This window comes from Thalia democratica, chromosome 4 (genome assembly GCF_965202585.1).
Source record: "Thalia democratica chromosome 4, ktThaDemo2.hap1.1, whole genome shotgun sequence".
Lineage (NCBI taxonomy): Eukaryota > Metazoa > Chordata > Thaliacea > Salpida > Salpidae > Thalia > Thalia democratica.
The window spans coordinates 61,278,005-61,350,093 of NC_139168.1; the positions used below are offsets into that span (position 1 = coordinate 61,278,005).

General features: G+C 25.3%; 3 long non-coding RNA genes and 1 pseudogene across 3 annotated transcripts; 3 read left to right on the plus strand and 1 right to left on the minus strand.

Annotated features, from left to right (window-relative positions):
- Positions 1-13,387: 13,387 nt before the first annotated feature.
- Positions 13,388-18,409, minus strand: LOC145834972 (uncharacterized). The gene is made up of 6 exons (XR_014369805.1): positions 18,340-18,409; positions 17,637-17,806; positions 16,363-16,520; positions 15,725-15,842; positions 13,930-14,069; positions 13,388-13,604 (listed from the first exon to the last, which is right to left on the minus strand). It is a non-coding gene; the product is annotated as an uncharacterized LOC145834972 (long non-coding RNA).
- Positions 18,410-28,379: 9,970 nt separating this feature from the next.
- LOC145834914 (uncharacterized) lies at positions 28,380-29,184 on the plus strand. The gene is made up of 3 exons (XR_014369799.1): positions 28,380-28,474; positions 28,643-28,734; positions 29,068-29,184. It is a non-coding gene; the product is annotated as an uncharacterized LOC145834914 (long non-coding RNA).
- Positions 29,185-32,190: 3,006 nt separating this feature from the next.
- LOC145835051 (uncharacterized) lies at positions 32,191-33,723 on the plus strand. Its single transcript, XR_014369813.1, has 3 exons — positions 32,191-32,255; positions 32,726-32,817; positions 33,611-33,723. It is a non-coding gene; the product is annotated as an uncharacterized LOC145835051 (long non-coding RNA).
- A 6,605-nt stretch (positions 33,724-40,328) lies between these two features.
- Positions 40,329-40,891, plus strand: LOC145833495 (smad nuclear interacting protein 1 pseudogene; annotated as a pseudogene).
- The last annotated feature ends 31,198 nt before the right edge of the window (positions 40,892-72,089 follow it).

The following is a 72,089-nucleotide window of genomic DNA, read 5'->3' on the forward strand; positions in this document are numbered from 1 at the left end:
GTGATCTGCCGTATTCGGAGATTCAATACTTAAAAAATGTTATATGCATGTGATCCCTTATCTCCAAAATAGGTTCCGGTTTAATCAATTTTGTTACCGAAATAGCAAATTGAGAGGTTTCAATGACGAAATTTTAAAACAATATTCTCCAATGATTGCAGTATAGAAATAATAACGAATACCTGTGTTCTGAAAAGAGAAACTGAGTGACTATGAACCATTGCTGTTGTATTTAACCAGTTCAAAGTTTGTCGATTTTTCTCGTAATGCCCCATTAAAAAAATTAGCTATGGCTCCGGTGTAGATTTCACAAAAATCTACCCATTAAATACGCTTAAAACCTTTTATTGCTCTTCATCACCAACTCTAGAATATCTAGTGTAAGAATTAAATTGCCTACTTTAGGAATCACTAGTCTAGTCAAATAAAAAAAAATTGCTGATGAAGTTAAATTTAACTACTACATTATCAAACATTTGTGAAAGTATCTAACTCTGGATTTTTTGGTTTATGTGAGTTTGTTTCTAAGGCTTGTGTGTTTTCTGGGGAACTTGTTATTATAATTTTAGTTTGATTTGCGTCGTGTAAATTTAAGACGATTGGAATAAAAATTTGACTTCTGCTCTCAAACTGATTAGATCAAGTAGATTGCTAGTTTTTATTTTAAAGTATAAATGTAACATGAAAAAAAAGCTATAGTATTTAAAAACTTAATGTGAAAAGTAGGATTTTCATTACTGAATGAAGTTTTTCAAAAATTACATTAATTAGATCTTTTTATTAAACGTACAAATAAGTTTTATTGAAATGTTAAATGTAGACCTTATTATTCTTTTTTTAGGTATTTAGGTGCAAAAAATTTTAAACTCTAGTAAATTATAATGAAAAATAGAGTATAGTGAAAATGTTTTTATTAAATATTTCTGAACTAAAAGTTTTTATTTTTGACCAACATATTTTTATTAATCAGATCTACTAAAAAATTTAAAGCTACCTTTGAGACATTTCTGAAGTTTAAATTAGATTTTAAACTTACAAAAATATGGCTACTTTTAATAAATTTAAATTAAAATCAGTAAGTAAATAAATAGTAGTTAATAAATATTTTTAAAATTGTTTTTTACTAATTCTAAGCTTTTTAGTTAGAATAAAAGTTGTTTTTGAGAATCTAGACCCCAATTGTTTTTTTATATAAATTAACACCATATAAATTGAAATTTCAGGTAGTACAAAAAACTAAAAAAAACATTTTATTTCTGTCGTACACTCCATCTATACTTGTTGTTTTTGAAGAGGTAGCTTTATAGTTTAGTGAAATTAAGTAATGTAAAGGTATTATTAAACAAACTTAAAAATTTTTTACTTAACTCACTACGAACTTTTTTCCTGTTTTAAAGTTGGAAAGTTTTAATTGTTATAACAATTGAAAAACTATTTTGTTAAAAAATTTTTATGTCTTCACATTTTATTAGCTGTTACAAATTTTTAACTTAACATTGTTATGAATAAAGGGGTCCGATTAAAACGTTGAGGTGTTCCCCTAGTATTTGCTGAGTCAGCAAGTTGTTTTAAGGCTTTTCTAAGTTTATTTTTATTTATACCCTAATCCCTAACCTACCTTACCCAAAAATCTCCAAAATTAATTAAAATAATTAATTACTAATAATTACAACATTTTTTTATTTTGCTGACTCAGCAAATATTAGGGGAAACACCTTAACGTTTTCACAAGACTCAAAATAAAGAGTAAGGTTACAAAGTCCATAACTTTTACTTCAAAAGTCCTGCATAGAATTTAGATAATGTTATAAAATTTTTAGTTTAATTTAATTTTTTACTTCTACTTGTATGTATACTTGAGTACTTTATTTTAAACTTTTGGCTGTATTGAGGCAGAGGAGCCAAAATGCAAATTTATTTATTTCTATTTATAAGTTTTATTCTTTTAAGCGAAACTATACATTTATTCATATTTAGTATAAACACAAAAATGTTGTAGCCCTCACAATGTAACCCTTTAATTTATTGATGTAGCTAAAATATTTATATAAAAGCTTAAAAGTCTACTAATTTTCTGAATTTGCTATGTAGACAGATAACAAAAAAGAAAAACAACATTACAAAGCAAATGAATTTTTTATTTATACTTTAATCAGTTTGTGTACGTTTAAATGCTTTTTTTCTTAACTATTTTTGTGTGTAAAATATTAATTAAAAATATTAAATAAGTAAGCTATGGATAAAATAATTGACTGTAGTTTTCATTTTTTTTAAAAACAAGTCTAGTTATCATAGTTTAGTAGTTTTGCGAGCAACAGCTTTAGATTAAAATTATTTATTGAACGGATTAAATGCGCATAGAAACTTGGTCTAAGTACGAAAAAATCTTTCGATTAAGGAGAAATAAACCACGGATATATTTTAATGTCTTGTCCGAGATATAAATAATTCTTATTAAAAGGTTGTTATAGTATTATGTTTGAATGGAATAAATTCAACAAAAAGCAATTAAGTTGAATTAAATCGCAGTTTAAAGTATGGTTTTAAAAGATAATTTCAAAATTAGCTTTACTTTTAACAAGTAAATATTTACATGTATTCATTTTTCTTGTTCTTTAAATTTTGAATAATGGCTTTAAAGTAGATCATAAATACAGCTAATTTTATTTACTAAGAACAAAATTTGGTGTTTGTAAGAAAAAATAGACATAATTGATCTATGATAATGGGTTAAAAGGAAACTGAAACCATAGCAGTATAACTAAAACCAAAGTTAGAAGCTCTAAAGAACAAGTAAAAATCTTTCTTCTAACAAATAATTTAAATATCAGATAAAGTGAAAGTTATTATTTGGAGCTTTGGTGAATACAACAGAATAAAAAAAAAACACAATTTGTAAAATATATATTACAAAACTTGAAATGGTAGGCATCAGATTTTCAAAGAGCTTTATAACAACTTTGCATATATCTTAGTTTTGTATAAGCCATCGATATTGCGTTGATTACAAATTTAAAACTTTAAAACATACTACTTTTTATATGAAGATATGAATTTTTTGTGCTTTTCAACTTTTCTATTTTTTCTTTAGTTAGTTATAAAACCAATAAACTGTGAATTATTAATCAAAGATTATAGTGGTACGTAAATTATAATACAATATAACTATATAGTTGGTTAAAAAATATTCATTTCCTATTTAATCATAAGTTTCTATTATTACATGGAATAAAAAATGTAGTGATTTTATAATTTTATCAAAAGTAAAGAAACTTGTAACTCAGGGGTCGGCAGGCTGGAGGTACTCGGGGGCCAAATTTTAAATTTGAAACATGTTCGGGGGCCGCAATTTTAGTTTTAGTCAGACATTTAAAACTGTTTAGTTTTAATCAGTGTAACTTGATTTGGTATATAATTTGCTTCAAACTGATCAAAATTTATTTTCATAATCGGTTTTATTACATCGTAATTATTTCACTATTGCTGAAATAATAAAAATCGACAGTTTTATATATTTAAAATTTTGTTTTCAAAGTTTAGTCAAACCTATTGGAATAAAGAAACTTAATAAAAAGTCGACATTACTTTCTAAAACTTTTGAACGGACTAATCTTGATTTTTAAGTTGGTATTTTTTTGAGTTTGAACAAACAGTATTTTGGTGTTTCATCAATACCAAACAAATTAATTTACTTCAAACTCTTTTATCTATTTTTATAAAAAATTTGAAGCATATATAGTCTTAAATATAAAATTACAAGTTCAGTAAAAAGTTTTCTATAAACTATAAAAAAACTTTCCTTAGTATCCTTTGAAATTTTATTTAAAATCTGTTTTAAACTAAAAAAAAGTTTAATTCGAAAACTTTTTATTTTCCTGTTTAAAATTTCTGAAACCCGTCTAGCGCTAACATTTATATGTTTGTAGTTTTACGTGAAACCATTCAACAGTGACCAAACAGTATCTATCGTACAACAGCACCAGCATTATAATAGTGAAAGTTGTGAAAAATTAAATTCCTGCGAAGAGTCACACGTTTAAAACTTTTCAGTTAAATCATAAAAGAATAAACTTCTAAAGCATACATGTTGATCGAGTAAAAATTTAGTTTAGTCAGAATCTGTAGACAAACATGTTAATTGAAACCAACTTTGGTCATAGAAAACAACATTAATAATTAAATGGAGAGAATATAAGCTATTTAAACTGATTAATTTTAGCTTCTGCGAATAAAAAACAAACCAAAAAAAGTAAAAAAAAACATTTATTATTGAATCAAAACACTAGCAAGAAGTATTGTAAAAAGTACACTGTAGAATACAGAAAAAATTGTAAATAAAGTGATTTTTATAAAAAAAATAACAAAAAACTAAAATATTTATTTTTTGTAGAAAATCCAATCGTATAAAACCTTTAAAATTTTTATAGATTACTAAACAAGGTAAAAAAGGGTGACAAAAAAAGTTGGTGATAAATGATTTCTTTTTAGTTTCTTAATGATAAAACAGCAATGACAACTATTTTTTTTTAAACTGTTTGTCAAAATGTATAAAGTAAAACGAATTAGTACTTAAATAAACTATAACATCTATAACATCTCATGAGTTATAGAATTCTTAAACAATTATTAACTCAGAAAAGTTTAAAAGTTTAACGTAGTATAATTAATTATTGAGCTGTTCTTTACTTGTACTGCATGACATAAAATGTCAAATAAGAATGTTATTTGAGCTTTTTCAAGAAATATTTTTGTATGCTTCAGATATTTAAGCATAACTAGCATTTATGGAAACAAAGATAGATTAGTCACATATTGTCAACATTTACTGAAATATAGCATAATTTTTTTTTGCTACTAATACTTTTGTAAACTTAGAAATAGTTAGATTAATTCTAGTTAATAGATAAAATTGTCTAAGCTAATTCTACTAAAGGTACGGATCCTGTTATAGTAAAGGTACTAAGTTGTATTTAATCTGTTTTATTTAAGAAAAAAAAAATTTGATTATTAAAAGGTAGTTACTTCATACTTTTTAGATAAAAATATATTTATTTAATTTCTTTGGATTCTATTGACAACACAAGGTAAGCTGTCTAAAAATTAAAAAAAGCTAAGTAAAAGCTATAAAACTTAAACAAATTTTCAAAGACATCGATAACAGCAAACCAGTCCTCCAAACTTATTTTGTTACACGACTGCTTTAAAACTCACTGTTTAATTACTTACCAAGAACTATAAAAATATTTGTAATTATCAATAGTTCCATTGGTTCAAAAAAGCAATGTGTAATTTTGTAGTTTGAGTATAAAAAACACAGGTGTAACACTTTGTAGAGACTTCAATACAGTGTAGTGTATAAAAGTAACTCATTTAGAAATTGACACTTAACGTAAAAGAAATGCAAAAATTCAAATCAAACTACATCAAGCAAAAAAGCATTTTAAAAAACAAAACAAGTACTATTTTCCTAATCGTAGCAAAGCTACAAATCGTAGTACCGTAGTCTGTGTATAGATTCAAAAAATTTTAAACTTTAACTTATTAAGAGACATGAGCCAATGGCTTTATGTACTGGTAATAAAAATTTAGTCTCTACAGAAGTCTCCTTGCAAACTAGTTACAGTTATAGTAAAAATACTACAGAAAATATCTAAAGTATTTGACGTTAATTCCAATAAATAAATAAATAAACATTCTGACTAATTGGTATAAAGCTCTAAGTCGTCCTGCAATAAGTGCAGCCAGAAACAGTGTTTGAGACATATTTTCGAGACTTAACTTTTCTCAAGGTAAACGCTAAACAAGCATTCTTATCTAACAACGTTGAGAAGATTGTAAACTTGTAGAAATTCAATATGTGCACAAACCAGGAGTTAAACTTAATGTGAGTTAAAGACGTTAAACACCTAAGAAACAGTATAAAGTTATAAGTTAAAAATAAATTTCTTTATAAGTGTTGATTTTACCAAATACGAATGCCTTACGTTCCACTAGTATAAGGGGGTTCATTCAAGCTAAGTATAAATTAAAATATTAGAAACAGAAAAAAAAGTTTCCACAAAGAACATAGGGAGATTTCACAAAAAACTAGTAAAATCAATTCTTATATCTATCGGATTACAACTAATAGAGAAAAAAAATAAAATAATTTTGTCGTTTGTTATTGTCTAACAAGATAAAGTTAATTGATAATATTTAAAAAAAAGTTGTTATGTTTTAAACCAATTAAAAATGTACAGTGAAAATAAAAAATAATAATTGTAATAAAATATTTTAAAGACAAAATTTTAGATAAAGTATAATTTTATAGTTCTTATTTGAAGCAATCAAACATAACAACAATTAAAACAATTATAGTTTATTAAACACCAAAATAAAAGATGCTAGAAATATTTGATTCTGGGACCTGGTGTACGAAAAAACCTTTCTGTTATCGAGTCGCACACCAGAGATACCTTTGAAAGTCTTGTCCAGGACACTAACATTTATTAATATTATATATAAAACTATTATAGATTGTTGATAAAGAAAACATAAATAAAATAGATTTATGTAATAAATTAAAAAAAAAATTATCCTCAAAAGCCTTATTTTTTTTTTTTAATTTAATAAAGCCAAGGTTTAAAATAATATATACTTACTACCCAGTAATTGAGGACAATACACTAACTATTTATATTTTACTGTATTAACGGCAAACAACAGTGAAAAAATAAGTACTTTTATTATTATTTTCTAGGTAACTTGTGAACTTTTTTGAAAAAACTTCTATTTAAACTTATTTAACACAATTTTATTACACATTTGGTAAACTATGAACAAAATTTCAATTCGTCTTGCGCCAACTGGCATAACTTCTGTTGTAAACAAGTTGTTTTAAAAAATTGGTTTGAAGCTTTTAATGCACTAAGATCTTGGGTTTTTTGAACTAAAAAAATCCTATGTCGAGTTGCTGGTCCACTGTTTGTGATGTACGACTCGATAACCGAAATGTTCCTTCGTACACCAGATTATTAAACCATTTTTTTAGCGCTATTCTTTTATCGTTCAATAAACAATATATGAAATAAAAATACATAAACTTTTTCAGTCATGTATTCAACAACCGATTAAAATGATCACTCAAGCTAAAGATTTTTATTTTAGCTCAGCTCACTTGATTTTTTTATTTTGTAAAGTAGCTTGTTGGAATCTTATTTTTATATAATTATGGGACATACTGTTTCCTCATTTTTTTACGATTTATGCTAATATATACAAAAAAACAGAATATTTAGTATAGGAACTAATTGTGCCTATGACTTTTTTTTTTGCTCTTTGAGAAAAACCTTAGAATATCTAATATAAGTTGCAGACTTCTCGTGAAATCTATCCTTATAGCCCGTTTATAACCTCAGAGATATATTTATAAAACTGGTTATGTTTATGGTCAAAAATATGTAGTCTCCAAGTACTTAACTAAACTACGTGTCTTACTTACTAGTAGCTTACTATGCTAAAGTTGGAAATATTGGTCTTACTTAAAGAAAACTTTTCCTAAGTTATGAGTAAAACACACTTTGAATTTCAAGTAGTTTACTAAAAAGTAATAACAATTGAACCTCAAAAAAAAAAAAACTGTAATAATTAGTTAACAAGTAATCTATAATGATACAAAGCATGCAATAATACCAACAGTCTTTACGAAACAGTCGTTACAATCAGGGTTCTCACGGCATTAATTCTTAGACGGAAACTTAGTTCTGGTCGCTTGACAAAGTATAGACTGTTCTTAACTGGACAATGTGTATTTTCTTCGATGTAGTTTATACTTCGTAGGCTTGAGCTTAACTTAATATTGCGTTGATCATTCGCGCGTTATTGATCTTAAACTTTATTATTATTGTCTATTGAACGATAAAAAAAGCGCTCAAAAAGTTTGGTCTAAGGACCTGGTGTACAAAGGAACCTTTCGGTTATCGAGTCGTACACCACATGCTTATAAAGTTTCTTTCGAGCTATTACACATAGTTTTTTTTATCATTTAAATATTTTAATCTTTAGTAATAAAACAATCAGTTAAACGAAAAGAAAAATGAAAGAAAATAAAACTAAACGAAAATTAACTGAATTTGGTGTTTAATAATGTACTATGAATCTTCTTTAATAACATAAGAACTATAAAATATATATAACTTTAAATTAACTTTTAAAAGATGATAAACAACACTAATAACAAACGTATGAATACTTGAATTATAGGTTACAACTTCTTTAAAGAAAGTAAAATGTAATACGCTGAAACATTTTTACGAATACATTTTTTTTAATATGTATTTTGTGCTAAAAAGGTAATTTTTATATAATTATTTAACTTGAACAGTAAAAACAACTTTACATTTGAATAGTTAAATAAACTATTTAAATTTTTTTTAAGAATTTTAAAGAAGTGATTTTTACAATAACTGAACTTAACTTTTATAAATGTAAATATGAAGATAAGTACTGTAAAATTTATGCTTTTAATAACAAAAAAACAATAATAGATTTAACAATAATGATATTAACAACAACAAATTTCCTTCTATTTTAAAATATACCTTTTTTTTTTGGAATACTTGTCCAAGTCTAAAACTGTAATAATAGAAAGCAAGCAACATTTGCAAACATAAAAAATAAGATCTTTTCTTTGATTTCCTCAAAAAAAATAAAAAAAAATAAAAGATATTTTCAACTTAAGTTAGCTTGAAACAGTTTTCTTAGCTTATTATTTAAATACTTTATTTTCTGCTAAAGTAAAAACATCTGTAACTTTACATTTGCATGCTAAAAAGTGTGTAAGCATAAGAAAAAAATAGTTTGTAAATATTCTGAACTTAATTCAAAATAGGATTTTTAAATAGTAATCTTAAAAAATAACTAGATAGAAAATGCTAAAACCTAGACTAAACCAATGTTACGGTAACCAAAAAAATCAACTTTCGAACAAAAAAAAAAAAAATTGGGTATTAAAAGACAAATACTACTAACTCTTTAAACAAAAGTAAATAGACGAGTAGGAATGATCACTAATGACCTTGAGAATCACTATTTAAAAGATAACTTTTAAGTTCATCCTGAAACTTTCCAAAATGACTTATATTTTTTAAACAAAGTGGTAGCTTCGTCCAAAACTTACTATCTTGGAAGGATAGTGATTTATGACCTATTTTGCTGTTCAATCTAGGTAAGAAAAACATTGTTTCTGAAGACCTGGTATGATAATTTTTGACATTTTTTACACTTTTATAGTAATTTTAAAAGTTATCTAGTAAAAAATTATTATTAAACTTAAATATAAACAGACCTAAATCATATTAATACATACTTTCAACATCTAATATTTTTTCTGAGTTTTTAATTTTCTTACACTATCATCATATTTTTTATAATGTATGCTTCTAAGTGCTCTGTTTATGAGAACATTGATATCATTTATACATTTTTTATTTGCTCTTCTCTAGCACAACAAGCCATATCTAACATTGCTCATAAGCAAAGAATTAAAGATCAAATATAATGCTTTTTCATTTAAGAAATGTCTGGTTTTATAAAATATACCTAATGTTTTTTATAATTTTGTTTTTATAGTTTCTATGTATTCTGACCATTTTAAATTTATGTCTATAGTTATTTCCAAATACTTACAGCTATTTGTGTTTGTTATAACTGTTTTACCTATTTTTACGTTAGAATTTTTATTTTTCTAAAATCTATTTTTTGATTGATATAGAATCATGCTTCTGGTTTTATTAAGATTTAGTTTAAGTTTTTTTCCCATAAGCCAATCTGGTACCTTTTTTAGATCTATGTCAAAATTTTTACTGTCATTTAGATATGTGTCTTTTGTATATGTTTTGTACAACATTGTTTCATCTGCAAAGTTGAGGACGTTAAGACTAGTATTATTCTGTAAGTCATTTATATGTATTAGGAATAACAAGGTCCTAATACTGAGCTTTGTGGTACCCAAACTTCACTTTTTTCACAGGTTGACTCATATCCTCCTAAGCTAATGAATTGTTTCGTTCCATCTAGATATAAATTAATTAGTAGATGCATATTTCCTATCACACCATAACATTCCAATTTCCTTAGTAAGATATTTCTATCTACACTATCAAATGCTTTACTTAAATCCAAAAAGACTGCACAAACTGCGTTTCCTTAATTGAAATTCGACTAAACCCCTTTAAGAAATTCAGACAAAGCTGAAGTGGTGGAATGATTCTGTCGAAAGCCAAACTGAGAATTGTTTAAAGATTTTAAAGATTTATTTAAAAAAAAAACTGTACAAGCGATTATAGTTTACTTTTTCAATTATTTTATTTAAACTAGATAGAAGTTAAATGGGTCTACAATTTGCTGGTAAAGTTTTTAATCCTGATTTATAAATTGGTATTACTTTTGAAAGTTTTAGGTTACTTGGATAAACACCTTCATAAAATGCTTGGTTAATTAATTTGCTTAGTAACGGGGATATAAAATTGTTTACTTTCTTAAGGATAATTACAGATATACATTCTTCCCAATTGGCTTTGTTTGGATCTAAACTTTTGATAATATTAAACACTTCAGCTTCTGTAACATCAAACCAAAAAAAACTATTCCTAACATTTTTGAGATTGTCAGTAAAACCTAGTGTGTTATCTTTTTTTGTTGATGTTTGCTTTCCAATGTTAGAAAAATGAATGTTAAGTTTGTTCACTATATCTATTGGTTTTGTGTAAGATTTTTGATCCACATCTAATCTATGTGGAAAATGGCTATCTTTTTTCTGTCTATTAATGATGTTATTTATTACATTCTTAATTTTAGATGTATTTTTGTATGAATTTTCAAGAATATTTTCATAATATGCTTTTTTAGAATTGTTTATTATTTTTATAAGTTTATTTCTGTATTTTTTGTATTCTTGTAGCTTAACTGGGTTATTAAAATTGTTTTTAAAAAGGTTTTTATATAGTTTATTTTTTCTTCTTATACACATAAGTATTTCTTTTGTTACCCAGGGTTTAGATTTTAGTTTTAATTTAGCTTTGGATTTTTTTTTAGTTGGAACATTTTGGTCAGTAATCTCTTTAATTTTGTTTATAAAAAAATTAAATTTCGTATCTATGGTAAACTTCTGCAGAACAACATGTAACAAACGCGCATTTTAAAGACAAACGCCGATATATACGCATTGGAAAGAAATTAACTCCTTCGAATAAACAATGTTGATTTGGAAATTAGGAAAATTGTTCTGAGAAAGCTTAGAGAATGTTTTTATTTTTACAGCCTATTTTAGTTCTAAAATAAATTGTTTCTCAAGACTATAAAATAATGCATGCCTTTGACACACCTTTACTACTCACGGCCCCTTTTTAGCACCTTTAAAAAGTATCGCCCCCTTGCTTGCTAAAATGCGCCTAAGGTTCACTGCTATAGTTTATTGAAAGATAAAAAAACGCTCAAAATATTTGGTCCTAGTACCTGGTGCACGAAGAATCTTTTGACTATTGACTCGTACACCACAGATACCTTTTAATGTCTTTTCCAGGACTACGGGGAAATGTATATACTTTAGAAAACCCTTGAGTAGTATCTACGACAAGATACTTAAATTGATATTAGGGGTTAGAAATAAAGCTTACTACAAGAAGGTTTAAACCTCAGATAAAAAGTAGAGCTTATAAAAAAATAACTAACAATAGAAAATTGCAAAGATAAATACAAATGCTGCTTTAGATAACGTCAGTAAGTATTTCTAACAAAAAAATGTCTCTGTGCTAACTGAAAGACAAGAAAAGGACTTAAGGTCAAGCAAAAAAAATTCCCTAAACTGGTTTTCTTCGTATTTCAAATTTCAATGCGCAAAAGAAACTACACAAAACTAATAGGATTATTAGTTGAAGCAAAAACTCAATCATGATTATTTTTATATTCATAACCTACTTTTGTTTTTCTAGTGTTTAGTATTCAAAAAATAACAATATAATGCATATACGTTACTATTTCATTACCTGGTTTCGGAGGATAATCATTTTTAAATAATAAAACAGTGCTTAACGATAGTACTTATACATGTTTTCAACTTATCAATTAATAATAAATTAAGCTCAATTTAAGATGTCATTACTTTTGCCTTAAATCACAAAAAAAAGTCTAAAATTATGAAAACTAAATTACAAAAAAATAAAAGCATAGTTAAGTAAGTAATCAATATATATTCAGTAAAAGTATATTTATGAAAATCAGATTTGAAATGGTTTTCTATTAATAAACAAAAGTTTGAAAGCACTACAAATTATCAATAAAATGAGTTCAAAAACATATCTACAGTTAGTGAAATTTGTAGAAGTATAGGATAATTCATGGTATTTGGCTTCTTTCAGGTCTTATTAGTATAAATCTGTTGTCTGAGGAGTTTTTTTTTTTGTAAATACAGTTGGTATATGATTGGAGTAAAGGTTTGTATTAAAAAACCTTTAAAATGCCAAGTTATTTTTGATATAAATAACAAGAATGTTTGAAAAAAATATACATAAGATGTGTAAAAAGTAGCATCAGTACTGGCAAAATGTCTATAACTATTTAATAAACTGGAAATTGATGGTTGTAACTTTTTAACGAGAGCTAGAACATTTTCATTTGGTAGGTATGAATAGTATGGCTTGGCCTCTGGCGTAAGATGTACTATATTGCCTGAAAATATTTGTGCAAAAGAACTAACGTTTGTAAAATTGTGTTTGTAATATATCCGGTCGGGTCATAACTTAAAAATACAGATTAAAAAATAAATGGTTAAATCACATACAATAAATAGATTGGACCCTATTTCGCTTAGAACAAACGTTCTATTAATTTTACTTTTCATACCAGAAATCTACTTATTATTTCAATAAAATTTGACGTATGAGATTTAAAACATATGTTGTACAGATTTTATAAAGATCTATTGTTCGGTAAAGTTTGAATCTGGAGTTTAAATTATTCAGCTACAACCGTTGTATCTGAGAGTTATGTAGTTTTTTCCTTCTGGTGCAACACTAAACGAAGCTACAATATATTTAGTCGTTAGCCGCAGAAAAAAATTACGGGCAGAAATTATCTAAAACAGTTCGAGTAATCAATATAGAAATACTGTGTACACGTAATTTTAATAAAGTTGGTTATTCAATATTGGTAATTGTTGATAATCAACGAGACCTAATTTCAAGTTTTTGCTATATTTTTTTAAAGGTTTTAAAATTACATGGGCCGTATTTTGCCCTGAACTTTATATTCACTATAGTAAGTTATTATTCCTTTTAAATACATATAAATATAATAACAAAACTAGCGAGATCGGATGCATGTTTTTAATATAAAAAACAAAATAGCGATGATCAATAACAACAAATTAATCAATAGTTAAATAATATATTTAAACATTGAGCGAAATTGGCTACAATCCTGCTTGTTATAACAACGGTAAGGTAAGCTTTATACAAATTGGTGCGCTGCTTTAAATTCATAAGAATGCAGCAATGTTAGAGCATCTCCGAGATTAGCAGGTTGTGGCTGCTCTCTTGTTCCATGCTACTTGGAAAGCATAAAGATGTCTGTGAAAAATAGTAAACTAGTTAATAAACATTGAACTAGAAAATGTTTTAAAGTCAACTTCATGTAAAGAAGTGTAAATAACAAGATTTTTTTTATTACTAGAAATCAAAAGCAATTTCGGTTATACAATAGTAAACATGATTTCATAAATTATGTAAAACAAATGTCAAGATTTAAAATCGGGCATTGAATGTATTATTATACCACTAACACCGAGAGTAAACCTTAGTTAATTTTGCAAGTATTCTGAAGTGTGAAAATATTGAAAATAATCACTCTAGTACGTTCTTGCAGTCAAATCAAAACTACTTTAAAAATACTTACCATTAAAATTATACCATTTATAATATTAAAGGCGGCAATCTCGCAACAGATTGATACTTGCATCAGAGGGTTGTGCACGGTTTCATCACAACACAAATTAAGGAACTGTGATAACAGCTTGTCTTGTCAACTGACCACCACTGTTTATAATTGAAAATTAAAATCTTGTTTTCAAAACTAGTGTGACCATGTGTGTACATAATAATATAAAATTGACTAAAAGTCTTCTTAGATTGTCATATTTCGTTAATATTTTTTTTAAATTTTCATAAATTATATATAACTTTCTTTGAAAATTAGTTTAGAAATGTTGAGAACTCCTAAACCACGCATCAACAATAACAATACGTGGGTCAAACATATTCTCATTTAATTTTGCAAGCATTTAGAGATTCTAGAAATGTAGTTCCAAATCTGCTGGTTAACTTGCCAATCAAATTTTATTATATTAAACTACATAACTTATATTACTAACACAACTAACTAAAAATTGATTTATATGTTACAAGTAGTGGGTTAGAGAGAAATTAATAATTTATTAAACTATTAAGGCCATAGGGGGGGTAGGCCATGTTTTTTACAAGTTGATCTTATTTTATAGAGTTTTTACTAAGCTTAAAGTTGCTTTTTACCGTTTTTAAAAATTCAAATTAGATTTTGAGATATGACCGGCCAAAGTCGGGCCGCATAACAGGTTCCTTATGGGGAAGGAAAAACTAAAACGGCAAAAAAAGACTAATGCATTCAAAATCTATCTCCTCCCTCATTTTTTAAGCAATCTTCTTCAAACTTTCACAGTCTATTCTTTATACAATAACAAAAAAACATTATTTGTGACTTTAAAAAATTTGAAGTAAAAATACCTTTTTTTTGAAAAAAAAATTTTTTTTTGATAAAAAATAATCACTTTTTTTTTAATTTTTGTCATAAAATTTTTATTTTTTAAAATTATAAAAATTCACAAATAACGTTTTTTTCTCATAATGTAAGGAACATTTCCTGAAAATTTGAAGAAGATTGCTTGAAAAATGAAGGAGAAGATAGATTTTAAAGCCCGTTTTTAAAAACTCGAGAAAAACGGCTTTAAAGTTACCCTTTATATACCCTTTATAAGGACAACCCTTTATATAATCGGTCATAAAAAAAAATTTACTTAATATTTTTAAAATCTAAAAAAAGCATCTGAAAGATTATCAAATTTACTATAATATAAGTCTATATGTTATTTTTGGTCAAAAAATGGCTTCTACCCCCCCCTATGGCCTTAACCATTGTTAGTTCATAAAAATTAAAGATTCTATTCTGTATAGAACATTTTTAACTTTAATAAATTGCATTTATACTTATGTTCACAAAAGTGCATTGAAATGCAAAAATATAATTTATGTAAATTTTGAAAGATTGCAGAAAAAAAGGTATTTCGTTTAGTTTTTGTCAGGTTTACATAATAATAAGACTGTTTTTTGCTAAAATATTACACTTCAACTGTTTTAAATTAAGTTTATAAGATGACTTAAACCTTCTTTGTAAAGGGTATCAAATGTAATATATGAAAAATACAAAATATATTTATATAAGAGAGTTTTAGAGAGTTAACTAGGTTTAAGTTCTTTTTTTATACTTTTTTAGGTTTATAAAATGGCATTTTATATCAATATAACTCAAGTTTTTATTTTCTATAAAGTTTTTAATAGCTATGGACTACAGACTTTATTTATTTCAACATTTTTGATTTTCAGGGAGCTTGAAAAATAGCATTGTCCTATTTTAAATTAAATTATATAAAAATACTAACCATTGTAAAATGAGTCAAAGACCAGAAGCAGCAACAGCTGGACACCAGCATAACACAACTTTACTGGTTGACACGTGCAATTTTTTCCTTGTGCATAGTTCCAACACAAGTTACAGAACTGTAATAATAACTTGACTTGAATAGAAAGTAAAACTTCCACAGTTTTAAATTGGAATAAATGTTACTGAATTTCAATTAAAAGGTAATAGATGATGTACATATAATAAGTTAAACAATATAAGGAATTTAAATTGCATCTCTTCAATGGTACTCAATGTTTTATTTTCAATAAGTCGTATTAAAACTAAAAAAATAAGCATGGATAGTATTGTATTATAAAACGTTGAGAATCTTAAACCACAAATTAACTTCATGTAAAGAATTGTAAATAAAAAAAACATTTTTTCTTACTATTATAAATAAAAAGCAATTTCGGTTTTACAATAGCAAACATGATTTCATTAATTATGTAAAACAAATGTCAAGATCTAATATCGGGCATTGAATGTATTATTATACCACTAACACCGAGAGTAAACCTTAGTTAATTTTGCAAGTATTCTGAAGTGTGAAAATATTGAAAATAATCACTCTAGTACGTCCTTGCAGTCAAATCAAAACTAATTTGTAATACTAACCATTAATTATACCAGATAGATTATCAAAGGCAGCAATCTCCCAACAGATTGATGTTCTAGCTTCAGAATGTTGTGCTTTCACATGTTTAGCTATCACAGCTTTCATCACAACACAAATTAAGGAACTGTTATGACAGCTTGTCCTTAACTGACCACCACTGTTTATAATCAAAAATTAAAATATTGTTTTTTTAAAGCTAGTGTGACCATGTGTCTATATAATAAAATAAAATTGACTAAAAGTCTTCTTAGTATGTCATATTTCGCTATGATTTATTTTTTTTATTTCTATAAATTATATATAACTTTCTTTGAAAATTAGTTTAGAAATGTTGAGAACTCCTAAACCACACATCAACAATAACAATACGTGGGTCAAACATATTCTCATTTAATTTTGCAAGCATTTAGAGATTCTAGAAATGTAGTTCCAAATCTGCTGGTTAACTTGCCTATTGAAAGATCTATAATAATTTTTTTAACTAAATAAAAGCTATCTTCTAACAAAATGAACTTAAAAATGCATTAAACAAACATTATAGTAGATTTTAGTGTATTCTGATGACCTCATAAACTATTGTTATTAGAATAGGAGGAAAGCTCTTTTATTTTCCAAATATTTGTCAACTTAAATTTATAAAGCAATTCTAATGCAAACTAAAACAGCAAATAACTAGAAATCACTAAAAATCTTTAAACTTATAGGGGGTAAATCACGTTTTTCACAATTTAGTCTTATTTTATTGAGTTTTAATTAAGCAACAAGTTGCTTTTTACAGATTTTAAAATTAAAAAGATTATTAAGATATAGCCGGTCGGAGTCAGGGACTACATAGGTTTGTAAATGAAGGGGGGGGGGGAGGAAACTAAAATAGCAAATAACTATAAATCTATCTCCTCCTATTCTTGGATAACTATCTCAAACTTTTAGGAAATGTTCCTTGAAATGTTTAGAAAATTCTGTAGGAACACAATTAAAAAAAACTATAAAACCATAATTTTATAACAAAAGACAAACTGTTTTATTTTATAATTTTTTTAATTTTGTTCCAACAGAATTGTTGCATCCAGCTTTGATCTGATAGATCTCAAAAATTATTTTAAACTTTTGAAATCTGTAAAAAGCATATTGTTGCTTAGTTAAAACTCTATAAAATAAGATCAAATTGTGAAAGTGAACTACCTCCCCCGCTATGCCTTTAAAAAACTGTAAAATTAAGCATTGACTTTTGATTATTTGTTTAAAGTATATAAATTAACAACTTTATACTCACCATAGTACAGGAATTCAAACAGAACTTTTAGAGCCAAGATATCATATAATCAGAGAAAGTATAATGATTCATATAACTGGTCATGATTCTTAAGTCTCAACTCTTACATCGTTACAAACAACAGTACCAGGTCAGTCAGGTAGTCTGGGCACATTACTTGGATTTGCTGTCTGAAATGAGAAACTTTTTAATCATTTAAATTAATATTGAAACTAAAATGTTTAGTTTAGTTTTGGCATCAGTAATTGAATTAATCTGTCATATAAATGTTCATAAGTATCCATTGATTAGCATCATGTGCAAATTATACACTTTTTCACTTTAATGAGTACAAGTAGTTAGCTAAAAACAACAAAGTAAAACTATTATTGTTGTATTCATCTAAATTAATTTGCTACACAATTTAATTTTAAAAATAAAAGTTAAAAGACCAAACTTTATAAGCTATGGTGATTTAAAAATTAAATACATTAAAATTTAAGCCATAATGAAATCAATAATAAACAAAGTTCTATTAAGGTAACATTTCTTTTTATGTAGTTTTTAATTGTGTAATGAATTAAAATAAATAACTACTTTTAAAAAATTTTTATAAAACCATAATTAAAGTAGTATCTGTGAAAGTTTTATTGATAAAGTGTAACATAAGCTTATAAATTTTACAATTAATAATAATTTGAATATACATTTATTTAAAACTCACTTTTCCAAGCTATAATTCACCTTCATTGACCAATATCTCCCACAATATCTATTAATGATGTAAGCTGTTTGTTAGTAAAAGTATTGGAGTAGCTGAAGATGTATGTTACAACATTCAGAACTCACATCATTTGTTGTTATTTATAAGACCCTGGGCTAAATATTTCACATTGAACATTAAAGCTACCCATAGAGAGTTTTAGTAAAAAAAGAAACGAAAAAAACTTTAGAACAAACAACAATTAGCTTAAACAAGCAATTTTTTATAATATATTTTGTTTTATTTTTGGAAAAATTTACACTTTAGACTTTTAATCTTTATTGAACAAATTACACAGACTTACTGATATTTATTATAAAACCAACCAAACAAAACACAGGAAGAAGAAAAAATAAAAAACTTTTAAATTTTTAAAAGTTTTCTATTTCCATTCAAATGAATTTAATAATTTAGTTTTATTTTGTATACCAAATAACTTACTTATCACCATACTAATGTTTAAATATATAGTTTTTTTGTGGTTTTTTATCTTTTTTTTTTGTTGACTTGTCAATATTTAATAGTACCAAATGTAGTTTTATGTTTTATGTCTTTATCAATACTTTAATTTACTATCTGTTATTATATTCATTTATATCTCTAAGTTTCTTATTATTTATTTTTTATTTTTTGTGGTTTATGTTTAGCTTTACAATTTATGCTTTATTTAGCTAAAGAAACCCGATTATTTAATTTAAAACTTAAAAAGTTTAGCAAATTTTAATTATTAACTTTCGTTAATAACAGCTTACATTTTTATGGTTTTGATTAATTTTGTATACATACATATATATCAGGGGCGTAGCGTGGGGAGGGACACTGGCGCATGCGTGCCACCCAAAAAAAGAAAAATGTAAAAAAAAGAATGTAATATCTTTATCCTTTATAGTTTATTTTTTCTGCTTAATTTGCCTTATTTCAACTATGTTTATCTAGTATTCAAAAAGTTAAACGAAATTTTGAATACCAATTAGTGACAAGTTAGGAAAGTACATGTTATTACTCAATATACTGATTCGGTGCGTAATTGCAAATGCGCACTGATGTTGATGAAAAACTCCATAAGGAAAAATTCTATAAGTTAATTAACTTCATAAGAATTTAGACTCAAAAAGTACGCAACTAATATAGCGCACCAGTGTAATATAACCGTATGGCAGATTATTTTTATACAAAAAGTTTACAAAAATACGTCACGCTTAAAGAAAAATTAAACAATTTTACAATTTTTTTTTTTATGCTACATTGTTAAGACTATTGCTAGTTTTCTGAACTTTATTTTTGTAAACATACAAGATAAGCGTGTCGGCCTATGAGAAATATACTTTGTTTGTGATTTTTATTTTAAACTAATACAATCAAATTAATTAAATTTAAAATGTATACTTTTAACTACTTTACAAAGTTGTAATAAACTGTAATAACAGTTATAAAGTTTGTCTATTTTAACTTCTCTGTAACTTTATTAAAATTATGTGCAATGAGGTGTTGTTATCACTGTTGTATTGTATATTAAAAAGAGATTGATATTTTTTTCGTAAATAAAACAGATACTTTCGTTTATTGAATATATTATACTATAAGTAATGAAAACAATTTTTATTTAGTAAGTTTACATTTTTGCAAGTATTAGTAATTCTAATGAAATTTATACTTTTATTTAATTGTTAATTTTGTAATATATAAATATTTTTAAAAACAGTTAACGAACTTATTTTACTTAATATATTTATTTCAATTATATTACTTATAAAAAGTTTTTTTTATAGCTAATTACAAAAGTTTTAATTTAGAGAATTTTTTGAGAAAAAAATTTGCGCACCCCCTGACCAAAATACCACGCTACGCCACTGATATATATACATAAATTTCTATACTTTAAATCATGTTTTATAGTGACTTCGTGTTTTAAAGCAATTATTTAAATGATATATAGATGTAGCCGTCTTTTTTGGTCACAGAAGGGTTTCCCAAACTTTTTTTCATAAGGCTTTATTTAAATTTTACATAGCATTTTTTTAACTTAACAGTGCATAACTTATTCAAAAAATATAACAATACACATTTCATTTTTTTAAATTTATTTGAGTACTTTCAAGTAAGTGTTGTCAAAAATTGTATCTTACTAATTTAAACTGAATTGAAATTGAAATAAAATTATAATTTAGGTATAATATTAAAATTTATAAATATAGAACAACGTACTAATCAAGTGTAAAAAATAACTAAATGCTAACACTAAAGAAAGTACTCATATCGCTTGTTTATATCAACTTAATTTTAATCTAGCAAGTTTTATTTGTAAACATTACAACAACATTAAATACATTACAACATTTTGCTGTACAAAATTTTTACTTTTGTACAGCAAAATTCTTTAGTATTAGAATTTAGTTAATATTTACACTTGTTTATTACGTAATTTTATATATTAATGACCAATAATTTGATAATTTCTAAACCCGACAAGGGAAATGGGTGTGTATTAATGAATAAATCTGACTATTTGGAAAAAATTAATGATATTATTGGTTGTTCAACAAAATTTAAATTTTTAAGCTCAGCAAAAGAACTAGATAATATTGATAAAGTTGAAAGTGAAATTATTAAGTTTCTGAAACAGTTATTATTCAAGAATGAAACTAGTGAGTCTATATTTAATTAAACCGGTTGGGTCAGTTACCCCACGTTTGTATGGGTTATCAAAAGTTCATAAAGAAAACATTCCTTTGAGGCCCATTTTATCTATGGTAAATTCAGCACAGCATAAATTGGCAAAGTTTTTAAACTTGAGTTTTGAACCAGTTTTCAATACTTTTTGGCATATCGTTTAAAGGATTCCTTTACGTTCGTTGACAAAATTAAAGAAATTGAAGCCAAAAATTTGTTTATTGCGTCGTTTGATGTTAAAAGTCTTTTTACTAACGTACCGTTGGAAGAGGTGATTGAAATTTGTGTTGATACATTGTATAAAATAAGTAAACCTTCAATTAACAGAATTAATTTCAAAAACTTTTGAAACTTGAAACTTCTGGCGTTAAGTTTAAATTAATTCCTTAATTTATTCACAACAAGACGGGATAGCCATGGGATCCCGCTTGGGTCCAACATTGGCTAATATATTTATGGATTATAATTAAAAAAGTTGTTCCTGCTTTCAAAAATAGTTTATTTTACCTAAGGTATGTTGATGATTGTTTTGTGTTAGTTAGAAGCGAGAAAATTATGGATAGAATTTTTAATACTTTAAATAATGCTCATGACTCTATAAGTTTCACAATGGAAAAAGAACACAATAATAAACTTGAATTTTTAGATGTACAAGTTAAACAAGAAGAAAATAGATTTTAAACTTCGGTGTACAGAAAGAAAATTTTTACAGGATGTTTTTTGAATTTTAATCAAAATGTAGTTTAAAGAGAAAAGCAAATTTAATCAGAACTTTGTGTCATCGTGCAAACAAAATTTGTTCCCCAGAGTCTACTAAGTGAAATCAAAAAGATCAAGTTACTTTTAAACAAAAACGGTTACCCACAAGAGTTAGTTAGCAAAACAATTCATTTACATTTGAAAAATTTGGATAGAACAAAGACAATAGGACCAGAAAAATCTGTAATTACTTTAATAGTTCCAGCTATAAATAAAAGCTCAGAAATGTTAGAAAAGAAAATTATACAGTCAATAAGAAGTACTTATTATGCAGCAAACCCTAGAATTGTTTTCACCTGTAAGCCACTATTAACACCAGGTGGAAAGGATCCAATATCAAACTTAAATAAAAGTATGGTAATCTACCAATACAGCTGCTGTTGTAAAGCAAGCTATATTGGATTAACAACAAGACATCTAAGGTAAAGAATAAAAGACCATATACTAAAGAGTGTAGAGAATTTTTGCTTTTCAGATAAGAAATATGGTATACCGGTCAAGGTTTTAAATTCATCTAAACGTTCATCTATTGCAGAATATTTGGTTAATAATTCAACTTGTGCAAGCACTTATAATCTAAATAGATTTAAAACTATTAAAACTTTTAGTAATGTTTTCGATTTGATTAAATTAGAAGCCATTTGTATTTTGTTTAGGAAACCTGTTTTATGCAAGCAAAAAGATTTTGACTATACTGTTTCTTTATTTTCGTAATACTTAAAAGGGTTGTTTTCATTTTATTTATGTTTATTTTTACTGTAGATCAATTATAACCTAAGTAAACTTAAATGATTGTTACTAATTGCTTTAGTTTTTTATTAATCTCTTGATTACTTTATGATTACTTGATTACTTGGTTACTATACAAGTTTGTAAAATCATATTACTTGTTAGCTTTGTACTCTACTGATGAGAATTGCTTGAAATATGTTTTGTTTTATTGAAATTGTGTGTCTTGTATATCTTATTGTATAATTGCTGGTCACTTATCTTTCAATTTAGTGAGATACAATTACTGCAATTATAACAAAACATTTGAAAACCAAAGTTTGTTTAAAAACTAAAATTTTCAACAGGTATATAACTAATAACATTATTGTTACCAATTTTTTCCCTTTCTTGTTTCCAAGGCAACGAGCACCACAACTCGTAACTGGTGATGATGTCGTGTTGCTATCATTAGGGGGCGCTGTCTGTTTTCAACAGAAAGGTGAAGCCCCAGGTTCTTAAATTACGACAACCAGAAATTACATTATTTAGCTACAAAAACTTATTCACTTAACGAACTCTTCACATAAATCGAAAACAGTTTAAAGATAAAAACCTAGAAAACCAAAAACATGTAGGTATAAGAGTATAGGGAAAACAACTTGACTAAAAATTAATTTTCATAACTAATTGTTATTTTATTAGAGATTAAAAATCAAAGGTAGTAAAAATGTCGTACATAACAAAAGTTTAAATTTATTTTGTGTAAAACAAAGTTAATGTATCTTACGTAAGTTTATAAAGTAAATTATAAGTGCTTGTTGAAGCTAAAACTAAAACACTGTTTCATTAAACGTGTTTAAACAAAGTTTTATATACTTGCGAACTATAGAATTTCAACCACCTAAAAATATCAAATGTAAGACGAGAGTTATGTGCTCTAATGATTATACTAAACAATCAAAAGATGTCATTTGGTCACAATTTTGTAACCAAGTTAAATTTGCATTCAAAGCATAGTCTGTATACACAAAGCACCCTTAAATCTAGCAGTCCCAACACTTGTACTTTTTGTGCATTTTTACAACCGCTAGGTTAATAATACTCAGAATATGGCAACTTTGGTGATTATCTAAAGTAAGAAATTTAAGTTTGACTAACAAAAAGTGTTTAATAAAAGTACTTGGTTATAAGATTTGTTAAATTTATGAGGCAGTTTTAAAAGTAGCTTAAGTTAGCATTTATAGAGCTTAAAATCGAATATACTATACATATTTCTTTATCGTTTAAAACAAAAAAATTATATCGGTGTATTAGTTTATTTTTGAATAAGCTACGACCACAACTTTTTTTCTTGATTTGAAATCACTCTATCTTACATTAAAATTAATTTATACAAAAAAATTAAGAATACTAAATGAGTATTTATTTTACTAATCGAAGGCTAGAAAGACAAACTAACTCTTTTTGCAACATATTCATTTATAAAGGTTAGTTTAAATTATTTAGTTTGGATTTTTTTTTCGAATATTAGTTGCTCAAAGTTTCTGAAAAAAGTATATAAAAACAGAATAACTATAAAAAGCTTGGGCTTTTATACTTTTTTATTTTATTTTTTATACATGTTTTAAAATGTTTTATACAAGTGTACGTAACAAAAGTACTTACAACAAAATCAAACATATTGTCACGTGCAACAAGTGACTAACATGACTTTTCACAACTAGATGTAGTAACAATGGGTTGATATTAGTATTAAAAATTACGTATTAAAGTTTTTATCAAAAAATTTTTAATCTTAAAGATTTTCAGTTCAGTTAACTTATAAACAAACGTCATTGTTTATCGTTTTATTATATTTTTTAATCTATTCTTTTTTATGCAAAATGACTATACGAGCTGTTTATGTAAAAAGGTTAATTCAATAATGTATTTATTTTAGAAGCAGTTAAGAAATTGAATTGTCAGAATATAAGTTTGCTTATAATGTTTTCAGGTAAAAAAAAACTTAAATAATGAAGTTTTACATGCAATTATTTTTAAGCACAAATCTTTTTTTAACCTCGTTTACGTCGTTGTGTTTTATTCTTTACAACGAGTTTAACCTATTCCTAACACTAGTCTAAAATTTAGTAAACAAAATATTTTTTTTACTTAGTTCGGTCCGCGAGCTTTTTGTTTCGGAAATTAGATTTCTACTTATAAAAGCGTACCGACCTCTGGAATATATATATCAGAAAAATCAATCCTTCTTAAAAAAAATCTCCACACACCACTTTATTTTGAAAAAATGTACTGTAAAAATTGAAAAAAGAGTAAGCAAAATTTCAAAAAAATAACTATATAGTAAGAATTAATGTGTACTGAAAATTAAGTCAAAAGCAAATTAAAAAATATTTAATACAATAACTTTTTTTGTTTTGCACAAATTAAATAAACAAAGTAATTTATTGGTCGGATTATGCTTTTCGTTTCCCATTCGTATTATAAAGGCTTTCTTTACTGCTTAAGTGGTAAAATTTCGTTTGACTCATTCCGTCTTTTTATTAATAAGTTTCTACAAACTTCTAAATGTTTAATTTTGTTAAAAACTTTAATAAAAACAATTATGGTCTGTTGTACAGTACATCTATCTTATCTATATTCAAATTATTACTAACTTTCAGAATTTATAATATTTAATCATATTGACTCATTCAAAAGTTTTTGATGTAAACTAAACTGCAATTGACTTGAACCTCAAAATAAAAAGATGAAAGAGATAGTATTTTTTAAATTAAACTAATTAAAAAAATTACGTAGTACTAAATTAACGTTTTGTTAAATTTTTGTGTCCTTTTTTACGTTTAGTAAGTTCTTTAAAATTAATTGTTTTATAAACTCGTTTGTTTGTTTTTGGTTTTTATATACAATTTTCCTTTATTAAGTTCACGTTTTAACTATATATAAGTAAAAACTTTCTATTCATATAATTTGTAACAATCTAAAACAAAAGTTTAAAATTGTTTAGAAACTTTGTTTTTGGTCAACGGTCAAAAAATATTAAAGTAATTTTTTTATTAGTTACGCGAAAACATTCTGCTTTCAAAGCAAATCTTTCTAACACAATGCTTTTAGAAATATTTAAGTATTTATATAACTATTGTGTTCTGTTACAACATTTGTTCTGTTTAGAAGGACAATTTAATTTTTTTAATCAATAGAACTTAAAGTTTCCGTAATTATTAACTATTTCTAAGTTTTAACCAAGATTTATTGATTTTCAAAAAAAATTAGCCAACAAATTTTAAAATTGGAAGCAAATATCATATTTCAAAAACTAGTTAAGTAGCAAAACTTGCAACGATGTTAAACTAACAAAAAACTTTTGATATTAAACAAGTTTTAAAAAGATTTTATAGCCATAACCTAAAATTTTTAAAAGATATATACTATTAAAATAAAACAGCTGTAAAACTCATGTATAACTTTTTAAACTAATCAATAAAAATTTGTAAAACCTTAAAATTCAAATAAGTTATTTTTATAATGATATTCGTCAAATTTATTTATTGAAAATTTTTTAAGTATCGAAGTTTAAATTAAGAGACTTTAAAATGTTAAGAATATTTAATAAACTTATTTTAAGTTGAAATGTTTCAATATCAACGTCACATGTTTTGTTACCATACACGAGGAGCTAAAAGTGGCAAAATTTATGTTTTACGTTCTTACCTAGTCTTGTAAGTTTTAAAATTAGTTTACCTAGAAATTTTTTTTTATAAATTATATGTCTTTAGATAAAATAGTTACATAAAACAAAAATTTTTACAAAACACGTACTTAAAAATATTTCCAACTATTTTTAAAGCACATTATTAAAACAATCAATGATGGTTTCGTGTCTCGAAATGTAATTGAAATACCAAACAAGTATGTATAAGCTAAAGAAGTAAATTAGAACAAATTTAAATGAAAAACATTTTTAAATGTTTATTTAGTTTTACTTGGTCATACTAATATTCTTTAAGCTTTCAGACAAGACCGAACATCGAAGAAGTATTTATCAATACAACATTAAGTTGTAAAATCAATAACAAGCGTAAGCCAAAAAATTAAAAAAAACCTTTATCTGATTATAACTAGAAGTCGTAAATTTTATTTAAAGCACAGCTTGACTATACAGGTAAAGCATTTAAACTCAGTTATTTATAGGCGACATTTTTATTAACAACAAACTATAAATAGTCTGAGTTTAATTTATTTGAAAATTATTCAGTAGTTACTTAAAGCATAAGTCTGAATAAAGGTTAACTGTATAAACTTCTCAAAATTTCAAAGTTTTAAAGCATTGTGAACTTTATCGCAACTTTAAAATTTCACTAGATTTAAAAGCTTTTAGAAGGCGATTATTTACTTTGCTTGAAAAAGAAACTTCCTCTAAAGACGCGTTCACGTGTTGTTTCGCGGACAACTCAAACCCCACTTTGCGCACGCCACTAAACTGCTGTGCACACGACACGCCGTGTTTCGAGTGCACTCTGTTAACTACAACGTCCGCCTTCCGAAGCTTGCGACTAACGATAAAGTTCAAAACAGAGTTTTACGCGCAAAAGCAACACCGGACTGACATTTGCACGGGACAACTTAAGCATGTTTGCTCTTAGTAGTTAGTTTTGACCGGCTATTTTTGATATTATCGCTAGACCGTACTTTGTTGCGTGTTCTGTTAGTTTCTAAAGAGAAAAATCCTAACGCTTTTCAGTTTTGTTCAAAAATTAGATTACGGTAAAAGTTGCGAGAATTTTCTAAACTTAAACAAAATACAAAATAAAAAAGTACTTCTTATTAAAAATTATGTTAGCACAGCTTATGCCGCAAGTAACTTTCTAAATTAAATTAAGCTTTAAAGAGAAGAAAAACTTTTGTAGTAAAATCGATTTTGTACTTAAAATTAAGAATGTTGAAAAACTAAATGAAAGCTTTAGACTTTGAAGTTGAATGAAATTTGATAAAATTTACATTCGTTTTATACGAAATTTGTAGTTTGCTAATAAAAAAAAGTTAGTTGATTTAGTTATTTATAAACTACTATAATTAATTTCAAGTAAAAAACTAGTCGAAAAAAACGTTAAAAAAATTTAGTATAAGTTAAACCAATTAAATGTACTTAGAGTTTTGTTATAATAAAAAAGGATAATAGTAAATAACTTTTATAAGAAATAAAAATAAACTTGCTCTCTTTCAATGAAGTGGAGATATTTGATTATTTTTTACAATCTAACTACTAATAATAATAAAATATGCCGAAATTTTATAACAAATGTTGAAGTGTTGAACAATGTAGAACCTTTCATAATTCAAAAAATTATTATTTTTTACATAAAATTTATGTTATAGCTATCGATAGTATGAAAAAAAGTGTTCTGAGCTTATAAAAAATTGTATTATAAAGTAGTACATCATATTAAACACTTTCAAACTGATTAAAAACTTTGAGTCAGTTTTCGGTAAATAAGATTAAAATAACATAGTTTCACTAAAAGTATTAAGATCGAGACTTTTAGATGCAAAGTGTAAATTCTATTCAAATTGAAAGTATATAACTTCGTTTTACAAAAATTTATAACGCATCTTGTTTCTTTGTATTTTTTTTTGAACTACAAAATAACATTTAACCACTTTGTTGTAATAAAGCATCAACAAAAATTAATCGATTAGCATAACCGATTTATCGAAATTTGCATCAGAATTCCGGTTGTTATAAAAGAATTCAAAGCAATAGAAACTCGTGCCAATTCGTAGTGCCGTGCACAAATTTAGAGTTGAGTGCAAACAGTAGAGTTTAGAGTGCAAAAAACTAGTGCCGGCTGCAAAATGCAAATTATATAAATTGACTTTTCTTTTGTGATTTGTATCACTTTCAAAACTCAAATTTGTGTACAGACCTACAAAAAAATGAACCCTTGCGATTGTAAAAGTTAGTTGTTGTTGATACTTTGTATATAAATAGAAAAAAGAATTTAGTTGTTGAAATTTAAACTAATCAATATGATTTAAAAAATCGCACCAAAGGTATATAAAAGTAAGAAACTTTTTGTTTATTATTTAAGCATCTGGTTAACTATAAACCATATTTTTTAAACAGCTTCTGGATCTTGCCAATGTGCTTCTTGTACAGATTGCTCGAATTGCTCTTGTAAATCTCAATGCTCTTGCACTAAATCATGCTGTTAAATTGTAAGTTTCGAGTAGTAATTATACTTGACTACTGTAAAACAATAAGTTGAAATTAAAATAGTCATATATTGAAGATAAAAAGTTAAAAAACTGTTATATCAGATTTAATTTTAAAAGTTTAAACAAATTTAAGATTTGTATATTTTTATATGTTTGAAAACTTTTGAAAAAATATCGTTTTTAATGAAATTTTGATTTAAAATTGAAAATACTTAGCAATAATTAAGTACATTAGTAGTATTAGTCAAAGTAAGTTGCACTTGAAGTATGAAAAACTAAAGAAATAAAAAATTTAATCACAAACATTTTTGTAAACTTGTTATTAATTTTCAGATAACTTCATACAACCTAATTTCATTGAATTCCATTGACGAACGAAATTAGTAGCACTTGTTTTTTTTTGTTTTCTTGATTATTTTGAAATAATAAACTTGATTTAACCAAACCAAAGTAGACTATTTTGTTTATGATATTAGGTAGCTGATTGTAAACTAAAAAATACTATTGGGTTTATATTTACCTGGGTAACAAGTAGGTTTTATTAAACTTTAGCTGTTGACTTCTTTTAGTTTCTAATTATTTAGTTTCATTTAAGTTCGCTGAAAAATAAAAAATATCAATTATTTGTTTTAATATCTTTTTATTAAACCTACTTAAACTTTCTAAAAAATTGTTAGCTTTTAAGACTTGATGTTAAATTAGTTGTTTAGAACCCAACGTTAAATACTTATCATAACAAAATAATCAAAGCTTATATTTTTGATTTATTGGTACAAACAAGTTTATTTTAAGCACAATATTATAGAAATAAAACTTTAAAACCGTTGTACTTTTGGTTTAACAGATCATCTTGTTTAATTACACATCTAAAACAGAAAAAATAAGTTTGAATTACAAGTAGTTTCAAACTATATTACAAGGACAAAAAAAATATTTACAATTATATTTTGATCGAGTTTATTAGTAGTTTTTTATATAAAATCAAAAACACAAAAAAAAGCTTGTCAGGCTAAAGAATAAACATTTTCAATTTCCTTCTAGCATAGGGATCACTTGTAAATATATTATTTTTTTATTTATTTAGAAAGTTTTGAAAAAACTGAATAAAACTGTCCATAGAGGAATGCTGTGTCTGTGTGATAAAAACTTTCTTTAAAAATACAAAAAAAACTTCTTTATATTTTTTTACATACGAAAAAAATATATTTGTTCAAAAAGTAAAACCAAAACCATTTTGAATAAAGAAAACTAGGTATAAACATAGATAAAAAACAACTACTCTTGGTCCAATATTTTTTTACAGAAGGTTATACTTTAACATAAAAACTATAGTGTCATTGTAATTTAAAATCTTAGTATGTAGTTTTGAAAATAAGTAATTAATGAAACATTAAAAGAAAACTTGTTTAATTATCTAAAGACTAAGTTTAGTATCTTAGAATTTACATTTAAAAAAAAATTGTTATGGTAGTATATAAAAAATAAAAATTAAAAAACTTATTCTTTTCGCAACTCAGAAGCAAAATTGAAAAAAGTTAGCATGTGCAACACTTTAAACTACTTTAATACTATAAGTTTGGAAAATTTTATAGGAAGTAACAATGAAAAAATTGCTTGTTTATACTGAGTACAGCATAAGTTTAAAATTAAAGTGTTTTGTGCTAACATTTTAATGCACTTTATCTATTAAAACTAAAGACGCTTTTTATGTTAATTTTTAAACTAACTTAAAAGTAGTACAAAATATGCAATAACTATGATTAAAAGATGTATAGAAAACTTATGTATGTACAAATATTACAAATTTAAAGTTAATAGTTTATGAATACAGATCCTAGCGAAGCAAGTTCGGTGGAATATACGAAAAAAACAAATTCCACAGTGCTTTATGTTTTTGGAGTAACATACTAATTAATTATAACGTATTTTAATTGTATAAACCAGAAAAACATATGAACTATATGTATAAGTGTGGGTTTTAAAATTATAGCTACGTTATTACAAAAATTAAAATATGGTAATATGTAAAAGAAAAGTTAGCATTTGAAAGATATGTTTATAAAAAGCTTGTTTTTATATTAATTTTTTAATATTTTTGAAAAAAATATTTTGTTTTAACTATTTAATTATAACAGCTTTGTTATTTTTTTATTCCAACGCACTCGTTTTATCCAGACCATAGATGAAAAACGTACTTAATGACTAATATTTTATACAACCTTAAATTTTACACTTATGTTATTTTTTTAAATTTTTATGTGAAAAGAAAAGCAAGTAAAAAATTAAAAATGGTTTAACTTACGTTCAAGACAGTTTAAACTTTGAAAAAAAAAAGTCTAATTATAATTTTTTTAAACTTCAAAACACTATGTAAAAAACAAACTAGGCTACTTAAATATAGAAGCTATTTAAAAAAGTAGTTTGCAAAAAAATAAAGGTTTTAAATTTATTATTCTTTGTTGTCATACTTTTATTGTGTTAGTAGAAATTTTTTTTTAGCAAACTATGCATGTAAGGGTTTTTAATAAAGCAAAAGTTTTGCGTTTTACACTATGATATAGTGAAGCTAAAGACGTTTGTATATTTTTTGTGTTATTTTAAATATAGTACTACTGAACAAGCTTTAAACTTTTCTAAATTGTTTATAATTATTGTCGTAATGTATACCAGTATGATGTTAATTCAAAACACATTTAAGAAATATTTAAAAGTTTAAAATTTCAATATCTAAGAGTTTTTGTTTATTTAAAGTTCTAAAAAAATATTGCTATAGCATTAAAAATACAGTGAAAAATTAATAACCAGAATAGAATACTTTATATGTCAATTTTTTTTTGATAAAAAAGTGTTGATATAGACGTCGTTTATTAATCGTCTTTTAGTTTTTAATTAAATAATTTAAGTTATTATTTAACAAAAACTAAGCAGGAAAATTTTGTAAATTGTAAACTATAGGTCAAAATGTTCAATAGGTTTTCATATTAGTATTTTTTACTCGTTTTAGTAATGGTTTGATTTGATAACGTTTTAAACGTTAATCTAATTAAACGACTAATTGTTAAATTTTGAACGTATACTTTAATAACTACAGGTTAACGTTTCACTGTTTATGAATAAAACTTGTTTTCTGTACATTTTACTGATTTCATCTTAATAGAACATCAGCTGGCTATTAAAAAAACTCGTTAAAACATTTTAAGCTTATTTTAACACGTTTTAGACACATAATTGTAATAAAAAATTACAGCCTACATTGAAACTGAAAGCCGCGCTGATGAAGTCGTTGTTGTGACAAAACTCGAGTTCAAGAGAAAATGGTCTCTCGTGCTACTCTGTAGTGCCGTGTGTAAAAAAGTCAGAGTTGAGTGCAAATTGCAGTTTCGAGTGCAAGCAAAGTAGTGCCGGGTGCAAAATGCAAGTTGTATAAATTGAACTTCTTTTCGCAAAAAGTTATTACTTTCTAAGTTGCGTGTAAGCCAGACAAGAAAAAATAACGAAAATGAACCCCTGCGACTGTAAAAGTTAGTCTTTGTTGATGCTTTAGAATACATTGGTGTTATTACTAATTATATTAATTATAATTAAATATATGATATTAATTAACTAATAATTTACATACTGTAAACATATTCAGTTTATATAATACTGTTCAAAAAACAACTAAAATTCATGAACAAACTTAATTTAAGATCAGAAGTTCTTTAAAAAATATATTGATTACGTCTCGTTTGTTTTGTCTTTAGTTTTCATAAAACTTTAGTTTATATTTAAAAACGTAAAAATTACAATAGGTTTTTGTTGCTAAAGGTTAAAAAAAGTTAGTGGAGTTAAAAGCATATAAAAGTCTTTTACATTTTTTTTTGTAATTTATGCAACATAAATAGTAGTTACTTTACCTTTATACTTTAAAAAGTTTTGTTTTTAAAGTCAAAAACTAGTTAAGCTCAAAAAAAAGTAAAATAATGTTATTTATGTTTTGTTTTTTAAACAGCTTCTGGATCTTGCCAATGTGCTTCTTGTACAGATTGCTCGAATTGCTCTTGTAAATCTCAATGCTCTTGCACTAAATCATGTTGCTAAACTGTAAGTTTTATATAAAAATTAATGAAATAATTTAGTTTATAAATAATTGAAAACCAATTTAAAAAAGTTATTTAGCCTAAACAAATAATGAAAAGATCTTATTAAAAAAATAATTTTTAGATTAAAAAATCTCTTTAAGTAAACGTTATATTAAATAGTTGGTATAATAAAAGGGTTGATCATGCCAATTCGATCATCAGACCACAAGTTTCGGTAGACTGAGACCGAAACTTGTGGTCTGATGATCGAATTGGCATGATCAACCCTTTTGTTAAATTTGAGCTTGTCTCACGGCAAACGAAAGTCCGGACTTGTTCTGCAGACTTTCGCCGATTTTGTTAGTTGGTATAATAGTTATTGAAATATTCTTTTAAATATAGTACATTTTTTACAACTAGATACAATAAAAATTGTACAGTAATCTTCCTTTATTGTACCAACATATGTTTAAGACTACTGTACAATTTGTCTTTATTTATATTCCAGTGAAGTTACTTCACTAGGATCTTTTGTTAGCAAACGATTAAACCTATACTTTTGAACAGTTACAATAAAAATTGTATATAAAAACCTGAATAATATATTTAAATAAGTTTTAATGAGTATATTTAATTAAGTATTAAATAATGTTTTTTATAAAAATGATGATAAAGTATAAACTAAAATAAATTATTAATATGTTAAAATTTTAAACTTATGTATTAAAGCTAAAAGTTTTTTAAAATATACTTAGAATTGTTTTGTAGAAATTATAAAATCAAACAAAAAAAATAATAATATAACTTACTTTTAGATCTTTTAGGAAGATTGAAAAGCAAGGAAGTGAAATGAATGTTTATTAAAAATCATAGTGTTTTGTTTTTGGCGCATTTGTTTTGCATCTAAATAAACTCTAAATATATATGATTCTTTGAAATATTAATTCATTAGATAATTAAAAACAGAAATTAAAAACCTTTTAATTTAGTATCATACTAACAAATACTAATTTTCTAATCAAAATATTGTGCAACTTAGTTTTCTTGGAATGACCACCTGACAAGTTGAGTAAAAAATAAATAGGTGTTATAGGTTATAAGTTTGTTTAAAAAGGTTCTTATTATCTATTAGCGCAGAAATATATGAATCAGGTTATTGTTTAGTAACAAAAACATTATTACAGTAAGACGTTTTTAAACCTTACCAAAAAGGATTCATAGTTTATTTTTAGTTATACATAAGTTTAGTTTAAAAGATAATGACGTGCTTGATGTTAAACAAACACTAATAGTTAAAGTGGAATTTAGTAAATACATGTAAAAGGTATAAAAAGTACTTTTGTTTCAATAAAAATTGCGACTGTATTAAAGAAAAAAAACATATTCAAAACCCATAATAAAATGACTTTTAGATACTAAAAGTAAGCTTTAGTTTAAATAACGCATCTTATATTTGTTGAAACTCAGATTATTCGGTAAAATATGCTTAATATTTTTTTTTCTTAAGATTTGACTTAAACAAAATAAGCCATACTACTCCTTAAAAATGATCGACTAAGAAACTATCTTTTATTAAATTTAAAAATCAAAAAGAATAAATACTTTATGTATTTGTACCCGTTTTAAACATTATGTAACAACGCGTACAAAAACTAATTGTAACTAGTACTTTAATTTAAAGGTTAAATTATATATGCACTAGTATCTTTTTATTTAAAAGAATCTATATTTTTTCGAAATAAAACAAACTTTGTTACATACACATTGTTATCGAACAATTAGGTACATAAACAAGGTTATCTTTTGTTTTTTTTTGATTTATAACGTTTAGTTTTTTGTAAAATTTTTATCAAAAAAGAATTATAAAGAGTATGAAATAACAGTGTATAAATCAAATGGCTTGGCGTAAAAACAACATAGTAAAGTGTCGCGTGCAAATTGAGGTGTGTTATTGAACAAAGAGCAGAAAAATTGTATTACTTTCGTTACGTCATTTACATATTAAATGAGAAATTGTGAAAAAAATATTTTTTTTATTAGTTTATAGACAAAAATCTAAAGTAAATTGTAGTTTTAACTATCAATACTGTTTAATCATTTTTGTTTTAGCTGTTTATTGATTTCTTAAAAAAGATGGTCGTTTTAGTGATTTTTAATTGTGCATATTGTGCACACTCGATTTTGTAACGTTTATAATTGGTGCCATCCAACCACTAGCTGTGGGTTCAATTTCTGGTTTACGGTGAAACTACATATTTATTATAGTCTAATATAACCTTAAACAAGTATGGTATGAGGTTATAAAAACTAACAAATTTATTAGAAGAACTGAGGATTTAAACTCTCTTCAAAAATACCTTACAACAACTTAAATTAATAAAACAAATAGTAGTAAACATATAAGCGTACTAAATAAATAAGAATAACAGTATTATTCAAGATTTAAGTTATTTAAACAATGGATACGTAATCAAAGGTTTAAAATCTTTGTAAATATAAAAACAGCTTTTAATACTAAAGTACTTTTAGTAAAAACTAAAAGTAGCTGTAAACGTTCAAATTTACAAGCCATTTTTTAGAACAAAAATAATTAGTTAGCTATCAAATCTTAAACGATAACTGCAAAATAGTTAACTACTTAGTGTTTTAATTTGATTTTAAAGCACAATTTAAAACTTTCAAGGTCTTTCTAATAAAATTTTGTTCATATTTTTGATATGTTTCTTTATTGTTTTTGATTTCTTTACCTGTCACTTCTACTTGTATTTAAAAAAAAGAGTTTAAATTACTTTTTGCATATCTTTAGTGTAATTTAAAGATAAAAACTGAATTAAAACTGATAATTTGTAGTTTTACTGCTCAAAATAAGAAACTGTAAGCAATAAAAAAGCAACTATAGATAACCAGTATAAATTTAAAGTATTGCTAGGAAAGTCAAATTTACTTCCTAATCGAAGATAAATTTATGGTTTTAGTTGTAGTTTCATGGTACTAAACCAAGTATTTAAAAAATGTTTTTATATTTGTAAATACCAATATATTTAAATAGCATTCTTACTTTTATTTTCTTGTATAATAAAAACAAGAATCTCTCTAAAATCTCAAAGCAAAAAAACTATTTTTTATCTTAAATATATTACTAAATAAACTGACCTAGATTATGTATACGTCAGGGGTCGGCAAACTGCGGCCCGCGGGCCAATTGCGGCCCGCAAAGTGTAAATCTGCGGCCCGCGAGCACATTATTTTTTTGAATGGAATGCGGCCCGCGAAAGAAAATTTTGTGGCCCGCGAGCATGTAAATGTGGCCCGCTGAGCAAAAATATATTTCAAGTTAATTTTTTTTCGGTAATTCGATTTAATTTGATTAGTTTGGTTTTAAATCTCTGTATAATATTTTAAAATAATAATAAGAAATTACTGCTTTTGTTTAAAAATGTTAAAAAGACAGATTAGCATTCTAACGGGATATTTTTCTCAATTTCATAATAACTTCTTTTTACAACAGCAAGTAAATATCTGAAAAAAAGAGTGTAAAGAGTGCTTGGATTTATTAAGTTAGTTATATAATACCTATTTATTGTATAAACGAAATGCAAATGATTTCCATTTTATGCAAGAGTATTGCACAATAATTAACTTAAGTATCGTTTTTTTATAGCTTAGATATTCTTTTTCAATATTTTTAATACCTCAGTTTCTTTTATAGATTTTTTATTTGTAAATGTTATATTTTAGTGTAACAATATTAAAAATACCATAGTAATAGAAAATAATGTTTATTTGATTTTTGTTTTGACACATTTTAATTTTTTAGAAGTTTTCCATGCCCTTTAAATTATTTTCTATACACACCAACTTAAAAAGATGCTCATATTTTAAACCACTATTTATTTAATACTTTAGTTAGTTTGAGTTAAACTAAATTAAATTTATGCATAATTTTCTAACATTGTTGTTTCTACATGTAATACCTAAATTTGTACAAACACATTTAAAACAATATATATGACATAAATTAATATAGTTTTTGTTAGGTATTCATCTTCATTGTTCAAACATTGGTTTTTTCAAACTAAGTCAATTTTTATGCCTTGCATATTAATATACAAAATTGCTGGTTTTTGGAGCTACCTATTTAATATTAAATAGATTTAGAGATGGTAAATTTATTAAGTTTGTACGTTATTAATCAAAGTAGTTCAAATTCAAGCAAATAAACAACTAAATTTTACCACACACTCAGACTATCACTATTTGAAGACTTCAAATCTCAGGCCAACTAAATCATTTTTTAAGTTTTTGGCCAGGATTGCTTTTTGCATACAAAAATATTAGGAATGTTTTTGTTGACTCAGACTGGCTTTTTTGCTTGAAAGAGTGGCATTTAAACTTATGATGTATGTTTTTCTCACTCAACAGTGTTAGTTTGAGTTAAAATATGTGTTAAAGTTTAAGTCTTGCAGCTGATATAGTACAAAATATTGTTTATATTATATTGTACATTTAAGTGTGAACAATCAGTGTTGCCAAAAAACTTGAATCCCGAAAAAGCTTTGAATTTGAAAATTTATGCTTAAAAATTCTGGAAAAAAACTTGAATTTGAGAATTTTTGATAAACCTGGAATTTCAAACAAAATTTACATGTAAAGTAATGAAGTTTCGATTTGACACAAAAAAATTACCAAATAAATATTTTCTTATTAAAAAATATATTAAAGTAGCTTAACAGTATTTTTTAATATTGATATATTAAAAAAAAAATTAACTTTAATTAAACTTTATATTAAAAATAAAAGAAGGAATTGTACTTCCAAAAACTTTGTATTGGTGCATTGCACCTTTACTTGTAAAATTTCACCGATTGTTGTGCTTCGCGTTGGAACTAAACCAAGAAGTTATACTTAAACTTTTTTAAGAAACTTAATTGTCCATTCCAGCTGACTTATATTTTTTTTGCATGTAATTTATTTACTGTTATAACCGTTGTTATTTCTTTATGTTGTGAACTTTATTTTAATTGGGTTGCCACACAAACAGGCTATTTTAAAAGCTTGAAAACTTAGGTGTGTGTGAAACTTTTATTTCAAACACTTTAAAGAAATCTTCCAATTGTCAGAATAGTTTTTATGGCTGCAGTGTAGTTTACTAATTGTAATTTTTTATTGTTTTCTTACACTTCGCGTACTTTTTGATAATGATAATATTTTAACTAGGTATTTAAGCTTGATTAACAACTATTTATTAGCTTTTTAAACTTTTAACAAACTTAGGCTGGTTTGATACAACTCAGACATTTTTGCTTTTTAAGTGGCAACCATGTAAAAGACTAACTACTAATAAGATAATTTTTCAAAGTGTTCGAGAGTTAACTATGTAGAAGAATTTGTTTTAGCTTTCTAGAATACAAAAATGTATTAATTTTATTAAGTTAACTAATTACTAAACTTTTAAGTGAGTGTTAATTATTTAACACGCTAAAACGTTTTTTTGAAGTAAGTATTCTTAGAAAAATGAAAAACAAGCTGATTATATACAAAATGTATAAAAGTAACCCATGAACTGTCTTTCAAGTTAGGTTTTTATAGAGAGTTAGGTTGTTAGTAAAATCACATAAGTATTAAGTTGAACTTTTTAAATGCTTATGAAAGTACAAAGTTTATTAACACTTAAATATATTAGTCAACGTAAATTCCATTCTAATAAATATTAATTTATATAGGCATTCTTTGTATAGCTAAAAGTCATTTAAAATGATAAGGTAAATAAAAGTAAAACTTTTCTCTAATTTGACTAAAACTAAAACCAAAAGATTATTCAAATGTCACTAAAACTAAAACTGCGGCCCGCGAAGACTTTGTAAACTTGAAATTTGGCCCGCGACCACCAACTGCCTGCCGACCCCTGGTATACGTTCATTACACACTTTATGATACATTACTATTCATTTATTTTTCTACATAAAGTTATGCAGTAAAATAATTTTTGAGATATTTTGTTTTTAGTGTTACACTCTTTAAAAAAAACTTTTACAACTCAACAATTAGCTACGTTAAGTTTATAATGATTACTTTTTGTATAGTAATTTAATTACAACTGTTAGACTAATTTGATTTTATAATCTCGCTCAATTTTTTAAAATACAACTAATTGATGAAGAAAAAAAAAATACGACTTGTTAAAAATTCTAAAAACTATATGAGAATAAATTTAAGATAACGGCAAAACTCAGTAAAATTCAAATTCAGTAAAAACAACAACAACTTTTAAATAAACAAAACAAAAATTTTTATGATTATTTGTAATTAAGTTTATATACTTTAGGTACTACATAACACCTACAAATATTTTAACTTAGCTAATTACATATCAACAATGACATTTCACAAACACTTTAGTTAATAAATTTTCGATTGTATTCCTTCCTAAAAAATAGTTTTTTTTTCTTTGTATTTCCAACTAAACTTCTATATTTACAAACTTGATTTTGATAATTTTTATGCATGAAAAGAAAAAAATGTATATTTTTCTTTTTATTCTTAAAAATACAAGCGTTACAGGCTCTGTAAAGATAGCTAATCATGTTTTATGGGTGGAGAAACGTCGTTAGTCAAAAGATTGACTACAAATTTTTACAGGTTAATAGTTAATAACAGGTAAAATACTTCGAATTAAATCCGACTGTTATAAAACTATATATTATTTGTAATTATTAAGTCTAATTAAGTAGGTAAACAAAAATACACAACAAAACAACAAATCATAATATAAACAAACCACTTACATTAATGGAAAGAAATACTGACTCAAGTTTTTTTATCGTTTGCAATCATTGAACAAAATACATCCAATAATTACGTCACGATATATATGAAGATTATAACAGCTATCTAATTTGTACTATAAAGTTAGTCAATTAATAAAGTTAGTATTTTATCTATAATTAACCATTAGTTTGTAAAAACTTGTAGTAAATTATTTTATTTAATGAAAACATGAATACACCTACTTTATTCTATGCTTCTATTCTCATATTACAGTAATTATTTTTTTACAGACCCAGTTGAAATGTGTTGATTAGTTAATACACAGAAACATATGTTGGTACAATAAAGGAAGATTACTGTATAATTTGTTTTTATTTATATTCCAGTGAACTTGTTTCACTAGGATCTTTTGTTATCTAACACTTAAAAGTGAACTGCAAACGATTAAATATATATTTCGAACAGTTTATTAAATGTCTTGATTGCATATCATTAATATGTAACTTTTTTTGATCAATTTTCAAAATTTATTTTGTATACTGAAAATATAATAGAAAAAGAAAACTTATTTTTAGTGCTTCGCTTGAAATAAAAACGAAAAAAAAAACAAATTACTAAGTATACTTAAGTAACCTTAATTGCTTATTTTCTAAAACTATTTAGGTAGTTTAATCAGAAACAATTAATGTCTCACTTCGCTTGAGTCCATAACTCGTAACATTTTCTGTATATATTCTTGACATTTGATAAAGGAATCATTTCATAATGGCTCACGCAAAACAAACAACAAAAAAACCAACCGGAGGAAAATGTTCTCACCAGCGACTTCAGAAAAAAGCGACTTTTAAATTGCCAACATCAGCAGTAAACATCCTCGCTCCGAAAATAAGAAGTTTGTCGAGAAAGAGAAGCCAAATATTAAGCTGAGTGGAACTGCCGACACTAAAATTTACAAAGGCGTAGTTATCAGATACAACGAGCCTCCGGAAGCCTCAATGCCGAAGGCAATGTGGAGATTGTACGTTTTCAAAGGTGATGAAGATTTGAAACCTCTACACATGCACCGGAAAAGGACGTTTTTGATTGGAAGAAATGATAGAATTTGCGGATTCCAGCTCGTCACGTATCAATTCAGGGCAGTAGTGAGAAAAATAAGCGGTGTTGAGAGAAGGGTCGTTCGTTCTTTCATGATTAACCTTAACAGCACAAATGGTACTTTTCTGAATGATGACAAAATTCAACCGCAAATATACTACGAATTAAAAGAGAAAGACAAACTTAAATTTTGTTTATCACCGCGGGAATATATCTTAATTAGTGGTGATTAAGTTTTTTATAATGAAGAAAAAAAATTTAATTGTTGGTTATTAAACTTTTTGCCTTATTTGTGTACTCTGTTCTTAAAAATAATGGTCCAGAAATATTAGGTTTAAGTAACTAAAAAAACGAACTATATTACTAATATATGAAATCTAATTACTATGGCTCGTATTTTTAGATAACATTTTAGCAAATTGAAAATTCTCAAGAAGCTCTTTTCTATTATGTTAAAAAGTTACTTTTAGAACATATAATGTCTTAAGTATTTATGTATTAGTATTCTAGCAATAAAAGTATTATTTTCTAACAGTAGAGCATTTATATTAAGGTTTCACAAACTTTTCGAAACTTAATGATGCAAAAATTTATTTAGAACCAGCTATGACTACTTATTTTTAGTCTATTGACTAAAAACTTTTTATTAAACCTAAGACAATTTAAAAAAAGGTATTGATAGCCTTTTATGTACTTTACATAATTTTAATAAAATAATTACTTGATTTTTTTAACACAGTCCTCGTAAAACTTAATTTAGTGCTTAGTTAAATCTTTCTCCTTAAAGCTGTTTTAACTAAAACGGTTCAAGTACTTCAATAACTGTATGTTAAAATCTAAACTTTTAAGTTAGTTATAAGTTTTATTCTGTTTTTTTTTCTATGAATCAGTAAATTGTCAAGTCCAGTTTTTAGTAGTATGAAACACAAAAAGAGATTTAATTTCATATCAACGATACAATAGTACGCAGAACTTTTCAGAGGACACAGTTTTATCCACTTAAAAATAACCAAAAAGTAGTCTTTAAAATTAGTCTAATATTAAACAGGTCTGCTTAAATAAAATAAAAATTCTTAAAAAATTAATAAGTATCATTATGAAAAATAGTTGATTGTATAACATTCTATAAAGATTTGTTTTAAATGAGTAACTTAATAAAGTTAACAGTTAGGTATACTGTTTGTATTCGTTTTTGTTTCCTCTATTAATAATGTGCAATTTCTGAAATAGTTTTGATTCGAAAAAAAAAGAAGTTCTTAACTTTTTATAAACTTTTTGAAGTGTTATCAAGAAAACTATTATATAAAGTTTTGATTAAAAGCTAAAAGAATGCTGTTTATCATTGTTTCAAATTTCAGATTTTTATTAAAAGTACTTTTGACTTTAATGTCATTTCATATTAATCAAAAGAGATTTTTATCTTTCGTTTATACTCTATTTAAGATTAGCTTTAATTGAGCTCCTGTAAATTAAAAGTGTTAAAACTGTCCATACTTTTGTAAAAGGGTGTCAAAATCTATCAACTTTTCTAAATACTCTACTGCCAAGACCCTACGAATTGAAAGAAAAATAAACTTACGTTTCCTTTACCCTTGCAAAAAATATTTTTTTTAATGCTAATATAAGTTTTAATGATGAAACAAATATATATATATATAGTTTATTGAACAACAAAAAAGGCGCTCAAAATATTTGGTCCTAGGATCTGGTGCACGAAAAACCTTTCGGTTATCGAGTCGCACACCATGGATACCTTTTAACGTCTTATCTAAGACTTGTCCAGGACAAATAATCTGAATTGTTTATTATTAAGCTCCTTGCCTTTTTTAAACATATGAATTTTCATTGCTCTAAAAGCTCAAGATCCTTTTGAGAGCCACTAAATCAAAAAAGAATGTAAATATTGTAATAAATGGTTACAAGTGAGATTTTAATCAATATATGAGACGCAGTAAGTTTTTCTGCTTTTGAAAACAATTGATTAAAAAACCTAGTCATGTTTTATTATATACGTTTATACTTTATTAAAAGATATTGGGTTTTTAAAACTTATTTGAATAAAAGAAATAACACTAAAACTTATACACAAAAAAAATCAAGCTTACAAGTAGCTCCTCTACACCGCAAAAAATTGGAAGTATTTCAAAACAGCTTTGTAATACACTTACATCAATAAAAAAATGACAATCCTAGTTTCCTAGTTTCAACATTTTCAGTACAAATCGTAAACTTTTCTTCAGCTAAATGTTTGTCAGCTTTAAACGTTGGTTATTTAGTGATACTTTCCCGTAAAAGACCTTGATATTTACTAGAACTTCTAAGATCGGCAAAAACTACATTCGAGTTTTCTGAAATTATTGAAATTAAAGAAAATGACTCCCAAATTTCCTATCCTTCTGTTCCAGACAAGGTATTTAAATAAAGCATTTTTGATATTTTTTTTTCATTTTTTTAGAGAACTAAATAACATGCAACCATATAGTTGTTCAAATTATTGTTCAAGAAACACTAAAAAGAATTTAAAAATAACGAAGTGAGTGATAAAAGAGTACAATAACTTTTTTTTTGTACATTAAACGTAATACTTAAAAGTATTTAATAAGTATAGTTTTATTATACCACTATAAACAATCTACTATTGTAGCACGAATTTTTCAAAGCGTTACAAAAAACTGTTTTTAAGCTTAAAATACAATACTCTTTAACTAATAAATAAAATACAATTTAAAATAACTTAACTTTTGTATTAAAACTTTAAGGTTATTTGAAAGTTTAAAAGCTAAAATGCTGAATAAACGCTTATAATCAGCTTATAACATTGCTTCGATAAAAAAATATAAAAAGCAATTGAAATTTATCATAAAAGAATAAAACTATAGCAAGAAATTTGTAGAAAAAGCTGCTTAGAAAGTTTAAAAACTGCTTAAAATTTTTACTTGATATGTTTAGCCAAGATCTGAGGCATAAATTAACTAAACCTTGAAAGTAATACTTTTTGTTTTAGAATAATACCAAAATGCTACTTAGAACACGAAATATGTCAAGTTTTATAAAATATTGATTTTATTTCTTATAAAAACAAAAACGAATAAATATTAGATAAATTGTCATACTTTAGTTAAGTGGTTTTTTCTTCTAAATTTTATAAGAACTAAAATTAAGATTTTTCTTTATTTATTACTTTAAAGACTTAAATAATTTATACTTCAGATATGGCTAAATATATCAAGAAAAAATAAGTTGTTTAATAAGTACAATCTAAGTTAAATTATTTTTACTTTCCAAAATTAGAAGCTGTTAGTTAAATTTAGTTGAAATTATACAGAACTCATTTCAGTATTTGATTAATTTAGGTTAAGCTAACTATATGATAATTTTGGAAATGTATGTAAATCTTTATAGTCTTTTTATACAAATTAACTTTAATTACACAATTTATTTCAATTTATTGTTTTATTGTACAAATGTATAGTTATAAGACTAGATAAGAACAAAGAACGTTTTTCTAGTTATATTCTATGTTTTATGCAATGAAATATTGTACTTTCTAAAAAATAAAAACACATGACTATATACAGTTCGTTTACTAACGATATTAGTTTAAAAAAATAATTTGTAAGTATAGCATTTACTATTGTTATAAAAACCTTGTGTTACGAAATCCGTTTTTAAACTTAATTATCATTTTTATCAAATCAAAGTACTAAAAAGTTGCACAATTTTTAAATTAGTAGTTTAAAATGCAGTACTGTTTTAGTAACACTATGTTTCGATTTTGTGGCAAAGTTTTTATCGTAAGACTTTATATTTTGACACAAAATCGTAGAGTCGAAGCTACATATTTGAAAACCTGATAGTATAGTTTGCACAAAATTTTTCAGTTTTTTTTATACTAAAAAGTATTTTTTTGATGATAAGATACTAAACAGTAATTTTTGCAAAGCAGCATTATATATTGTTTGTTGAACGAAAAAAAAAAGCGCTAAAAACGTTTGGTCTAACGGCCTAGTACAAAATGAGCTCAATCAGTTCAAAGCAGAATGTTACATCTGATGTAAAACTTTTGCAAGAGAAGTTGGATGAGTTCGAATTGTTGTTTCGTGAAGCGCTCAGAAAAAACTTCTTCTACATGTTCAAAACTGCAACTTACTATTATCATGAGAAGGAACCTAAGATAAAAGAAGGTTTAGAAAATGAGCTGAAGGACAGTGATGCAAATTTGAAGAAACTTTGCGGATTGTCAACTCCTACTTTTAGTGGACTTAAAGTGTATGCGAAGTTTGTCTACGAAACAGTCGAAGTTAAAACTAATGCAAACGAAGACAACTTTGTTGAGAGAAAAATTTTAAAACAGATCGTAAAAATAAACGAAATAGGAATCGAAAATCGAACTGACAAAAAAGAGATAACAGTCTCATTGAAAAAAACTTACAAAGGTTTAATTAACAAGATTTTAAAAGTCTTAGATAAAAAAGCTCATACTACTTTGATTGTATTAAGAGAAATCAAGCTTAGCCTACAGGAACTAAAAGCAAAGATTGGCTTTAACAAGCTTAATAAGAAGATGTCATATTTTTCTAAAAGTGTTGAGCACTCAAACAAAAAGATGGCTAAATTGCACAAAAAACACCACGCGAGATACTTGATAAGGAAACAGCACAACTTCATATTCGAAGAAATTGACTTTGTATCAGTTGATGGACCTTGCTTCTTCTGCAAACAACCCTTCAGAGTTGGTGAGCAAGCCACTGCATTGCGGTGCTATCACATATTTTGCAGTAGTTGTACGTTGGATTGGTTCAAAACGTGTGAAATCTGCCCTACATGTTCAAAGAATTCTAAGTACAAACCAGATGTTTAGATATTAGATTAAAATACTTTTGTAATTGAAAAGTTTTGTGTAAGTATAGCAAAACAAAACATTTTATCAGCTAAAATAGTTACATTCGATATCAAACAAGGTAAAAAATAGTTACTTTTGTTTAAAATGAAGCATACTTTTGTATAAGGTCAGTGTTGAATGTTTGATATAAATTATAAAACTAATATAAAAACGTTGGAGTAAAACGCTATTAGAAGCAATTTATTTTTAAAATGTTTTATTTCTTAAACTTTTATAACTTGTAAAAAATAAAATGTCGCTTTTTTAGATTGTTTTAGACTCTTTTTAAAGTTAAATTCTTACTTAGTTAAGATTTAAAAAAATATATAATTAAGTGAAGAAGCGCTTCAAACAATTGTTTAAACAAAAGAGTAATAAATACTTTTTTATTTAATTATTGCCTGAAATACAACAGTAAGTTATTAGCTTGAATATTGTTCAAACTTACAGCTTTATGCTTAAAAGAGATTAAAAGTGGTTGAAAACTAATAAACATTTGCTTATTTAGAGTTTACACATTTTGTTAACAAAACAAAAGTACCAAACAAGCAAATTTTTACTATTGTATTTGCAAGTGTTTCTATTGAGCTCTATTACAATTATTTTTCTACATACCTCCTCAAATTAAAACAATACCTTTTAACTCGCGATGCAACTAGTAAGCAATATTTTTTAGGCATTTGTTTTTTAAATAAGATTATATAATATTATTTTTAGAAAATTGTTAGTAGTAACAATAAAAGCAGTAAGCGTTTTATTAACTTATAAAAATAAGTTATATCTAAAATTAAAGTAGAACGATCCCAATAAAAGTAATAAGAATAACTAAAATAACTGTTGCTTGCAAATTTTTATTTCAAAATTTTAATAACCTATGAATTAATACGTCTTAGAACAAAATTTTAATTTTACAGCAATTAGAAATATTTAGATAGTTTGATATGTCAATGCAAACTAAATTTAAACAACATAAAAAGCTTTAGAACGGGTTGACAAAATATCACTTGCTCTAATAGATCGCGGAATAGATCAGACTAATAAAGCAAAATTTTAAGCCATGAACTATTTTTAGTTATTTAATTTTCACAAACATTTCGGAAAAAAAACGTTTTGATATAAAAAGAAAAACATGTGGTATTTATTTAACTGTAAGTTAGCTGTTGTACTAGTTTAATGATTATTTTATTAAAATTTGGAGTTTAGAAAAAAAAATATTTTCATTACAACTGTAAACAAGTAGTACTGCCCGCAAAAGTTTATGTCAGTGGTTCCCAACCTTTTTGATGCCCCGCACCCCTAAAGTCTCTTAATTTGATCTCGCACCCCTAACACTATATGCTATAATTATTTATTAATAATTTGATTATAAAATCATTGATTTCATTAATTAATAATTTGTATTTTAATTTTTATGATAGTGTACTATATTAACAAAAATAAGATACTTGGAAATTTAAAATCATAACAAACTATATTTGAACAAGTTTTATCTATTTTTTATAAGGTAGAAAACATCAGAACTCACTCTTCCTTCTGCAATGATAAACGATTTCTAAGATTTAAAAAAATATTAGAAGTGAGGAAAAGGCACTAGAAAAGTAATAAATAGTAGGCTTAAACTTAAAACTAAACTTTTTATAAATTTTGTTATTAATATATGTACTTAAAAAATAAAAATCAGCTATTCTAAGTTAAGCTTATGTAATGTTTTATTTCCAAAACTATTAGCAGCTAGGAGGTTTCAAAATCTTAAAGATTTGAATTGAGATTTTAAAAAGTTAAAAAATATTTAGTCTTAAATTGTACAAAGATATGTATAAAAGCAAATACAAGAAAAGTTTGTATGCTTGCAACATATTTAGAAAAATGTAGATTGAAAAAGGAATACAGTTTAAGTTCAAAAAAGGAATGAATAGAAATAAAGTTGATGCATTGAATACTTTTGCTGATCTATAAAAATTGGTTTCACTGAAGCTAAAAACAAGTTTTCTTAAATGTTATAACATACAGGAATTGCTGTGAACTTTACAATTTACTGATGTTAAATCTTTAAGCACCACTTTCTGCACAACTAAGCTTAATAAAAAATTACATTATAAATGTAGAAGACTTAACAGAACCTGTTCTTAACAGCTAATAAAAAGCCTGCTGAAGATGCTAATTTTTATCTAAGTATTTCAATTAAAATAGATGCTAGCTCATAAACTGTTTTAAACAATTAATGTCCAGTTAAGAAAATAAAACATTTAAAGAACAGATGATTAAAATTCACTGGTGTAAAACTCTAAGAAAGCTTTATTGAAATGTTAATTCTAAACTAACAGCTATTAAATGAAATTAGTAAAATGAATTTACTTCTAGAAAAGCGCTCTTGCTCTATGACGTATTAATAAAATTAGTTTATTCAGAAAATTAGCACCAGCTTCTTTTTATAACAAAATGTACTTTTTAACTTTTTAAACTTCATCAGAGAGTGAAAATCTCCTTATTTATCATACAAAAACAAAAAGCTATCTCGGACCCCCTGGAATGCTGAGCACCCCTGGTTGGGAACCCCTGGTTTATGTGTAATTAATCTGACTAGTCATTTACAAAATAATTCTTTATCCGTAACACCGTCTAGAAAAGTTACCTGACACTGCTATCTTGCTCTTAAACTTAAATACTGTAACACCTGAAAAAAATAAATTAAGGTTTTTTCATAAAAAAAAATAGTGAGTAATAGTTAATAACATTTGTAATATAAAATTGAAATCAGTAAGCAGAACAAAAAAACTGAAAAACAATTTTTTTTAAAAATATTTGCTGGTAAACTAAACATAACGGTTTCGTTATAAAAAAAAAAAGCATGCAAAATAAAATTTAAAATATTATTGCTATTATACAATCTATTTGACAAGTTTTCAATAGAATTTGTTGTTGTATATTTTATTTCTTTTAATGTATAAACTTTGTTTTATTAGTAGTAGACACTATTGACTATAAAATATTAAAATGGCTGAGATATAATATTAAATTCAAATAAAAATTATCAAAATAAATAGCTAAATTTTTTATTAATAACTTGAACAAAGTTTATAATATTTAAATCAAACACATAAAGTTTTTTTTTATATTAAAAATGTTTTATCTTATATAATTTAACATGAAATATTAAAACAAAGGTTATGAGGAGTATGAAAACAAAAACAGAAACTTTTAAATACATTTTTAGCACAAATTCTTAGCCCGAAAACCCTAAAAATTACTTACTTACAGTGAAGATAACGCAATTGTTTAAAGCCTAATTGGATAAAAAGATCTAGACTTCTCATTATTTATGAAGTAATACAAAATAAGGTTTTAATACATTAAGTATCTTTTTACGGGATTGAATGGTTGTACAGTTTTATACTGTTAGTCAATTTTCCAAACTGAAAAAAAAAACAAAAATCCAACAAGTTGCCTACCTTTCAAAGAATCAATTGAGCCTACCGATACCTTAATAAATAAACATCAGTAAAAATTCCTTTTACACATTTAAAAAAACAGACTTGAATTTTGTTGAAACATTTAAAAATGAAGTTAATACTGGTGTGAACTAAAAGCAATTTACAATTATTAATTTAAAATTTAATAATAATTTAATAATTGATAATAAATTAATAATTTAAAAGCAATAAACAATATACGTTCAACTAGTTTAATAAAACTTTTATTAAAGATATAATCGATTTAATTTTTACGTATATGGAGTACATATAAATTTAAATAAGGGAGATATTTATTCACAAAGTAGCTTAAGTAAGGTACTAAAATCGCAAATCATTTAAAAAAAACTTCAAATGAAAATGTAGAAAATTAAGATTTAGCTGTGATACGTTATTTTACTTTTAGGCCAAACCCTGAAAGTAGTTTTTAACGTAAATTGGAAGTTATAACATCCGAAAACAACAAGTCTCCGAGTTCGGTAGACAACAATAGATAGAAAAAAAAAATATATAAAATAATTTCATTAAAACTTCTTATTTTGAAAAAAATTTATAGGCATAGTAACATAATAAAAAGAAAAATAGCTTTAATGCCTATTTAGAAAAAGACTGATTTATAGCATTTTACAACTAATTTTGATACCCTAATACTTGTTCTCAAGTTTTTAAAAACCAATATAGAGTATGTCATTAGAGACATAGTTTTATACTCACTAAATGTTTAGTAAATATTTGTTTTATATTTTCAATATTATTTAGTAACTTGCGTAGTTGTTTACAAAATACATGCAAAATTGCTCAAAATAACTCTAAAACAGGTTAAAAGAACGACTATAACGTTTAAAATGTCTGTGGACAGTAAACTAATTTCTTTATACATTACTGAAGAGTCGCAGCATTTGAGAAGCACAGCCTTGTGACATAGAACATTGTCTTCCTATTTTATAATACTTCAGTAATACACATTATTGATATATTTTATTATTTTAAATCAAAAAATTACAAAGCCGAAAGGCACGACTTAAATGTAGTTGGTTTTATTTGAATTTTGTATTTAATGTTTACAAAATAAAATACTCTGCTGTAGATATTTTTTGAACTAAAATTCCAGGCTTAAAACTATTTTATTTATAAGTTTAAGTTCTTAATAATTGTCTTTACTTCTTAAAATTACTTCAGTACACAATTTTTACTAGTTATAAAAAAAAAAAGAATTTTTTGTTGATTTTACTCAAACGGTTCATATAAGCTTATGAAAAAAATATGTTATTTTTAAACTAGCTAGTTATAATAGTGAACACTAACACTAAACTTGTATAAAAAAGTTAAAGTAAGTATTAAAACTAAGTTTAGATTTTGTACTTTTTCACTTTAGTTTAGTACATTTTAGAAAAGTTTACATTTTACTATGTAAAACGTACTAATTTGTATTCTTCTAATAGGAAACATTTTTCAGATTTACAAGCACAACAGTTAGTGTTCAAGTTAAGGTTTTACAAGTTTGTTGTACAATTATCATTTAAACGTTTTCTTAATTGATAACTTTCATTCTACTTGGTCAAAGCATTTCGACAACAAGTTTAGTTGTTAGTTTGAGTTGTGAAACAGAAACTTCCTAGTATACAGCTAAGTTAGCTTTAATTTATATTATTGTACTGATGGTTTGAATGCATTGGTTTAAATTATTAAGAAAAATAAATATGTAGTATAATATTTGAACAACTTTACTGTTTTAATGTTATTATAAATTTTAAAAGTAAAAGAAGCATGTAAAGTATTAAAACTTTTTATTCAGGTGTTTTATATATTAGTAGTGGTGAACATGTTTGATATCATCAAAACAGTTACCAAACAGGTCAGTAAAATAAATAAACTTTTGAAGTTAAAACTTTTTTTTGTAATGCTTTAAAGCAAACCTATTTGTCAAAAAAAGTTATAAAATAAGTCTAAAAATGATTAGAACTAATATTACCAATTCTCAAGCTTTTAAAAAAAGAGTGTCAATGAAACTCATTTATCTTAGTTTGTAGGTATTATACTTAGTTGTTTTTATTTGTTTGAGATTCAAGTTTAGTGCTAGGTAAGTTTTAAATACTAATTCAGTTATTACTGATAACATTACCTAAAACTATAAAACTTCTTTATTTTTGAGTAAATTGATAAAAGCTAAGACTGTAAGTATTGTTTAAGAGACCTAATAAACTTTTTTTTTTAAACAAACATACTACAAACTTGTTTACATTATCATAAGTTGTAGTTGTTTGCTGTTTTCTTCAAATAAAGCTAAAAATGATTGTAACAAACTTTTTGCAGGCTCTCAACTACGGTACTACACTGGGTCAGTTGTGGTACCTTATTGTGTTCGTATACCGTCTTGCCGTTGTTTCTTCTCTTGGTGCTGAAGGTCGGTGAACTATATCACAAATAAATTGATTAAATAAACTAGATTAATTATTTAAATTTTTTCCTTCCATGTTTTGAAAAATATTTCAATTGAAGTTTTACAAGTAGAAGTTAACTAAAGCTAAAAATTAAAAAAAAAATAGTATACAAAGATGAAAAGACGCAGTTTAAGTGCAGTACTGGCGTTGTTGGTTGTGAGAGTATGTGCTACAACCAGTTCACTAAAATTTCCCACATCAGATTTTGGGGCTTTCAAGTAAGTTAGAGTTGATTCAAACGAAACAAGAAGTTAATCAAAATTTTTCATCTCTGAGTAACTAAAATAAGCTTTGGTAAAAATGAACAAAACTAAAATAAATTTTAAAATGTTTTCAGTTGTTGGCTATCACAATTCCAACTATACTGTTTCAATTGTATCTAGTGCATGTCGAAGGTCAAATTAAAAGCATTCTAAAAGCAAAAGAGGTTACTGAAATTAACATTACATAATAAAATTAAAGTTATCCTTTAATCCGTTTATAAATTAGCTTTTAAATGTGTAACTAAGTAACATAACATAAACTCTAGAAGAGTGGTGTTACAAAAGAAACACAAAAGAAGTTGTTAGCTGTTGGAAAGTACGAAGAAAAGAGTGTTATGGTGGATGATAAGGAAGTTAAGGTTTGTTTTAGTATGATGTAAATTTTATTTAAAGTATTATATCTTAGAACTAAAAGATATTTTATTTCAGCTGTACAAAACAAGCAAAGTGAAGGCGTTTTACCTCGTACACTTACTTGCAAGGATGGTCATTGAAATTATCTTCACTTTCATCGGTTTCAGTGTCTTCAATATTTCTGTTAGATGCTATTTATTTGTCCACTAGTCTAAGTTTTAAATAACATATTTTTATAGTCTAAAAAGTATGAATTAGTAAATTTGTCGAACTAAAACTAGTTTAATTAAAAAAACTTAAGTTAACTATATTTTTATCTATACACAATTTGTAAGTAGCTAAATAAAGTTCTAATTGACGTTTCTGTTTAGAATGGAAAGACTAGCAGTGACTTCAACTTCTTCACATTCCTGTGGATGGAAGTTCCGGGAAAATACTCATGTGAAGTCGCGAAAAACACTCCTGTGTATGACGCCTGCTTCCAACATGCCTCTAAATCCGATGAAATGGGATACGTACCATGCTGGGTTTCGAGACCTTATGTTAGTTTCCTACAGTATATAAAATTGAATACCAAGTATAGAAATATTAAATTCGATAAAGTGTAATATTGCTCAGACCTTATCATCATAACTGTTTATATGCAGGAAAAGACTGTGTTTCTGCGGTACATGAATATATTGAGTTTTGTTTGCATGCTTATCACAGCGTTTGAAATATTTCATGTATGTTTCAAAAGATGTAAGAGGTATATTTGAGTTCTATAAACAAGCTTAAAGTTTTTTAGTTGATATGTATGTATAGTATCATTTAAGAAAAGTTTATACAGTTTTATATATTTATACACATTATTAGTATACACAATACAAGTCTCAATTTTTAAGTTATTAATAAACTGAAAATATAAATCAATTCACATTATAGTTTCTAATAGTTATGCGGTTTTTAAAACTGATCAAATTGTATTAAATAAATGTCTGGCTTAAGCAATTAAAGTAACTTTATATTAAAGACAAAGCGATTCTTCCTCGAAAGATAAGCGTTTTGATACTAATCTTTTTGACACTAACTACAAAACTCGTCCGATCATAGATGGCCAAATTCAACCGAAACAAGACCAAAGGTAAATATGTACAAACATTTTTTTATAAGTCTATGGAATAAATTTTCAAATCTAGTTATGAGTTAATAAGCTATTTGCAAAAAAAAACTTATGATTACTCACTTTTTCAATAATTACTTGACCTGGTTTTAGACTAATTTGTCCACTTAATTTGTATTAGATAAAAAGAACAAACATTTTATAGTGTTTGACTTTTCAATGGTTAAAAGTATTTTAAAAATAAATAACTCCTTTAAAATGATTGAATTTATTTAAAAAAAATGTCTGTTTAACTTGATTTAACTAATTAAGAAAGAAAATTCCATATTTTGACTTTTTAATGGTTCAAGCTGTTTAATACATTAAGTAAATTAAAACTATTTTTAACATATAATATAACTACGTATATTCTACATGTTTGTATAGAAAAGTAACATGAAATTTAACTATTAGTCCTGAATTTTTTCCAAAATTTTCTGCACCAAGAAGCAATTATCCTGTATCAAGGTCTCAGAAACCAAAAGTTATTACAAGGTATAATACTGTTTCTTCTCATGCACACTAAAAGCAAATTTTAACTAGAGGTAATATCTCAAAAAACAAGTTATAGAAATACTGATCAATTTTAAAAACGTGTCTATTTAATTTTTTAATTGATGAAGCTTAAAAGTGATATTGTTGATTTTGCTTATAATTTTTACTTAGATATGTACTATATTTTTAAATAACTACCATATTAAACGATTTTGTAGCTTCTGTTTTATTTACTTAAAAACTTAAATATTTAAAGATATTGAATAATTTCATTAAAATTGTTAAAATAAAACAGGTTAATTCCTGCAACGCCTCCAACGGTTAGTTTCCAGAAAAGTACTCTGAAAAAGCAAACCCCTACTAATAAAAAAATCCAAAACAGGTTATCTCCTCAGTTTACTTTAGGTGCTAACTATGCCTAATATGTGATTATCAAAAATTTTTAGATTAAATTTCTTTGCTTTAGTTAGTTTATTTTATAAACTTCAGCTTCTTTTTTTAATTTTTAAAATGTGTTATTGTTTAGAAATGTAAACTTCCTCATTTTTTGACAAAAAATCTATTATTTTTTTTCTACTTTAATTCTGTTCGTATCTAAATCATTTACGTATTTTTTAAATGTTCTATGTTGTATGATTAAACTGCACTATATTTATCAGCTTGTCTTATTTACTATTTGAAATTTATTTAAAGGTATAGAAATGAATTTATTTGTTCGAAAACTCTAGATTGAATTTTCTAAATGACTGAGTATTTAATAATTTTTTGTAAGCTTACATTTTACTGTATATTATGTAAAAGAAAGTTTCATTTATAGCATAAAGTACAAAAAAATTTGAGTAAATTTAACCTAGACAGTAAACTTTTACTAACTTGGTGATGTAAGTTAATCTTAGCACAGTTGATCTTTTAGAGAGTCCAGCTATTAGAAAAAGTAAAACTCCATAGCTCATTTCAAGGAAACACGTAAAATAGTAAGTATTTATTTGCCACTTTATCACTTAAACAGGTAACTGCATTAATTTAATAACTTATCATAAGTTTATGGTAATCGATTAAATTAAGGTGAGGCCATTGTTTATAAATTTTATAGTTTACTAAATCTTTTTAAAATCAAAATCTAGTCAAACTAAACTTATGTATAATATTTAAAAAAGTGAAAAAAGTAAGCGTTAAATTAATTTATGATTTTTAAGAATAAATTTAATTAAAAACTTTTTTAAATTAGATTATCAACTATAACGGTTTAATAAAACTAAGATGTTTCTTATTTATAATACTAGGATCTAACACTATAAAAAAATTAATAATAAGTTACATTTTAAGTTACTTTAGAGTTTTTATAATTTGAAGCAACATATAAAAAGAGTATTCAGAAGGTCTAAAAAAGCGTGTATCAGCAATGACGTATTAAAAGTCTTGCCTGCTGTATTAAACCAATTAAAAGAAAGTTTCAAAAAAGTTTAAAAAGTAACTTCAAGCAAGTATGTATCACTGAGGAGTATAAAGAATATATTTATTTTCGTAATCATATTGAAAAAGTTCTAAAAACGGTCTACCGCGTCGCTCTTGTTTGCTTGCCGTCTGTACAAATGTTTAACTATACTATTAATGGGAACGGGTCTAAATTTCAAGAAGACAAAATTGCACCAGGTTACTAAACTGAACGAAGACTAAATTGCACGAGGACAAAAATTGCACGAAGAAACTTTTGCTCTAAGACAAGTTTGCACTAGGGAACAAAACTGCACGAGGGGAAAAAATGCACGAAGACAATTTTTGCACGGAGGGTCATTTTTGCACGAGTAAAAAAAAAAAGATAAATTGATAAAAAAAGTTACTGACTGAGGGTTAGGGGTGTAACAGTGATAGTAAAAAAAAAAATCTAATTAAAACAAATGAAAAAAAAAAAAAAATTAACAAGAAAAAAAACTACCTACCGAGGGTAAGGGTTAGGGTTAAGAGTTTGATTTAAAAAAACTATATAATAACAAAAAAAAAAAAAAGAAAAAACTAATGAAGAAAAATAATAAGTTATCGACTGAGGGTAAGGGTTAGAAGTAAAAGTGATAGTAAAAAAAATAAATAAAACAAAAAATTGAATTAAATTAAGAAAAAAATCAATTGTGCAATAATGTCTCCTTGCAAAATTGTCTGCCCGTGTAAAATTATCTTCGTGCAAAAATTACTTCATGCAATTTTATCCCCTCGTGCAAAAGTGTCTTCGTGCAATTTTGTGCCCTCGTGTAGCTTTGTACGCTCGTGAAAATTTGACAACTACTCGCTATTAACATATTTAGGAACAAAGGTTTTTAATTTCTATGTTTATCAAAATATTGGTATACAATTTAAACTTGCCATTGAAAATAAAAGTTCTAGTCAAAAAATATTAGTACTTTTAAATTAGTGTCCTTGACAAAACGTCCAAGGATGTCCCAAGATTTCCCAGGACAAGTGTCCTGGACAAGACGTTAGAAAATATCCATTATGTACGACTTGATAATCGAAAGGTTTTTACGTGCACCAGGTCCTAGGACTAAATATTTTTAGCGGTTTTTGTTGTTAAATAAACAATTAAGTACTTATTATAAGCTTACCCAACTCTTCACTACATTTTACTTTTATCAAAGTTTTTGAAGTAAGTTATTTTTAAAAATAAAAATGTTATATCATTTTAATAACAGGGTCGGTAAACAGCGAACCGCGGGCCATATGCGGACAGCAACGAAAAAAATCGTGGCTCTTGATGTACTTTTCAACTAAAAAATTACATTTTTAAAACAATGAATAATAATGTTTTTGATTTCAAGTTTTACAATAAAACTTATAGTTTTGTACTAAAATGATAAACCACATAGTGTCCTTTTTTATTGCTTGTTTTGTCACATAGATTTTTTATTGACCTAGGTAGGATAAGCGGCCCGAAAATAAGTACTTTTTTTTCTTTTTTTCTTGTCCGCGAGCAGTTTTGTTTTTGAAAAGTTAGCCTGCGATTACCAACCCCTGCTATATAAGTATCTAACTAATTTAAAATGTATTTTTACATCTTAGCAAAATTATTTCACAAACAATGACTTATAGTGTTTAAACGCTTTATTAGTTTTACAAATTAAAAATTAAACAAGTTTAGACCAATATTTTAAAAATTCATAGACGAAATTTGAAAGTATTTGCTAATAAAAAAATAAAGAATTAAGTTCTAATATTATAGAAACAACTATTCTTTTCTGTATTAGTTATTTTCACTACGTTAGCTAAAGTGTACATAAGTTTACTTTCAATACGAAACAATTGTCTTTCTTTGAAATATGTAGAAATAAAAGTATAGTAAATACAAAGAATACAAGTAATAAATAATATAATCATTTATTTTAGTGATAAATCTGAAAAATCTGAGGTAGCAGTATCATTTTAAAGCAATATATAGACAAATAGTAGATAAAAAAATCTATAAAATAACTTTACTAAGCGAAAAATATATATAAAACTGCTTCAATTCATAGAAAAATAGACATTTAGTTTACAAAAAATATTATGTATAAACGTTTTCAAAGATTTTTTCTATTAACAAGACTATTGCTTTTATTAAGACTCGTTGTAGGCGTACTTCAAAAAACTTCGCATATGAGATTCTGTAAAACAGAAAATCTTATATATAAACTAAAAACATATGATATGCAGATATTTTTTTTAAGTAAAGTTAAGTTTTTAAGTAGTTTCAATCATTTTGTGATACTTGTTTAGCTAAAATAAAAATTATGGCAGTTCTTTTAGTTTATCTAAAATTGTGACATCTATGATTTAATAATAAAAAATTAAATCAAGCAGAACTTAGTATTGTAAAACTAAAAAGTTTTAAAAGAAACCATATAATTTGTAAAATGATAATTTAATACTTAACTTTGACAGACTTTGTAAACCAACAGCAAAGTTTTTAATTTCTATATTTTAATTTGTATTTAGTGATGGAACTCAAAATTTTTAAATTAATTTGCATTAGTTTTAATCTACAATTAAGTTAATAAAAATTAAAAATTTAAAATCATTAACAGTTTCAAAATTTCAAAACACTTTTTAAATTTTTTTAAATTATTTAAAGCGAATCTGATTACAAAATTTATTTGGTTAAGTAATTTTACTTACCTAGTGTATAAAAAAAACAAGCGGAAATCAATTTATTTTAATTCTTAGTTATTCGCATTATTTAACTTAGTATATATTTTTAGTTTACGAACTTGTATGTTGTCTTGGAGTTATCAGGTTGTAGTCGTTCTTAATTTCAAGCGATCCAATAGCTCTCCGCGTCTTTGACTTCATTCTACGAGGAGTTTTGTAATAATACTCGTAGTTTTTAAAAGAAAGAGAAGAAGTTCCCGGTTGACCAGATGGGTTGTAAACTCCTGAAGTTTGATTAAAAAATTATACTTATTTTATATGGTATAAAAAGTAACAAAATAAGCTTGAATTGCGTTATAATTCAATAATTGTATAACTATTTTAAACAAGTTAGTGGTAATGTAGTTGAATAAAATTGCTATAAATTAAAATAAATATAATGTTGCTTGGTTCTCAAAGAATGAGTCAACTGTCATTGACCAACATAAAGTAACAAAGTATTTTAAAGCTCTACCTCTAACAATAGAAAATTAACATAAATATGTATCTGGAAAAAGATAGTATAATAACTATTTTTAAAGTCTACCCATTTCATATAAGAGTCTTTCCTTTAACTTGTAATGAAAATTAGTATTGAAAGAACAGCTTGGTGGTAATAGTAGCCTGTTTTTTTAAACCGTAAGTAAAGTTATTCCTAAAATTTAATCAAATATAGTATGTTCAGGGTTAATTAAAACCTACTTACTCTTTTATGTTTAAAACTTTCGCGCACCACTATGTAGTTTGTTGAAAATATATTTATATATTTTTTGCCTAATCAAGCCTGAAAAAAACCTTAATAGCTTGTAGTATGTTGAAATGTTGCAAATCATTACATTTTTGTTTCTTGTGTATAAAGAAAAAAATCGTTATTTATTCACTTGAAACCTAGTTTAAAATACGGGACTCTTCCTTGGGCGTTGTTGCCGACAGGTAGTCTCTCGTTCACATACATCTTGTCATTGATGAGGAGTCTCACCCAGCCGAGTGACTTTATAACGCCGGGATCTGCGTCCTTAATGTTACCGTCGACGCCATACTCTGACCACTTGATCATCCATTCTATTTTGTTCCAACTTTTGTTAAGCTTGTTAAGAGGTATTCTTTTCAACACTCTTACCTGAAGAAAAAGCTATCGATTTTTAAAGAAGTTAAAAAGTTTAAGTATGATAACTCAGCTTATTTTAAGATAAACATTTTTGTGCATTACAATCATGTACATTTATGACCTCTCTTTTCATTAAATGTGTTGGTTTAGCACAACAACGACTAAAATTGAAAAATTATGTTGATTTCAGCATAGTTTTCATTTTATAAATAAATACCAAAGCTCATAAACTTTTTGAATTAGTTTTTAATTAAAATTTATTTTAACAACATCAATAAATATAATTTTTTAGTTATTAGCGATATAATATTCACTAAAAAGACTTTCTTGAACATTTTTTAAAACAGTTTAAGGTAGTGTCAATACAAGCGCATCACATTAACTTAACCTGTCTACCCAGCCCGTTGTCAGTTATTGGGCATTCACGTGTTCCATTCCCACTTCTTTTTATCGAGCATCCCTCTTTTTGCACGAAGTAGCTGGGGTCAGATCTTGCTATGACCTCCAAGTGGTCATCTTGCACTCTCATGTGGAGAGGGGGGTATCCACCTTTTTGGTATCTAATTTTTGTCTTGCTGTGAGTTCCAGGCAGGCTTCCTGATTTTAATAAACATATAGGTTGTCTTTAACAGTTATGTTTCAACTAATTAACTTACTTTATACGCTTAATATACACTACAATAAACCTAAGGCTATAAAGTATTATGTTTCCAATTCAACTTATTAACAGTATAATATTAGTTATACATGATTTTAAGTTTAAGATCAATTAGAAGGTAAAACTTTAAGAAAGCTGTTCAGAAGATGACAATTATGAACTAAAATATATCAATTAGTAAAAAAAAGGGCTTAAAAAACCTCCTTTACACTTTCCAGCGCACATTGATTTCAAACGATTATAATTGACTCTCACAGGCATGCCGTACCCTTCAGCTTTTATAATTCTGGGGTCTGGGCTGTTGTGGAATTGGGAGACAATCGCCTGGGAAACCACATCGTCCAGCTTCATGTAATAACTATGGACATGTACAGCTTTGATCGGACGTTTTACGGCCTGGCAAAACATTTGGTTCAAGCTTGGAAAAAATCCTCTAGCTGTAGGAATTTTAATGATAACTTCTTAGATTAAAAAACTTGTTTTTTTTTTTCATCAAATGAAGAAATTATCATAAGAGTTCAGTTACTTATATCCGTAAAATTTTAAAGAGTTTAAGAAAACTGTATAGTTTTTTAACAATAAAAATAAAACTTACTCTTTTTTAATCTTCTTAAGTTCCTTTTTTTTCTTTTAGATACAAAACAGCTGGTCAACTCAAGTCTTGATTTCTTCTTTTTAATTTTTGGTGTTGTTTCAAACCTTTTATTAAAAAATATATTTGTTTTAGTGTTATGAAAAAAGATGCTAAATTAGAAAACTAAACTGAAAACAAAATGACTTGTTGTTCAACAAAAAAATTTATTCACAATAGCTTGAAAAAGTAAGAAAGTGTTTTATTTTGTAGAATTTAAAACTTTTGTTGATAGTGTTGAATGATACCAACTTGTACTCGTAGTTGTATAAGTCTGTTGAACTTCTTCTCTTTCTTTCAACGGTAACTTTACTGCTTTCTTTATTGTTTGTTCCAATAAGAACCCATTTATTTTCAACCACATTTTCTACCAAAAATAGTATAAAACAGAACTAAAAACAAAACTTAGTTATTAACTATAATAATTTTGAATACTGATCAAGATGCTTTTGCTTAGCAGAATGTTAATACCTTATTGTTATAACAATGTAAAACTTATTTTCAACTAATTACTTTTATTTGCACATCTAAGTTAGCTTGATTAAAACCTACTAAAAGACTCAGTTATTTAGAAAGTAGTAAAATTCAAAAAATTAAAACTGACTTCTCTTAGCAATTTTTTGTCCTGGGTTCATCATGGGGATGTTTGAACACTTAAAACAGTCGTCCTTGTTTGTCATCAGCCCTTTGCATGTTTTTCGCATTTTGCAAGTATCTGTACGCGTCTTAGCACTTGCAATCACGAAAACTAAAATAAAGTTGAAATTTCGTAAAAGGTTTTATTTAAAATTAAAAAAAAAAAAACTTTTAGCTTTTACTTTAACGATATCAAACTTATAAAAGGTGGGATTATAAAGTTTTAAAATTGTCCGAGCAAGACGAAAACTTATTTATATATTCACACGCACATAAGTTTTCAGATTTATTTAAACAAATATGTTAAGGTAGTAGAGTTTAAGATAAAAATTTCAGTACTAACTCAGTGATAAGAAGAACACACAGTGAAAGATTTTCCTACTAATTGTGTTTTCTACCATCCTTCTATAAACACGGTTTATCTTACTTTACAATAGTCTGAGTATTTTTAACTTTGTTTTATTTAACGACAAAAAAAAAACGCTCAAAATGTGTTGACCTACGACCTAGTGTATGAAGGAACCTTTCAGTTATTGAGTCGTGCACCACTTGGATACCTTTTAACGTCTTGTTCAGAACAAATTTACGTTAAATTTAGTTTAAAAAAAAACTAAACTTGTTTATAACCTTTTAATGAAAAACAAATGAGAATTTTTAATCCTTATAATTTTACTGAACCAACTAAAAAAAAACGTTTAAAAATCGGCCAAAATTTTTTCAATGTTCTCTATAGAGTTAATAATAAAATAACAAAAAATTATCATACTACTTGATATTTAACATATATTAAACAAAACAAGCTTTACAAAGTTGTGTCTATATATTGTAATATTTTAATTCTGTTAAATTATGTGAACCATTGAGCTTTAATGGATTTATAAAATGTTTAAAAAGGATTATTGTATTAAATAAGTTACTAATACATATTAATTAAATAATTCCAAAAGTTTAAAGCTGCTGACATAATAACTACTGAATCCTTATTTTGTGTTGTTTTACTTAAAGTTGTAGTAAAAATTATTTGCTTAATTCTATAAATAGCTTTATAGGTTAAGTGTTAACTCTTCGATATAAGAAACATGTTATTTGAGATACTTAAAAACAATTAGGCAAACAAAATGTAAATTAAAACTAGTTTGAAGTACCTAAAATTAAAATAGTATAGACTTTAAACTGAAAAAATATATTCAACTTTATTGTTTTATGAACAAACTAACGTTTTTAAGGAACCAATATATATCAAATACTGTTTATTTAACTTAATTTAAAGTTTAATTTTTACTTATAAGATGTAGTTACTCAAAGTTGCTGAACTTTTGTTGGGTTTGGTATTAAATACTTTTTAAAAGCAAATAACTAATTTATAAATTAATTTATCAAAAAAAAAACCTTCAACGTATCTTTTTTACTTATTCTAATCGATTTCAAATTTATGTTGTGAATACTAACTTGTCTTTCAAAATATAAACTAATTAGTTTTTAATAAAAATATATAACCTAATTTTAAGACAAATGAAAGAAAAACTAAGTCAAGATTATTGGGTAAAATAGTTTTTAAGTTGCTTCGAGCTTATGAAAAAAATAGTTTAAAACTGTGTATAATATTTAAATTTCTTTTTTTATTTAGATTTTGTTTTTAATTTTACATAAGAACTTTGCTGTACATTTTACAATTTGATAGTCGTTAACAGTTTATTTAACTTTAACGTAATTTCAAAGTACGTACGATCGTTATATTTCAAATTAAAGTCACAAACATTTGAAAAAACAGGTGATAAAAACTGACGTTTATTATTATAGTTTTAAACACTAAAACTATTGTAGTAATTCTTACTAAAACTAATAATATTAATCTAGAATTATGACAATTACAAAGGCTTTAAGACTTTTAAAAATATTACATACTTAATGAAGTTTCCAACTTTTTTGAAATTAATTTATGCTGTAAAAACTTGTAATTCTAGAAATTAACATAAACTTAAAAAAATTAAAACGTGTATTACGATACATTTCTTATAATCTTAGATTAGAAAACTAATCATCTAATCTATACTTTTAAAATTCAAATTAAACTTATAAGTAAAAATAAAATTTTTATAATTACTAATTCGAAAATTAAGACAATTTAATATTAAAAGACTTTTAAATTTCACTTAATTATCTGTAAGTGACAATAACCAGTATGGAAAAAGTGTTGCTTAAAATATAACTCAATTCTAAAGTTTATTGAGTAAGCGAAAATAAATTACAAAATGCAATATTAAAAAAAAAGATTAAACGTATTTTTGAAGTTTTTTGCATTTCTGTATGTTGTTAAGGTTATTCATACTGTAGACTCTATGCGGGGTAAAATATGAAATTATAATGATATAATATTTTTTTATCTGAGTAAAAACAGTTTAAAATATACCATTTAATAATCGGCGAAAAATTAATTAAAATGTTTAACGTTATAAATTGTATTTCAGTTCGTGTTTAATTTCAATATTAACATTTTCTCATTACAAAAGATATGATCAAATTTAAAATGCAAAACTTATTTTATTTGTAATAAACGAGTTTTAATATAAAACAATCAGATTGTATAAGCTGTTTTTAAAATTGTAAGATTTTGTTTGTAAAAAAAAAAGTTCTAAAACAGAGTATTTTTGATATTCAAACTTATTACTTTTCTTGTGTAAATTTTTATAAGTAGTATGATTTAATTTTGCTCTATTCTAATTTTTTATTTGAATACATAAGCAATGCATCAAATGTACGTGTTTGCAAACAATTTAGTTCAATTTTAAAAATAGTTTGTTTTATACACTTTTTCCTTATTATTTTTTATCGTGTCTTTTATAATTATTATTTTATTCTAGCTCTTCAAATTCTAGCTTAATCAAATCATGTTATACAATAAAATTAGTAACTTATAATAATAATAAATAATACTTTTTTTTGTGGTGTCTATGGTTTGATGTTCTTTTCTGAAGATATCTTCAAGAAAAAAGCGAGAAATGTTTTTTCAAACTTGAATATTTGTTAAGGAGCCTTTTTTAATTAGGACAGTTTTATTGTTTATTGTACTTTTTAATCACTAATCATGACGCTTCTTGCTAGATTATAAACAAAAATTTCGTTTTCAATTTATGTCTTCTTTGTCTATACTTTATTGAGTTTATAGTAGAACATATTTTACTCATAAATTGCACGTGTTGGTAAGAAACCGCATTTATGTCTAAAAATACGATTATATCATTTATACCAGTAGGTGTTTGGGGACTGCAGATTTAAATTTACTTTTAATAAGTTTTGAAGTTATCATTTTTTCTAACATTAATTTGTAATATGACAACGAAATTAAATGTTATAATGCTATTCATTCAGAATTTCAAACTATCATTGAAAACAAAAGACCTTTTGTATACTTGAAGAATTTATTATAAAAACAGTTTCTCAAAAACTTTCAGAAAAAAAATTCAAATAAAACAAAAAAAAGTCCAATGTTACTACATTTTCTGAGACTTAAAAAAAAGTCTAATTTATTGGCCCATCAGTTTTGTTATTGCTAGTTGTTTTCAGAAAACCCTCAAACATTTTGTGTTTATACTCGGTTTGTGTGAATCTGGTGTTTTAGTAAAATATAAATTTCTTACTTTATCAAGAAACGTCGCAAACACTTTATTTAAAACCGAATACAGGTCTTCAGCTGGCCTGGTTTTATATTCAATTATATAATAATATATAATATATAATTTACTGTATAGATTTTCTGAATTTGAGTTCTTGTCTCTGAAAACTTCATCCCAAATCAGTTTTTCGGACCTAAACTCCATAAGAACGTAAGCCAGACTCTCAAAATCGTCTCTTCTACTTAAACTTCTTTCAAGTTCAAGCTGAACTGTTTTTAAAATTGTGTAAAAACATTAAATAAATAAAAATATACGATCGGTCATACTAGATAGTTGTTTCATTTTGTAGAATTATTAAAAAAATACTCAAGAACATTTTTATATAAAAAATAAAGTTATAGTCATTTATATCTAGTTAAATTATTTAAATTAGCTAATTTCTGCCTTTTTTTTAGTTTTTATTTTTGATCAACAACAAGTGTTTACCATTACTGTATTTGTTACCTGATGTAAAAGGAATGTAAGAAACTCCTAAATACAATCGTCTGTAGTTTGTTTATGATAAACTTTCCACATTTAAAAAAATTTAATTTTTGGTTAAATTTCAGTTAACCTTAGCTATATTTTACTGAAAATAATTTACATTGTCATACTTAAATGTTTTTCTTGTAAAACATATCTGATGGAAAAAAAGAGCTTAGATACTTATCATACTAGGTTCATATTTAAATAACAGTCATCATAGCAAACAAATTAAAAGTGTTAATTGTATTGTTTGACTTTTTTAATGATTGCGTTGTTAAATTTTTTGCATGTGATTAAAACTAATCATTGTAAAAAGTATTTCTTGATCAGAAAAATCTTTGATATAGTTTTGTTTTAAAATTATAAATGAGTACGATACTTATATTTGATTGATTATGTATACAATATATAATTTATTTTTTATTTTTAGTCGTTAAAACGTGTGGTTTGTAAAAGAACACTACAACAAGTTGCTAGTTTAATAAAAAAAATCCATTCATATTTTAGTTTTATTTTATAATGTTTTTTAAATTTTATAGTAAAAAACTTTGTTATTAGCCAAGTTCATTTTAAGAAATTTTTCAGTTTTTCTAAAATATCAAATAAAAGTGTAACTAAGTTCAATACTTTAAACAGCTTAGTTTGTGAAATAACATATACGATAAAGGAATTTATCGAATAAAAGGTTTAAGGGGCTTTAAAGCTGTTTTTAGGTTTGAAAACTTAACTTAAAATTTTGAATTCTCACTGTACTAATTTTTGTTAAATTTGGAAACTGCTAAACTAAAACATTTAATACTTATTAGAAAGATGTAACAATAAACAGTTATTTTTAAAACAAATAAATGAAAAAATATTTATTCATAAAAACTATTATGCGCTCTGAAAAAAATGAAAAACCTCCTAGATTTTTTTGAGATGTTTTATTTAAAAATAAACCAAAAACAAAGTTTGTGTCATACACAAAAAAAATACAGGAAGTCACTTTGTTTAAAGTTTTTTATTATTTTTTTAGATTTACTTTTTTTTTCATTATTTTTTATATTTTTAAAGCAGATATTTTAAAATAATTAACATCTTAACCTACAAAATTAAACTTGGTTTACAAACTTAATTTTTTTTAATATAACTACTTAAGAAAATTGTATCTAGATAAAACTTAAAAAAAAATTAAAAATCTGTACATAAAAAAGATATAAAAACATATAGAGCAAATTTAAACAACATACAACGAAATTGACACACAAATGAAACTTTTCAACAGATAATTATGAGACTATTCTATAAGTAATTTTTACTAAATTATTTCAATGGTCGAGTGTAGTAAGTAAAACTTGATAACCTACATTTTTAGTACACAAATATTTATTAAAAAACTTTAAGTTAGTGATACACCGGATTTAAATTCATTTAATTGGTTTTTGCACTAGTTAATTTATAAGTTAGTTAAAACAAATAGTTTACAACTAATAAAAAATCACACTAAATTTATTAAAAAATAATCTGAACAGACACAAGCTCTAAGCAAGCCATGAAAGATAAACAAATTGACAGTGTTAGATAGTTTTTCAGTCTTAATTGAACTGTAAAGAGTTAAAAAACTTATGAATCTTTTAACTTGTCATAGAAACAAAAAACAACCTTAGTCATAGAAGCTACAAAATAATTAATAAAAAATGTTTAAAAAGAACGCATATAATGTACCTTATATGCGCATAAAAAAAAGAATTAATAAATGTTTGCCGATTGGTTTATAGTAGTTGTGTCCTTTTTTTCGAGACGCAGCATTACTTTTTTTTGTTTTGAACTTTAATGGATATTTTTAGTTCCTAATTCAGTTAATTATCGTTTACTCTATTCAATCTTGAATAAAAGTGGTCCACAGCGTTTTACGAGTAAAGGGCTACGCTTAATAAAAGAACGTACTTTTGGAAAAATATACAAAAATTAAAAAAAAATATTATAATGAAAAGTTTTAATATAGAAATCATAAAAAAGTATTACTGTTTGCTGAAAGCTTTTTATCAAAAGCTTACTAAACAAATTTTTTATAAGTATGCTTCATTTCGGTTATAAAAAAAGTGTTTCAAGACAAGGATTGTGCTGCAGGTTAAAAGTTTTTGCATGATTAGATCTGATCTGAAAACAATAGTTTACCGATCCCTGTTTGTTAGCAAAATTGATTGAATTTTATACCAATAAACCAACTTAATTGTTCAAACTCATTTAGATATTAGCTTGAACATAGTGATGGTTTATAAAAAGTTTAGTAGTGCAGTTTAGCATTTTCTATTTAAACTATACAGACCCAGCCAGACCTTTATTTAAAAGATGTCCAGATCCTATTTTGTGGATCGCTACTTACAGTATAAAACTATATACTATTAATACAATATATAATAATAAATTTAGCTTTTGATTTTAAAACATTTACTTCAGTCGGACCAATAACTTTGAATTCTTTTTTGTTTAAAAAAATGTGAACAAAAACTTATTAGTGAACATTTTTTATTTAGTTAGAAAAACCACTAAAAAAATTTGTTTAAGAAACTTGTATTCTTTAAAATTTGTTTACTAAAATAAAAATAACATAAACTGGATTTATGCTTTTAGATTTGTCAATTAAAAAAAGCAAGTTTCGATATAATTTTTTAAGATATAAGTTTTTTTACAATAGGTAGTTAATTTCTAAATATCTTAGATATCTTGTTTGAAGTTACTACTGTTTATAATTATACATTTGATAAAATATTATAATAAATTATGAACAATATAAACTATAATTGCAAATAAAAATAAAGATTTCTATATATTATTTTAAATAAATCAAAACCAACTTATCAACTTTTACTTAAGACTTTGAAATAGCTGAAAACAGTTTTTACTTGAAAAATAAAAGACAGTTATACACAAGTAACAAGAACCAGTATTTAGAAAAAAAAAGTACTTAAAAAATTACAGTTATGCAGTATATATTTTTTCTACTATAGTTTATTTATACAGCTGAAATCCTAACAAAAAAAAATAAAATGTAAATGCAAACTAAATACCTTTTTGATAGTGGAGTTAATTATAAATTAAACTTAAAGTCTTTTTGCATTTGAAATAGTTTAGAAGGTTTTGAAATTTAAAGTTGATAATGATTTGTGTCCAAAGTTTAGAGGTAATATTTTATTTTAAAAGTTTATGTACTATTTTAATATAAAGTCATTTAAAAAATAAAACAAAATAAAAAAGTGTTAAGAGTATTTACTATTATAACTTCACATTGCAACAGGCAATTACCTACTTTCTAAATATCTAAAGATAAAAAATAACGTTTAACTTGTACAATTTATTTTACTAAACAAAGTATTAAGATTCTTATATACTCTATTAGTTTATAAACACCTATTTTTTACTACATTACATCTTATCTTAAAACTAATAAGTTAAGTTTTGTCAACTTAGTTGATTTAATCATTGTTTATTGAACGATAAAAAAAAAGCGTTCAAAAAATTTGGTCTAAGGACCAGGTGTACAAAAAAACTTTCGGTTATCGAGTCGTACACCACATGCTTATAAAGTTTATTACGAGCTATTACACATAGTTTTTTTTATCATTAAATTTAGTAATAGAACAATCAGTTAAACGAAAAGAAAAACAAAAGAAAATACAACTGAACGAAAATTAACTGAATTTTGTGTTTAATGATGTACTATGAATCTTGCTTCGTAACATAAGAACTAAAAAAAATATGTAACTTTAAATTAACTTTTAAAAGAATATAAACTACACTAATAATAAACGTGTGAATACATGAACTATAGGTTACAACTTCTTTTAAGAAAGTAAAATGTAATACGCAAAAATACTTTTACGATTTTTTTTTTGTTCTAAAAAGGTAATTTATATTTTATTTAATAACTTAACTTGAACAGTAAAAAAAACTTTACATTTGAATAGTTAAATAAACTATTAAAAAACTTTTTTAAGAATCTTAAAGAAGTTATTTTTCCAATAACTGAACTTAACTTTTATAAATGAAAATATGAAGATAAGTACTGTGAAATTTATGCTTTTAATAAATAAAACAATAACAATTTTAACAATAATGGTATTAACTACAACAAATTTCCTTCTAGTTTAAAATATACTATTTTCCCTCTTTTTTGAATACTTGTCAAAGTCTAAAACTGTAGTAATAGAAAAAAAGCAACACTTGCAAACATAAAAAATAAGATTTTTTTCTTTGACTTCTTCAAAAAAGGAAGGTATTTTTTAACTTAAGTTTACTTGAAACAGTTATCTTAGCTTACTATTTAAATACTTTATTTTCTGCTAAAGTAAAAACATCTATAACTATTTTTTTACATTTGCATGGTAAAAAAAAGTTTGTAAGCAGGAAAAAAAAATTGTAAGTATTCTGAACTCAATTCAAAATAGTAATCTTAAAGAATAATTTTAAAAAATAACCAGATAGAAAATGCTAAAACCTAGACTAAACCAATATTACTGTAATCAAACAAATCAATTTTCGAACAAAAATGAAATATATATATATAAAAAACAAATAAAAATTTGGATATTAAATGACATATATTATTAACTCCTTGAACTAGATCGAATAGTAAATAGACAAGTAGGAATATTCACTAATGACCTTGAGAATCACTATTTAAAAGATAATTTTTAAGTTCATCTTGAAACTTTTCGAAATGACTTAAATTTTTTAAACATAATAATAGCTTAACTCATAATTTACTTTCTTGATTGTATAGCAATTTATGACCTATTTTGCTGTTGAATCTAAGTAGGTAAAAATTTGTTTCTAAAAACCTCGTATCATTATTATGGAAATTTTTTACACTTTTATAGTAATTTTTAAAGTTATCTGGTAACAAGTTATTGTTAAACTTAAACATAAACAGACCTGTTTGATATAAATACAGACTTTCAACATCTAATATTTTTCTGAGATTTTAATTCTCTTACACTATCATCATAATTTTTATAATGTATGCATCTAAGTGCTATGTTTATGAGGACATTGATATCATTTATACATTTTTTGTTTGCTCTTCCCCAGCACAATAAGCCATATCTAACATTGCTCACAAACAAAGAATTAAAGATATAATATAGTGCTTTTTCATTTAAGAAATGTCTTGTTTTATAAAACACACCCAATGTTATTTGTAATTTTGTTTTTATAGCTTCTATGTGTTCTGTCCATTTTAAATTTACGTCTAAAATTATTCCCAAATATTTATAGCTATCTGTGTTTGTTATAACTGTTTTACCTATTTTAACCTTAAGTTCTATATTTTTCCAAAAAATATTTTTTGATTGATGTAGAACAGGGGTCGGCAAACTGCGGCCCGCGGGCCAAATGCGGCCCTCGAAGTCAAAGTCTGCGGCCCGCGAGCTCCTTTTCAGCCAAAAATTTACATTTTTAAAACAATCAAAGTTAAATATTTTGTAATAAAAACTTACAGTTATGCTCTTAATTCAATAAATACTTTTAGTAGTGCTCTACTATTGCTTAATTTATCATATTTTTGATCTTAAAAAATATTTTTCTACTGATTATTAGAACTTTATCTAAATAAATGCGGCCCTAGAAGATATTTTCTAAATAGTGCGGCCCGCGAGCAATTTTTTCTAGGAAAATTGGCCCGCGAGCTACTAAAGGCTGCCGACCCCTGAATTGTAGAATCATGCTTCTGGTTTTATTAAGATTTAGTTTAAGTTTGTTTCCTATAAGCCAATCTGATTACTTTTTTAGTTCTGTGTTAAAGTTTTCACTGTCATTTAGGTATGTGTCTTTTGTGAATGTTTTGTATAACATTGTATCATCTGTAAAGTTGAGGACTTTAAGACTAGTATTATTTTGTAAAACATTTATGTGTATTTTATTTTTACACATAAATGTGATTGATTAAACTTTAAGTTGTATAAAAGTCATTATAAAATAATAAAACTATTATGAACAATTAATTATGTTTTTCTATTCTAATTAAATTATAGTAATATAACTTTACAAACAAAACAATTTTCAAGTATTTTTTTCGACAAAAAGTAAAACAAGTTATTAAATATGTAGAAACTATAAAAAAGAAGACACATGAAGGTTATAGGGTAAAAATAAGTATTTAGTGACAGTGAATTATACATGACTTTCTCTACGAGCTTTAAATAAACAATGTTTTTGTTAAAAATCAAGAAGATTTTACAAATTGTTTAACTAGAAAATAAACACTTTAAAAATTACTAATTATTTTGTCATGATCGTTTAGATCAGGGTTTCCCAAACTAGACCAAGTGCCCTCCTTGGGGCCGTTCTAGAAATTTAGGGGTCCATGAGTAGCAAAGGGACTAAAGGGGAGCCATGTGGTCCTAAATTAAACTAGATATTCTGGAGTTGATGATGAAGAGCGAAAAAAATAAATAAAAGTCTTAGGCGTTTTTACGGTAGTATTGCAATTTAAACTGTATATTATGGAAAAAAAAAAGGATTTTAGGGAGCCACAAGGCCATAATTTGAAACTTACACTAGATATTCTGGAGTTGTTGATGAAGAGAAAAAAAAAAGGTCTTAGGCATTTTCAATGGTTTTTTTTGAGAAATTATGTTGGAGGGGGCCATAGCTTTATTAATTTTTTCAAAGGGGGTCTTTAAAAAAAAAGTTTAGAAAATCCTGGTTTAGGTTGAATAAAACGTTATTAAATAGTTCATTAGTGTATTTATTTTTTACTTTTATGTAATCATTGTTGTAAATACCAGTAGAATGATGATTTTTAAAACAATGAATGCATAATATTCTTTTATCAGTTATTAATAATTTTTTAGAAAAAATCGAGTATATTTCAAGTGTAATAAATGACTGAAGATAATACTTAACTTTGAGCAATTTTTCATAACTCAATGCCTCATTAAATAAAACAAGATTACCATATAACATATTATTAAAGACCAACCAAAATGATTTAGTTAGAGTTTTTGACAAGAACAAAAGAAAAAAAAAACTCTCTCAATACCAATAAAACTTTTGGAACAAGTTTGGGGTATTCAAAA